The sequence below is a fragment of the Pinus tabuliformis genome, chromosome Q (genome assembly GCF_031772625.1).
Source record: "Pinus tabuliformis cultivar Carrire ecotype Pingquan chromosome Q, CPIR1, whole genome shotgun sequence".
NCBI lineage: Eukaryota > Viridiplantae > Streptophyta > Pinopsida > Pinales > Pinaceae > Pinus > Pinus tabuliformis.
Genome location: NC_142296.1, coordinates 619,737,665 through 619,809,753, shown reverse-complemented (window position 1 = coordinate 619,809,753; position 72,089 = coordinate 619,737,665).

The following is a 72,089-nucleotide window of genomic DNA, read 5'->3' as shown; positions in this document are numbered from 1 at the left end:
TGAAGCGAAGGCCTGAGGTTCTGCTATTATTCATCGCTTCTTTTTAGAAACAATTATATGTTTTCAAGTTTAGAGTCTATAAAAGATCATCTTTTAAAAGATGATATCCTAATTTTTGAGTCAGTAAATTTTTTTGAGCTAGTGTTTGTAATGGATGAGGCAAATGGTCTATGGGGAGTTCTTACTGCCGTCATTGGTTGACAACATCCTTGTGGAGCTAGCTATTATCACAATAAATTTTGTTTTTTATATTTTTAGAAAATGTTGACAGCCTCAATGTCAACATTTTAGTTTTAATAAAATAGGGAAACTACAGATAATGGGGCTATTAACATTTTAGTGATTTGATATGGCCTTGTGAAGGAATTCACTAACAACGGGTGTATCAACAATTTTCATTTTGGCTGACATGCTAACTTTCAGTGCCAAAACCAGTTTTTAAATTTAAAAAGTAATGACTATACTGACCACATAAGCATCAACGTTTTTATTGAAACGTCTCTCTATCTTTTTTGAATGGGTAAAAGCATCGGTCAACCATTTTTCCTTACCTGCAATGAGTGAATGTCATTTAATATGATCTTACCATATGATACAAAATTCATTCATAATCATAACCTAAAACTCCATGATTATTCACTCGCCAACTGTATTATCTCATCCACATGTTGGTTTGTTTTACATTGTCCCATCAACAATTTGTTTTTTGTTAATTTAGAGTCAATCACACTTGGCATTGAAAATCGCTTTTCTCATATGAATTCAAGATCAAATATTGGGAAGACCACATAGCGCGATGTGGAAAGGAGGCAAAGTGAACCGGTTCGACCCCAAAGTGCCAAATTTTCTAGACATATACCTCAAAATTCATTAGTTATTTCAACAAGCTAGTTGTAAAAAATTCTTCCACCACTATACTGACTACCACAATGCAGTGGCTTGGTCTTTTTCTTGGGGATTCGATGGAAATCATGTGGAGGTGGGAGGCTTTTCATTTTCAATTACAAAGAAAACCATTGATGAGGCCACAACCTTACCAGTAGACGGAGAGAGGATTTTCCACAACCATGTGTTGGCAGGGATCAATGTCCCTTTCTTCTTCAAAGAAGAATTCATAGGGAAAAATTGGAGATCTAGAGTTCAAAAGGCATGGTTGTAGAACAAATGGCATGTCCCTTTACAGCTCTATCATTAATATTTTACTTGTGAAGGACGTTTAATCAGGTAAACCTCCACCATTTTTATTTCGTCGCATATCTTGTTGGTCAAATTAGAATAAATCCATGTTTTTATTTGTTAGAAAGCCTTAAACATATGGAAATTAGGTTCAAGGCCTGCACATATCCCTCTTCCCATTTTGTATACCATAAAGCCCTGATAAAACTGTTAATCAAAAACCAGCTAGCCAAGATAGAAAGAACTTGGAGCCATTTCCTTTTTTGGGTAGGTTTTCAACCTGAACTCCTTAAGAGATGAACAAGTAGAAAAAATACTTCCAAAAAAGAGAAGAAAACTAAAGGTCAAGCTCCTATTGAGCCACCTCCTAGCCAAAAAACCTATAAGTTCCATCTACATCATTTGGTCCAAATATTTATAAATTTTACCAAAGGAAAAGTGTCAAGTTTCATAAACCAAGCCTTGTATCCCCTGTAAACCCACATGTTGATATCAACTCTTCCCAAGTTTTGACTCCACCTTTCAAAACTTCCCCTACAGACACAACTCAAATAGAGGTTCCTAAAGGCAAAGAAGTAGAGGTTGAAAGTGAGAGGAGGAGACATTTTTTGAAGTTTTCAAGGGTGGGAAGAGACCCCATACAAGGCCAACTAATAAGTTAAGATATAAAATCAAAATCAGAAATAACCTAGAGTTGGCCAAGGAGGTGATTCATGTTGACAACATGCCACTAAAGGACCTCATCATCAATAAGAAGAAGGATATAGGCTCTAAGAAGAGAAGAGGCAAAGAAACTATGAAAAAGGGATATATGGAGACAAGGAAAAGAAAAAACCAAATATTGGAGAAGGTGGATGTATTTCTCAAGGCAAGTAGTACTCTTAGGTAAGATGCTTGGGGGATAAAACTTGGATTTTTACCTATCTATTTCATGAAAGAGGGTTTTCATTTTTATCCCTAACAGTCATCCTTATAGATTTTATATGTAGCAGAATAGTCGGGAGAGATGACATTCTAATCGCCAACGTTTTTTTATAAATTTGATAGATCCACTATCAGTTATTTTGGGGTGAAATTATGTGCCGATGGATAGAAAACGATACAGGAATGAAAGTAGATAGTCAGTCTGTCAATGAGTTTGGAGTGAAGAGGGAGTGTTGACATCTCCATTGTTAGCGATATTCAGACAAGAAAAAATGTTGACCTTCCTATTGTCAAAAATTTTGAAATCAAGTGAAAAAGAAAATTTTGATATTCAGTCCATCAACGAAATCTACAAAGCAGAAACCGATGAAGTTGACAACAACAATATCAACATTTTTTCTAGGAGGTTCGAAGGAAATAAGGATGGACAAAAAATAAGTTTTGGAGGAGTTTTGGACATGTTTTACAAAGTGACCTATTTTTCTAACTAGGATGGTGAGCTATCAGTTAGGGACATGTTTATTTTTCTAAGGAAGATAGTTTAAGAGGTATTTTACTTCACCTATATATCAACATGTTATGAAACTAGCTCAAGAAAAGATAGAAAAGATAGATCAACACCTTAGAATTCAGCCTCTTCGAGGGGGCAACCTCCTTTACATTACATAAATGAACAATTATTCGATGATACAAATGACAAAACCTCCTTTCTATATATAGGAGTCTAAGGAGTCACAATATAATCTAGCCGACATAGCAATAATAATATAAAGCCACAAAAATAACAATAGAGGGATTCTATGGGGCACAAAAATAACAATATGGGGGTAATAAGGGCACAAGAATATAAATAAGGGGTATAACTACAATAGTAATGGGGTAATCACTAGTATTATAGGGACCCAACATGCCCCACTCCTTCAAAAAAGTGTTGTACTCAATGCTTGAGTAGTTCTAGATACTTCTGCATAAAATTCTCATCCTCCCATGTGGAATCTTCAGCGGATAAGTTCTTCCACTTGATAAGATACTCTGAAATTGATCGATTTCATAGTTGTCGAGTTCTTGTTTCTGTGACTGCTTCCAGTTCCAATATAATTTTTCCTTCCTCGTCAAGTTCTGGAAATATTGTTTGAATTGGGAGCTTGTCGCTTATAACCTTCTTTAAACATGAAACATGGAAAACTGGGTGCAAACGAGAATCTGCAGGAAGCTCCAATTTGTATGCCATAGTACCAATATTTTGCAACACCTTGTATGGACCATAATACTTTGGTGATAATTTATTATCCTTCTTAGCTTGCTTTAGGGACATTTGCTTATATGGTTGTAGCCGTAGGAATACCAAATCACCTACATCAAAACTTCTTTCACTGCGATGTTGATCTGCCTATTGTTTCATTGTATTTTGTGCCAACACGAGGTTATCCTTTAAGAGTTGAAGGACTTGTTGTTGATGTTCGATGTGATGTTCCACTGCTTGAACCTTAGAATTTTCTCTTAAATATGATGTGATGGATGGTGTTTGATACCCATAAAGTGCCATAAATGGGGTCATTTTTGTTGTTGAATGGAAGGAAGTGTTATACCACCATTCAGCCAGAGGTAACCATTTGACCCATTATGTCTGTTTATTAGATACAAAGCAACGAAGATATCCTTCCAAACATTTGTTTACTATCTCAGTTTGCCCATCAGATTGAGGATGATAAGATGAGCTATGAGCTAACTGAGTACCAAGACAAGAAAATAATTCTGTCCAAAAATTTCTAGTGAAAATGGGATCTCTGTCACTTACAATAATCTTTGGGTTTCCATGTAGCTTTTGAACTGTTTCCATAAATGCAGTAGAAACTGTACTGGCTTTAAATGGATCTGATAATGCACAAAAGTGTGCATACTTGGTAAGTCTGTCAACTACCACCATGATGACACTCTTTCCCTCAGACTTGGGTAAACCTGTGATAAAATCCATTGAAACCTCCTCCCAACGTTGGCTTGGAATGGATAAAGGTTGTAACAGACCCGGTGTCTTAATTGTTTCAACTTTATTTTGTTGGCAAACCAAACATTCCGCCACAAACTTTTGAATATTTGATTTAAGGCCATCCCAAAAAAATTCCTTCTTAACCCTGTGGTAAGTTTTTAAAAATCTTGAGTGCCCTCCTAAGGGAGAAGTGTGCAATTCCATAAGAATCTTTTGTTTTAGCTGGGAATTCTTACAGAGGTATAAGCGATCTTTGTACCATAACGAATCATTTTGCCAGCTAAATGTATCAGAAGTACTGGAATCTTGTTGTAGCTTTCGAATAAGTGCCCACACTTCTTCGTCATTCTTCCATTCCTCCCTTGCTTCGTTTATCCAATCTGGTTGGATAATAGAAATGGCACACAACAATGCTTCCACATCCTCATCCTTTCTTGAGAGTGCATCTGCCACCACATTTTTCTTCCCTTTTTTGTAGATGATTTCAAAGTCATAACCCAACATCTTTGTGACCCACTTTTGTTGCTCTTCAGAGGATAATATTTGTTCTAAAAAGTATTTAAGGCTATCATGATCCGTTTTTACCTTGAAGTGTCTTCCCATTAGGTAGGGTCGAAATTTCTTAAGTGCATGGAGTATTGCCAACATTTCCTTCTCATAAATAGATTTGCTTAAAAACTTCCCCTTGATTGGATGACTTTCAAAAGCAATAGGTCTTTCATCTTGCATTAGAACAGCACCAATTCCATTTCCTGAAGCATCACATTCCACAATAAAGGTTTTTGTGAAGTCTGGTGTAGCTAAGACCGGTGCTTGGCACATTGCCTCTTTAAGATGTTCAAAGGCTTTTGTTGCTTCCGGAGTCCATGAAAATGAATCTTTCTTCAATAATGTTGTTAGAGGTGCTGCTATTCTCCCATAATTCTTAAAAAACTTGCGATAATACCCTGTCAACCCAAGTAATCCTCGCAGATGCTTTATGGATGTGGGGATTTTCCATTCCTTAATGGCTTTAATTTTGCTAGGGTCTACCTTAACTTCTTCATGAGATACAATATGACCCAAATTTTCCACCTCCTGGACTCCAAAGAAACATTTGGATCTTTTTGCATATAATTGTTTCTCCTCCAATAGTTGTAGCACCCTGTCAACATGTTCAACATGACCCTTCCAAGACTTGTTGTAGATTAGTATATCATCAAAAAATACTAACACAAATTTTCTAAGGAATGGTTTGAAAATTGAATTCATCAAACCTTGAAATGTTGAAGGTGCATTGGTAAGGCCAAAAGGCATGACCAAAAATTCATAATGACCCTCATGAGTTCTAAATGTTGTTTTCGGAATGTCTTCAATCTTCATTCTGATTTGATGATATCCCGAATGAAGATCCAACTTGGTGAAGTAAATTGATCCATGCAATTCATCTAGTAATTCATCAATGACAGGAATGGGGAACTTATCTTTAATAGTGATCTTGTTGAGCTCCCTATAATCCGGACACATGCGCAATGATCCATCCTTCTTGTGCACCAATACTACTGGAGCTGAGAAAGAACTTTGACTCGGTTGAATTATACCAGCCTCTAGCATTTCTGCAACCATACGTTCAATTTCACTTTTTTGGACATAGGGATATCTGTATGGCCTGATGTTTGGAGGAACACTTCCTGGAATCAGATGAATAGCATGATCATGATCACGCATAGGTGGGAGACCTTTGGGAGTCTCAAATACCTTGGAATGATTGTCCAAGACTTTTTGGAGATCTGGAGAAATAGATGATTCCAATGTGGAAACATCTAGCGAACATAATTGTGCAATTACACCTCTTTTCTCCCTTTTTAGAAGCTTTGTCATGCCATTAGAGCTTATTATCTTTCCTGGTTTCCCTGCAATACCCCTTAATTCAACTTCCTTTCCTTCCATAGAAAATTTGATGAAAAGTTCTTGAAAATTAAAAGCTATTGTACCCAAGGATTGTAGCCATTGGACTCCTAGTACAACATCAGTACCTCCCATTGGAATGGAAAGCATTGGGCTAGTCAATACATATTCTCCCATGGATAGCTTGATATTATGGCACTTTCTAGAGCAATTTATTGTTCCTCCATTTGCAATCATCACTTGACACTCTGGTGCTGGATATAGGAAGCAATTCAATTCTTTTGCTACCCTACAATGAATAAAATTGTGGGTGCTTCCTGAATCAATCAAAACTATTACCTTTTTCTTCTTGATTTGTCCTTCTATCTTGATGGTTTGAGGAGTGGTAATTCCTGCCAATGCATTACAAAATATGGTCGGATTTATTTGTTATTCATCTAGGCTTTGTTCCTGGAGTATATCCTCTTCTTTTGACCTTTCTTTCTCCTTTTCTTCTTCCTCTTCACAATCTATGTAGAATAATTTCTTCTCAGCACACTTATGACCTTTTGTGTATTTTCTATCACAATTGTAACAAAGCCCTTTTTCTCTTTTTTCTTCCAATTGTTGTGGTGTCAACCTTGTAGGTTGTGGAAGACTAGGGGCAACAACACTTCCGTCTTTATAGTTGTGAGTGGTATGCTTCCTAGTTGCCATAATTTTGCTTTCCATTTTTCTTGCTAACCTGAATGCCTTCTCTAATGAATCAGGTTCCCAAAGGCGAACATCATGTTGGATATTATCCTTTAAAGACCCTATGAACACATCAATCCTATGCTCCTCTGGAATATCTTTTACCCTTATGTTCAATTTTTGGAACTCCTCAATGTGCTCCATTATTGAACCCTTTTGTTTGAGACTTATCAATTGGCTAAAAAAAGTGTTGCTTTTTGTATCCTCATAATGTGCTATCAATTCTTCCGTAAAAATTGCCCAAGTGATAAATTGTTTACGAGAACAAAGCCATTGATACCATACAAACTGATTTGGTTCCAAATATACAGTTGCCATACATACCTTTTGTGCGTTTTTCACATTATTGAGATTGAAGAATTGCTCCATCTGTAATATCCATGTGGCGGGATCCTTGCCATCAAACTTCCTCATATCGATTTTTGGAATATGGTGATTCTTCGATCCAACATTAGCGTCTATGGAATCATGATTAACATTTCTTTTGTTCTCATCATGAGTTTCCTTGACTACCTTTTCACCATTAGTAAGTATTTCTTGTAGAAAATTTGTCAAATCTGTCTTCAAATCTGCCATGCCTGTCTTCAAATTTGTGTTCAAATCTATCTTCAAATTGTCCATCTTAGCTTCCATGCCATTCATGTTAGCTTCCACGCCATTTATCTTAGCTTCTATTAACTTTTTTGAGCGTGACATTTGTTGCACTTGTTCTTGTAATTTTGATATATCATGTAGCATTTCTTCCTCTTCTTCATGAGTCATGCTAGAGCTTTCAGGTTCCTTACTAGGTGTTTGAATTTTATTTCCTCGGGGCATCAGTTACCGATAATAATGCTCTACTATGCCCTTTGAATTCCTTCAAAATAAATTTTCAAACCAAGCTTAAGTAAAAATTTAAAAAAATCTAGACACCTTTTTCACTTTGTAGGAGCTTGATATTGCCTCTGATGTATCTCTGTACTTTCCAATCATCTAGTTCTTAATTTGTGATCTGTAGTAGCTCTCTGTGTCCTCTTTCCAATGCCACCAGTCTGATCCAAATTGGCTTCTCCAAGAAAGAGTTATGCACAATCTCCCAAGATGACCTGATTATAGACCTTTCCAGAAGAGCGAACTTGTATGAAGTGCCACGTGTACAATTTTTGATCTTTGGTTCTGAAAAAGATATACAAGAAACTACAGTCCGTCCTCTTTCTGTACCTTTTGATGAAATTTCAATCTGATTCTCAGAGAGAAAGTTATGACGATTTTCCCAGGTCACCTATTTTGAATGTAATTCAGGAGTCTGCAAAAAGACCAACTTCCTCAGATCATATCTCCGCAAATATCACGTGAAAAGCTCTGAAATTTGGACCCAAGGTTCAACGTGATTTCTTCTAAAATGGGTTTTTTTTGTGACGTCTGAAACATCACAGAAAAAAAGTTATAGTGAAAATGCCACGATGACCTTTTCGGAGCAGCGAAACCCTAGAATCCAAAGCTCTGATACCAAATGTTATGAAACCAGCTCAAGAAAATATAGAAAAGATAGATCAACACCTTAGAATCCAGCCTCTTCGAGGGGGCAACCTCCTTTACATTACATAAATGAACAATTATTCGATGATACAAATGACAAAACCTCCTTTCTATATATAGGAGTCTAAGGAGTCACAATATAATCTAGCCGACCTAACAATAATAATATAAAGCCACAAAAATAACAATAGAGGGATTCTATGGGGCACAGAAATAACAATATGGGGGTAATAGGGGCACAAAAATATAAATAAGGGGTATAACTACAATAGTAATGGGGTAATCACTAGTATTATAGGGACCCAACACAACATATTTTCCTGTAGCTATTTTTGGAAAACTGAATGTATCTAAGTTTTATATTTTACATGCATGAACTTGAAGAAATTTTAGATATATCAGATTATTGTAATTACTATGGAGACTATTATTTTGCAAATAGTTGATGTAAGTTCTATAAAATAGTTTATGAAGAATGAATAAGGATTGGAATTTGATTGAAAAACATATTTGCATTATGGTATATTTGAGTGGTCTTGTATATATTTACAGTTTTTAATGAGCATTTTGTAGGAAACTCATGTGCTGTAATTCCCTGTCAATTTTCTCTTAGTTATACAAACTTTCTTTCATATCTGAAAATATTAGTATTTAGGATTGGACTTCATTTATGCCCCTTTATTGTATTTATCAACCATTAGTATTTGTTTCCTGAGTCAGTTATAAACTCTATTTCATTTCAGTTCTTTTCTTCTAATTTCTCAAACAGTTAAAGGATTTGATGCTATCATGCTTTTTATAGCTTGTTGATTATATATGTAACCTCACTTGTTTGGAACTGCACTCCATGCACAATGGTATGTTTTGTAAAATTCCAAATCATGTTTATCCTATGATCTAATTAAGGCCAATGAACTCAATTGAAAAACCTTCTACTACAGTGACCATAGAGTAGTTGAGTTTTACAGAGAGATCCCTCTCTGGGTTGAAGGGCCAACTTTCAACCTAAAAGAGGTTTGAGGTTACCTTAGAGTTTTTTACACAACGATGGTTTTCCCTAAGTGATAAAAAACTCAATTATCAGAAAAAACCAACAAGCCTCATTTTCATTGACTTCACCTCCAGGGACACTAAATCATCAAATACAAAAAGATACCCCATGTGTCTGTTTTCTCAATATGATAAAAACAATTTAGCCTCAATATTAGTATTACTTGGGAAATATGACTTGAGAAATGTAACTAAATTGACCTTATGGTTTCTAAGTCACGTGATAGATCACACTATGAATTTAGATATACTTGCATACCTCGTGTTGGCTCTCAATTTTGGTCATTTTTGTTTATCATAAACCCACTTACTTACCATCATATTCCACCCTATTCCACTCACATATGCTTCATTTTACCCTTATTTTTCATATTCAGGTAATTAGATTAAGTTTTTCAATTTTTAGAAATTTTTGTAAAAATTGGGTTTTAAAATTAATTTTAGACTACATTAAAAATCCCCATAATAGCTCCATTAAAGTGATATGTGTAGGACACATGGGCACAATATGAATAGATATTTGGAAAGATTAGGAACCATAAATGGATGGACATCTATTGGTTCGGTTAAAATGAGCAAATACAGGCCTTGTCAACGCTGGTCAAACTTGACCTGTCACCTAAAAATCCCTATTAAAAAGGGTCATTTTAAAGATTTTTTTGGATTTCTTCTAGATTTCGTGTAACTAATGGATGGCTTCAACCTGATGAAGTGGGATAACATTAATGATGTTTGTTTCATACTTTTTAGCTTATATGGTTATTATTTTTCCTGTTTAAAGAGAGACATTCATAGTTAGAATAGAGAGAAAAACTTGAAGATTATTATTTTGAGATAATTGAAGACAAAGATTTTGTTTCATGATTTCTTTGTGTTCACTGGAGTGAATGAGTTGCTGTAGCTGAGTATTTTAATAGTGTACCAGCAAGGTTGGAGGGCCCCCATACCAAGCTAAGTACACTTTGTTGTATGATGTTCATATTTGTGCATATGTTAGTTTAATTCTCCATGTTTATTATATTTATTTGCTGTAAATATTTGTAAATATCTTTAATGTGAATTCATTTTCTTGCATGTGTTAAGTGAAGATTTCTTCCTTTTAGTAATTAGCTTGAATTTGGAATGAAAAATAGATCTCTTATAAAAGAGCCTCTTCTCCATAAGAAGCTCAAGATGCCTACAATAGAGCCTGTACAGGCTACTGAAGTAGATTTTATGGAGAAAGAAAAAAAAAATTAATGATCTCTTGATTGATGGAAATAAGGAAATCATATCCTTAAAGGAAAAGGTTCAAATTGGACCATACTATTAAAACCCATATTTGTACTGTTGTAATTCCTAGTGAGTCATATGATCCCTCAGAAAAGTTAGCAAAGGTGACGAATGGGCTCTCACTTTTTGAGGAGGAAGCAAGAAAGCTCTAGGATTAGTTGACACTATCACAGGCAAAAGTGAGCAATAAAGAAAAATAATTGAGGTCTGCCAGGATGGAAAATGAGAAAACTTCTGAAAAATAAAAAGTAGCTAAAGTAGAGATAAAGGAGATGAGAAGCATATTGAAGGTCAATATGTCCTTAACTAAGTCAATAAAGGTCATACAGTATGATATAATACAACAATTTCATTCCACCTAGGGGTATTTTCAAGTTGTTGGTGAAGAGAGGGCTGCAATTTCCATTGTTGTTGAGGCAATGAACTCATGCAAGAAAGAAATGCAGAAAGAGGCACAAAGAGCTAGGAAGATCATCAAATTCCCAAATGAGAAATCAATAACAAAATTTAAATAATACATATTGTTGATAGGGATGAGGTTATTATGGAAATCACTAGAAGCATTGAGAAAAATAACCTGTGTATTCAAACTTAAAGAAAATTAGAAGCAGCCAAAAATTTTGTTGCTTCCATTGACTCTAGGTTTGATCAAAGATAGTGAGTTGGGTTACCAGGATGTTGGAACATGGATGGAAGCTTGATGCCATGGGATGCCTATGAGAAAGAAATGACAGCTTCAAAATGCAAGTTGGATTTTTCCTTGGAAAATATTGTAGTGTTGAAAGGAAAGACTGTGGTCAACTTCCTACAAAGCGAATTCTAGTTGTTACGGTTAATGAAGAATTTATTTGAATCAATGGCTGATTATACCAAGTTGTCAGAGCTACAGGTTTCATTATGAAGGATGGCTTAGTTTCCAACCCCCAAAAAAACTCTTGGAAAATATGTGAAACTCTACTACAATAGGAAAGAATTGGAGTCGAAGATCTAGTTGTTGGGCCCTAGAGGCCGAGTTCTACATACCATGTGAATATTTAAATATGTGGCCTTTTTATTTTGTAATTATGTGTTAGTTTTAGTTAGAGGATACTTAGACAACTAAGAAAATTGGATAGTGAAACAACTGGGTAATTAGATAGTTGCATATTCTAACATTTACTTGTAACTGTTTTTAAGGATGATCTTTTCTTTAAAAGGAGATAGAAGAACTCATCGAGGGGTTTTGAAGTTTTGGTCTTAGAGATTGGTTCTTAGAAATTTTGATTTGTTTTGTGCATGGCCCCTTTTGGGAGATTAATGAACAAGTTTCAAGTGATTCCAAATGTTTGATGGTTTTAGTATGTGTTATCTTTCTCTGTAATATTTCATTGTGTAATTCTTCTTTTGAAACTCAGGTAATGTAGCTGCTTATTTGTTTTTATAATTTTTTTTACCAATGTTGGATAGCTAAAGAAACTAGTAAATTTTTATCTAAGAATCCTTAATGAAGCACTCCACAATATCTACATTCTGTTCTCTTCCATTCCATGCTTTTTGCTTGATATATGGTGTATAAAATTCTATTTAGCTCTGCACATCTCATCTTGTATTCCCTGCAATTCTTCTTTCCATACTACAACAATAATTAAAGGTTGTAACCACATATATGTAGACTTGTTGAAGTTCCTTATCAATTCTCCCAAGAGCCAAATTTCATTTCACTTAAAGGGTTTGTCTCTGAGCAAAAGCAAATAGAAAAATGTATAAATCTTTATTTAAATTGAGTAGAATTCATAAATATTTGAAAGAATTGTGTGGATGCCATTGGTAATGACCTCTTTTCATCCCAAGAGTTTTATCTAGGGGTTACAATATATTTTGGCATCGTTGTAGGGTGTTGGCTTGGTGGGCCCTAACCTAGGTTCAACTTTAAGTAGCCAAGTAAATCCCTACACTACTGGCCCTTTCAACATCAATCTGTGGAGCGTGGACTGAAGTCTCACCCAAAGCAGTATGGGGGGATGTAGGCACCAAGTTTCCACACTTTGAGATGGTTGTGATGTTAGGTATATGCCCTAACCTTCCTTCGTGTGGATCAATAAGCCCTTTAGGGCTATCAAAGTACTTCTCCTATTCATCCTCGAAGCCTCCACGAAAGTCTTTGATCGTCCTTTGTGAACCCTAAATAGATAGATCAGGCACTTGCGTGCCTCTGTAATTACTCTTACTTATGTATCTACTTAGATTCACTTAGTTATTGGTTACTTTAACATTAATTATGGTTATCTTCACATAAACATATATTCCTACTTGTGTTCATATGACAAAGTAAAATAAATAGATTCATGCATCAATATAGCATTAATTCATACTCCAGTATTCAACATAACATAATCACAACATTCATACAGAGCTAAAATAAAGCATACACAAATAATTACAAAATACTTCTCTTTATTGATAATCCAAATTCAAGTACAAACTAAGACTACCTTGTCCACACAGCTACAAGGGTCCACACACTCAGCTGTAGACTTCTACCCTAGGCCTCTGTGCACTCAGCTACAGAGCCTCTTCCCACACTTAGAATCTTCACTCTTAGCTCTCACAGATCCATGAACTTGCTCAAAACTCTACCAAAACTTGTGGCTTAGCTCCCTTAGACTCTTCTAAGACTCCCTTTTTATACAATCCCATGGTCTGCAGACCAAGGGTAGATCTCATCCAGCTGACACAACTATGTAAACTAAGGGCAGCAAACCTTTTTTGACTGCTTATATCTTCGAGCTCCATGGCCACAAAATGCGGAGACTTTACATTCTTTCCTACAAAATTTGGGCTTTCTGCCCCTAAACTTGGGCTTTTAACCCCAAAATTGACCCCAAGGGACCTGTTCCTAACGGACCCCCAACACAAATCTACTGACTCACCCTTGAGTCACTCTATTGGCTTGAATATCTTGTTGCAAAGACCTCCCATATCCACTTGTACCACTGTGACTTCTGTAGTGCACTGTGTTATCGCGTGCTTCATCTGCTCGATCAACTGCTCCATCGCTAGCCCTGCACCATCTACCTGTACTTTCTACTGCATTTCCTATAGACTAGCCAGTTTGCCTTCAATGGTGTCCATGAGCACATATGCTTCATCTAGCCAAGGCTTCAACTGAGCCTTCAATAATGCTTCCCTCTACTGTGCTGCGGCCACCTACTCTTTCAGCACCTTTGCTTCCTGCAGCTTTGCTAACCTTTGGGTAATGGTGATGGCGTGGGCCATTGCTTTAACCTTGTCATATCACTGCTGTAGCTCTTTTGCCTCTATTTCCAACCTCTTCACATTGGGATCCTCCTGTAAGATGGTGACTACTTTGAGCGACTGCTCGAAGAGCACAGTGAAATCCGTTACTGCATTATCTATTGCTGCAATGACATCCTTAACAATTGCTTTGCACTCCTCTCTGACTTCTGGTAGAGTCGAAGGCTAGGCCTTCAACTCAAGTTCTGTAATCTTAAGGTTTAGTTCAAATTGAACCTTTTCCAACTCTGTTCTCGTGTCGCACACTCCTGCAACGAGTTTCAGAGTTCTCACATCCACTGGCTCATCTTCGGGAATTTCTAGTTCTGGGATAGACTTGCATGCCTCAACCAAAACCTTGGTCGTGCACTCATTATTGTCCATGATGGCCTTAAAGAGATCAATAGTGGAGTTCTTCTGTGCATCCATTTGAGCAATTTTCACCCTCTGCTCATTGATAATGTGTAGCGTGCACTGTTCATGGGCCTGAAGTTCCGCGATCAAACCATCTTGCAAAGTGTGAAGGGCTTCACATGGAAGTGTGGAAAACTTGAGTCCAACCCCCTTGAGGGTGTTGACAGTGGCATTGTCACCTTCTACTTCTGAAGTCAGCACTTCGTTCGACAGCACTATTTTTTGGGGATCTAGTGTGTGCACCATCCTTGCTACTTCTAAGGTGCCAAGCACCAAACTAGTTGACGTTGCGCTACTCCATCCCACATTGGTCTCTTGCGAGCTTGGATTTGTAGCTCGTGAAAACCTGTCTGAATGGTGCCCAAGCCCTGTTTCTGTTGTTGCTCGAACTGTTGTAGCAGTTTTGCGGTCGCATCCCTTACTACATCACCAATTTTGTTTAGATCACCTTCAGTCAAGGTGATTGGGTAGAGGGAAGTCTTATTGGCATTAGACTTCCTCCGTGGCCCTACTTTCTCTTGTTCCCTGGTGCACTTAATCTGGAACGGAGTAGTCTCCCTATTCGATCCTCCCTGCTCTGATTGCCCCTTTTCCTCCTCTATCTTTGGGGAAGGAGACTTATGGATCTTGTTAGAGCCATGCTACACCTCTTCTTCCTGTCCTCCTATTTTCCTCATGGTAGCATGCTCCACCTTGGTTTTCTCCTCAGCCTACTTCTTCCTTTTCTCTGCCAATTGTTCCATCTTTAGCCTGGCCTCTTCCTTTCTTCACTTCGCTGTAGACTTGCTAGACCTAGCTGTCAAGTCTGAAGTGGTGTGCCAATCTGCCGGCTAGCGGTCGAGGATCACTGTGATCGCATCGTCTATGGCCAGGTATGGAAGGTCATACCACTTTTGTTCAGAATCCTTCCACGTGCACATGGAGACATGGTGGAAGTCCACCTTGAACTCCACATACTCTGCCAGCTGATCAAAAACTGTCGGTGACAACCGTGGCTTGCAGTTGATGGCCATGTGGATATTCATCTCCATCAAGATCCAAAAGACCTTGCTGTCCTTGACCCTTTGGGGGTCCTTCGTAGCCTAGAGTGAAGTGAACTTCAGCACTTCTAGTAGGTCCTGCGTGACTGGAGGAAACTGACTATCCTTTGGTAACTCCGACATGACCAACGCTATGGACAATAGTAGCCTGCATAGTGAAGCATTTTGCTTTGATCCCACACCTCTCTTTAGTTCGTGAGGAACTCACTACAGAGATAGCGCGCCTAGTTGAACAATACATCCTCCATGCACTGGGCTGCTAATGACACTACTGGTGCCGACACTTCATATGCATGACACTTCCTCATAATCTTTCCAGCCAGGATCTGAGCGGCTATCTTGACTACGGGGTTGGTTATGCTAGTGATGGAGTAGCCACTTGATTTCTTAGTGATCTTAAATTTATCCTTCATTGCTTCAGCCAGGTCAGGTTAACTTGTCTTTCTGCCAAATTCCATGGCTAGATTTTCTCCTGCATGCATTAGCCGAGTGACCCTATGGATCAGCATGTCAGTGATCGGTATCGTCTCCTCTAGCCATAGGCACCCATTGTACACCAAGCACAGTAGTTGGTTGATAACTATCATGGTTATGGGCATGCAGTTGTAATGCGGTACCCACATCATGTTTAATAGACCAGCCCTATCCACCCTTTTTACCCACTTTCTTGGGTCTAGTGTGGTCACACCGGAGTCTTTATAGAAGATGCAGTACATGAGTTGATATGTTGCTAAGTGGGAAAAGTGCTTTGTATTAGCCAAATCCTAATCCTCCAATTTTAAATGGGGGATGCACCCTAGGCACAGTCCTTCAAAGACAATTTTGTCTGGCAGCAAGGGTGTATGCAGCGTGACCTTGCTTTCATCAATGTCCTTCAGAACCTTTGTCTTGCCTCTGTGTGGAGGAATGTACTTGGGTAGTTTAGAGATAGGGTCAGACCCCTCAACGTCAACATCCTCTACCCCCATGTCAATGTCTTCCTCATCCATATGGATTTCTTCAACATCCTCATTAGGCTCTAGGTCAACTAGCTTGCCCTTCTCCTGCACAGTGGGCTTTTCCTTCTATGGGTGCTTTTTGCGTGATGTGTGCATCGGCTGTGGCACTTTCTGCTTATCTTTATTTGTTTTTACACCCTCTTTGGTCCCCATAGGCCTTGGCCTAGGTGACCTCGGTGATTTAGGCACTTCTATCAGCACTTTGATGCTCGCAACCTACGGGGAAACTCCCTCAGTTGCCATTGCTACTTCTGGGGTAATTCCCTCAGCTGCCATTGCTTCTCCAATGATCGCAGTTTTTACAGGCGCCAACATGATACTAGACAAAAACTTCTGCGTTTCCTTTGGAAACTTCTCAAATGCTGAACTCACTATCAAATCTTCAAATTACTCACAGTTCATACACGCCTCAGATCTCAACACCACAATTCTCAAAATGCTAAGTGTTTTTTGTTAGGAAGCCACTTGTAATTTATAGGCATTTTCGAATTCAAATCTAACTGTTCCCCCAAAATTTCATTCATAAATGCTGGATTGGCGGAAGATTTTCATGGATCTTGCCCTTAAATTCTGACTTAAATTCTCCCCCCCCCTCACTCCATTTAGTCGTTTTCCCACTGTCAAGCCATGAACATTGACCGTAACAGTCACTTTTTGGCTTCCCCGCATGGTCCCTTCTTTGATAGTGCAACTCCCCACGCGGTCCCTTCTTTAATAGAGTAGCTTCGCACACGTTTCTGCTAACACTATGAAATTCCTTCATTCCGCACAGTTCCCCAACCTGGACAGTGTAGTTTATAGTGCCGCACCTCCTTTCAACGACCTAGAGTGCTAAGACTGTGCTTCCACCATGTAGTCATCTAGCCAGATTACTAGTGTATGGCTTTAATTGATTGCATTCACTCTCCTAGGGAATAGCTCGCCATTCAGCTTTACCAACTGAACTGCTCCACCATCGGTAATCTCCTTGGTGACATAGGGCCCCAACCAATGCATCCAAAATTTTCCTGGGAATTTATCAAACTTGTTTTCATATAATAGAACTAAATCATTTACCGTGAAGGTGCGTAGTTTGATGCGTTGATCGTGCCATGCATTTTCACGCTCCTCAATTTCTGTTAGCTGCGCGAGCCTCTCTTCTAGGGCTCCGCGATCCACCATTCCTGTGAATGCCACTATGCGCATACTAGGTACAATGTATTCCATTGGCATCACAACTTCTACGCCATAAACCAACCCGAACGGTATTTGTCCAGTCAGCTTCTTGCAAGTTGTTCTATAATCCCATAGCACCATGGGCACATGATCATCCCAATCATTTCTTTGAGCATTGCAAACCTTTGTTAGCATGCTCTCCAATATTTTATTAAATGCTTCTACCATTCCATTAGCTTGCGAGTGATAGGGTGTGCTCTTTTGGTGGTAAACCTGAAGCTCTTCCATCATCTCACTGATCGTCTCATTAAGAAAGTGTGTACCACAATTGCTCATTAAAGTTTTTGGACAAACAAACCTTGTTGACACATACTCAAAGATGAATTTGGCTATTTTTGTGCTTGTACATTCCTTCATAGGTTGTGCCTTCGCCCATCTGGTTAAGTACTTAGTCACGGTGATGTGTACCGTGCACCCGTCTTCTTACCTAGAGGCTAAATTGGTCCCATAAAGTCAATCTCCCACTTCTCGAAGGGCTGTAACGATATCTGTGGATTCAGAGGCCTCTCATCCCTACACGAGGGTTTGCCAGTCCTTTGGCATGCGTCGCATGCCCTACAATATGCTTTTGAATCCTTATGCAAGGTTGGCCACCACAACCCAATGTGTAGAATCTTTTGCACTGTTGCTTTTCTTGCATAATGACCTCCTGCGACTCTGCCATGAGCCTCAACAAGGATGCTGTTTAGTTCAAACTATGGCACATAACATCGCTATATTTCATATGATCCCATTTTGTACAAGTGCCCTACAATGACGGAAAATTCTGTTGTGCGTACCACTGGTTCCTTCTTCTGTTGGCGTATATCCTTCCGGATCCATACCTGTCATCAGGAAGTGTATAATATCTTCAAATATGTTGTTCATGACATGCACTACAAAGAGCTTCATGTTAGGTAGTCCTTCCTCCAAATTAGTAGGCTCTTTGCCAGTTTCAATGTGTGACAGGTAATCAGGTCCTGCATTCAATCATCCTAGTTTCACAATAACTTCAAAATCATACTCTTGGAACAAAAACAGCCACTTGCATATATTCCCCCCCCCCCCCCAACACAGGCTTGTTGACCAGGTATTTCAATGCTGAATGGTCTGTATACATCTTAAAATGTCTTCCCAACAAATAATGCCTAAACTTCTGGAGCATGTACACCATAGCTAGTCCTTCACACTCTGTCATGGAATAATTTTTCTCAGCTTTGGATAGCTTCCTACTTGTGAACACTATAGGGTGATCCAGGTCCCCTTCACCGCCTATGTCAGTACTGTTCCTAGCGCAATACATGACACATCCACATGCACATGAAGTTCCTTCTTCCAATCCGGGAAGACTAGGATCGATGTGGCGACCATTTTCTCCTTTAGCACATCCAAGCTCTTTTGGTATTCTTCATTCCAATAGAACGTAACATACTTCTTTAACAGTTTTTTCATCGACGCGGTGATCTAGGCATAGCTCTTGATGAATTTATTATAGTATCCTATGTGCCGCAGCATTGCACACAACTGTTTCACACTCCTTGGCGCCTCCAAATTGATTATGACCGTGACCTTCACAGGGTCTACCATCAAGCCTTGTTTGCATACCACATGACCCAGCAAGATCTCAAAAGGGACACATAACAAACATTTCTTCAAATTGAGCATGATTTGGTACCTCCGGCATGTGTCTAACATTAAGCATAGACTTGTCACATAGCGCTTTACTAGTCCAAACACTGTTCAATTGACAAAGTATACTTCCAGAAATTTGTGAATGAAATCCTTGAACGCCGCAATGACTACACGCGAAAATATTGTTGACGCGTTCTTCAGCCCAAAAAGCATCACTGTATACTGGAAGCATCCCCACTTAGTCACGAAGGTCACCTTACTTCTATCCTCTAGCACGATCTTGATCTGATGGTACCCAGAGAACTCGTCAGTGAATGAATATGCTTCTTGGCCGCCAACATTATCCAGGACCTCATCAGTGAATGGATTTGGGAAGGGATCATGCACACAGGCATCTATTGAGCATTAGAAAAGGTATGTAATTGCCACTTATTTCTTTGTTTTCTCCTTTAATTCATAATTTCTTTATATTCTAAGATGGGCATATGATGAAGGATTATGATAAAGTTAAAGGGATTTGTGATTAACATAAAATGACTAATTATTGCCTTTATTAATGCAAAAAATGAAGAAAATGGAAGATCGCCATTTCAGAGGAAAAGACGAGGCAAAACCAATTGCTGTCCCTTTGACAGGAAACCGCATCCAGACGAGGCAATCAAGATTAGTGCGCATGGGCCAGGAAAAAGAAGAAGAAATGCAATATCAACGCAAGAGGACGAAGAGATAACTGAAGGTTAAAGATCTGGTGAATCCCTCAGGATCCCTTGATCCTGAGGGATCGCTACCTTAAAGCTATCTGTATTTTTGGTATTTCCACCTAGCCAGTATAAAAAGGGACAACGTTGCTAGCCCAGGGGGGTATCATTATTGACTTATAGAATTCACTGCTGTAAATTGAACTTTGATCATTGACTCTCTTTAAATAGAGATCACTATAACTTTGTTATTATGATTAATATATAAACTTCATTGATGTTCCATCGTTTGATTCTAGAGTAACTGCAGCAGTGCATCCCTGGTGGCTAAGGGCCCAGCCCTAGTGGATCACTTGCTTCCTGTATCATTACTTTCCGATTACAAGTCGTGGGTGGTTTGATTTCCTTTACTTGCTCTATTCAGTAATCTGCCATTCCTTAACATTTCATTTACTTGTTTTGTTGTCGTATTTGAATAGTAAAATTATTATTCGAAATTGAAATGTTATGTTGTTCATTTACAGATTGACATTGCTTTTCATTTATAGATTGACACTACTATTCATTTATAGAGTAACATTGCTGTGCATTTATAGATTGGTATTGTTGTTCATTTAGCTACGGTTTACCTATAACTATGATTGATGTCATTCGGATTACTGTTCCATTACAACTGCAATCTCTGTTCCCTTATAAATGTGGTTAATATTTATTATGCTAAACGAAGATTACTAATTCCATTAGTCTAGGTTCAGTGTGTGTTTACATTTGATTAAGTTGTTGTTCAATTCATCTACTAAGTTAAAGATTACTGTTCAATTCCTTTCGGTTATGATTGATTCTAAATTCATTCCTGTAGGTTAAGCTTTTTAATAGATTAGTTGTTGTTCTATTTCTTGTTAATTGGATTGTCATTTCAAGTATGTTGAGATTTTTCTGTTAATTAATTTTGGGAAAAAATCTCATGTATGTGACAACAATAGGATTAGTTGCTATATTAGCTCCAGTATTTTTTGAGGAAGAGTTAATGCATCCTATATTTGTTGTGAGGGAATTTATGATTCAGTTTTATGCTCCAGCTATAAGAAATGTAATCCCATAGAGGATTGTGGTAGTGTAGAGAAAATAGGGTGAGCTGAGAGTATGTGTGACAATTAAAATTGTTGTAATCTCCTTTGAATAATAAGATTGTCGATGCCTCTGTTCTATTGGACGTAGCCCAGATTGGTTGGGTGAACCACATTAAATCTATGTGTTATGGTTTTGTGTTTTTTAATGTGTTGTGTATGTTTGTTTGATTTTATTTCCACTGCGCATTGTTTGGTTTAACAAGTGGTATCAGAGCGGCGCAGTGGAAGTGTGGAGGGCCCATAACCTATAGGTCTCTGGTTGTGGCGCTGGTGCATGTGACAAAGCTGCTGAAGGTGGAGTTTTAGTGATTGGCGCGGTTTCAGCAGAGACAGTCGCACCAATTTCTAAAAGTGATTGGGTTGGCGCGGATCCTAGTTTAATACTCGCGCTAGAGAGCTAGTATCCTAATTAGCGCGGAATCGACGGGTTTAAGCGCACCAATATTTTGTCACTTACACCGTTTTTATTCTGGCGTGGATCGTCTGCTGTCAAAGAAGCGCCGACATGCCAAGCGAGGAGGATCACTTTGGTAAAACTACAATTTTGTTATTTGTTTTTTAGTTGTAATCTGCAGTTTGTATAGTAGAGAGATTGCATGATAAGGTAAAGGTAGCAGAGTAGAAGGCAAAGGAATTTTTTTGTTAGATATTAACTTTATTTATTAAGTTGGAATTGGAGATTCAGTTTGTTACAACATGGCAAAAACTCAAAGTGATCGTTTTGAGATCGAGAAGTTCAATGGCAAAAATAACTTCAAAATCTGGAAAGTGAAGATGCATGATCTTCTTGTGTAACAAGGCGTGGCGAAGGTGTTGTTTGGAAAAACTAAACAGCCTTACACCATGACAGATGATGAATGGAATGAATTGGATGGAAGATCTCTGAGCGGTATTCGACTGTGTTTGGCGGATGATGTTTTGTTTAACATCGTGTTAGAGAAAACTGCCGCTGGTTTGTGGACAAAGTTTGAGAAGTTGTACATGACAAAATCCTTGACCAATAGGATTCTTCTGAAGTGACAATTGTACAGTCTACGCATGAAGGAAGGTATAACTATTACTGATCATTTGAATGTCTTTAATACCCTTCTGGTGCAATTAGAAAGTATAGAAGTAAAATTTGAATCAAAAGATAAAGCTATAACTTTATTGTGCTCATTGCCCGAGTAATGGGATCATTTTGTTACTTCTATAAGTCTTAGTACATCACAAATCCTTGAATTTGATGATGTTGTTGGAGCTTTGTTGTCCGAAGAGACAAGGAAGAGGTCAAACTCTGAAACCTCTACATCAGAAGCAATGATGGCTAGAGGTCGTTCTAGAGAAAGACACTCCAGTAAGCACAACGACTCACGTTCAAAATCGAAAGGGAAGAAGAGTAAGGTAAAGTGTTGGTTTTGTGGCAAATCGGGACATTTGAAGAAGGACTATTGGAAGAGACAGCAAGCATCCAAAGAAGACTCTTCAACAACGAAGCAAGAAGCAAACACTACGAATACAAGTTTGGCATCCAAGATAGGTATGAGTGATGAAGTGTTATCAGTTGATTTGTCTAGTCATGATCAACATTGGCTGTTAGATTCTAGTGCATCAAATCACATGTGTATTCATAGGGAATGGTTTAAAACATATAAACCAATCAATGATGGAGTAGTTTACATGGGAAATGATGTCACATTTAACATTGTGGGAATTGGAACTGTTCAACTTAAAATGTTTGATGGGACAAATAAAATTTTAACTGATGTAAGACATGTACCTGAACTCAGGAAAAACCTCATTTCATTAGGAGTACTGGACACAAATGGATATAAAACCTTTTTTCAAGGTGGAGTAATGAAAATTTATAAAGGAATTTTACTAGTAATGAAAGCAAAGAAGGTTGGAAATCTTTTTCAGTTAGAAGGAAGAACAAAGTCAGATTATGTTTCTATAGTGTTTGAAAATGACAGTAATTCTATTCGTTTATGGCATCAAAGGTTGGGCCATAGGAGCGAAAGAGGATTAAATATTTTATCTGATCATAAGTTACTTCCTAGTCTAAAGTCTGTTAAGTTAGATTTCTGCAAACATTGTCTATTTGGGAAACAAAGCAAGTAGAAGTTTAAAGCTGGAAAACATACTAGTAAGGGAATCCTTGATTATATCGATTCTGATGTTTGGGGTATGTCTCCTATAACCTCATATGGTGGATCGTCATATTTTGTATCTTTTATTGATGATTTCTCTAGAAAAGTGTGGGTCTACATGTTAAAGAAGAAGTTTGATGTGTTTACCGTTTTCAAACAGTTTAGAGCATTAGTTGAAAACATCACTGGAAGAACTATTAAATGTTTAAGAACTGACAATGGTGGTGAGTTTACTTCAAAGGAATTTGATAATTATTGCAAGGAAGCTGGGATCAAAAGACATAAAACCACTGTATATACTCCTCAACAAAATGGAGTTGTTGAACGCATGAATAGGACTCTTTTAGAGAGAGCAAGAAGTATGCTGAGTAACGCCAATTTGCAGAAGGAGTTGTGGACATAAGCGGTTGCTACAACTTGCTATTTGATAAATCGATCACCATCAACTGCAATAGGATGCAAAATTCCTTAAGAGGTATGGAAAGGTCATCCTTGTGATTATTCTAAACTGAAAGTTTTTGGTTGTGGTGCATATGCTCTAGTTCCAAAACATCAACGTTCTAAATTAAATCCTAAATCAAAAAGATATATCTTTGTTGGATATGGTGATGGGACTAAGGGATACAGATTGTGGGATCCTACTACTCACAAAATCATCATTAACAGAGATGTTAAATTTAATGAATCCTCACTTGAAAGTTAAGATGTAGATGATAAATTGAAACAGGATAATGTATCTAAGCTTCAACACATTGAGTTTGAAACCAGTCCAAATACTAATGATGATCAAGATGAACATGGTTCAGATGTAAGTCATGAACAAGTTTCAGATGCAAGTCATGAACAAGTTTCAAATGTAGATCATGAACATGGTTCAGATGCTGATCATGAAGAAGTTCTTACAGATAATAATTAGAAAATTGTGGAAGTGCCAGAAACATCTTTAAGGAGGTCGACAAGAATTAAACGTCCTCCTAGAGGGTATGATGATTATGTTACTTCAGTTGCTTTAACCGCTAACGATGATGAACCTTTGTGCTATCAGGAAGCTGTAGAAGGTTATAAAAGTGAAAAGTGGAAAGAAGCTATGAAGGACGAGATGATGGCATTACACAAGAATGACACATGGGATCTGGTAGAACTTCCTAAAGACAGAAAAATTGTGGGGTGTAAATGGGTGTACAAATTGAAAAGGGGTGTTGATGGTTCAAAGGACAGGTACAAAGCAAGGCTGGTCACGATAGGTTTTTCTTAGAAAGCAGGCATTGATTTTCATGAGATATTTTCACCAGTTGTAAAAATTGTTTCAATTCGAATTGTATTAGCATTAGTTGCTTACTTGATTTAGAATTACAACAACTAGATGTTAAAACTACATTTTTACATGGAGATTTAGATGAGGAGATTTACATGGAAAAACTAGAAGGGTTTGTTCAAGATTGCAACAAGAAATTTGTCTGCAGGCTCAAGAAATCATTGTATGGTCTAAAGTAGTCGCCTTGACAATGGTACAAGAAATTTGATTCTTTCATGTTGAGTCAAAATTATATAAGAAGTGAATATGATCATTGTGTTTACTTTAAGAAATTAAGTAATGGCATGTTCATTATCTTAGTGTTATATGTTGACGATATGCTTTTAGCAAGAAAAAGCATAATAGAGATCAATAGGTTAAAGGCTCAGATGGCTAGGACATTTGATATGAAAGATCTAGGAGCAACAAGGCAAATTTTGGGCATGGATATTTTCAGAGACAGGAGAAATGGTAAGTTGTGGCTATCACAACAGAAGTATATTGAGAAAATACTCTTGAGGTTTGGTATGAACAACGTGAAGCCTGTTTCAGTCCCTTTAGCTTCCCATTTTAAGCTTTCTTCAAGTTTATGTCCTAGTACAAATGAAGAAAAGGAATATATGTCTTGAATTCCATATGCCAATGTAGTAGGTTGTTTAATGTATGCGATGGTTTGTACTCGATCAGATATTTCACATGCAGTTGGGGTTGTCAGCAGGTATATGGCAAATCTAGGAAAAGAACACTGGTCAGCAGTGAAATGGCTGCTTCGGTATTTGAGAGGCACAAGTGATTATTGTATCTCTTATAACAGTAGTAGTGAATTTGTTTGTGGATATGTTGATTCCGATTTTGCAGGTGATTTGGATAAGAGAAGGTCAACTTCAGGGTATGTCTTTACTCTTGCAGGTGGAGCTGTTAGCTGGATGTCAAAGCTACAGAATATTGTTGCTTTATCCACTACTGAAGCAGAATACATAGCTGCTTCGCATGCTTGCAAAGAAGCAGTTTGGTTGAAAGGTTTGATTGGCGAGTTTGGTAGTTTACAGGACAACATCAAGTTATTTTGTGATAGTCAAAGTGCAATTCATTTGGCTAAGAATCTGACCTATCATAGTAAATCAAAGCATATACCTATCAAGTACCATTTTGTAAGACAAGTTATCATTGAAAGGGTTGTTTCTCTTGAAAAGGTGCATACGAAGGAAAAATGTGCAGACATGTTCATGAAACCAGTTTTGTTAGAGAAGCTACATTGGTGTCTGGCTTCTCTTGGCTTGCAGAAAATATAAAAATAATAAATGAACAGGGTATCAGGATAATTGTTGTCAAGGTGGAGATTGTTGAGATTTTTCTATTAATTAATTTTGGGAAAAAATCTCATGTATGTGACAACAATAGGATTAGTTGCTATATTAGCTCCAGTATTTTTTGAGGAAGAGTTAATGCATCCTATATTTGTTGTGAGGGAATTTATGATTCAGTTTTATGCTCCAGCTATAAGAAATGTAATCCCGTAGAGGATTGTGGTAGTGTAGAGAAAATAGGGTGAGCTGAGAGTATGTGTGAGAATTAAAATTGTTGTAATCTCCTTTGAATAATAAGATTGCCGATGCCTCTGTTCTGGTGGACGTAGCCCAGATTGGTTGGGTGAACCACGTTAAATCTGTGTGTTATAGTTTTGTGTTTTTTAATGTGTTGTGTATGTTTGTTTGATTTTATTTCCTCTGCGCATTGTTTGGTTTAACAAAGTATTTGCTTTGGTATGAACAGAACAATCTGTAACTGTAGCGAACATTGACTATTGCTGTCTAGTTCCCAGATTGGAGATCTTCTCTTTGATTTCCTTTCATTTGCATTAGTTTACAAAGGAAAGAGTTATCATTACTGCATCCTTGACTGATGATTGCTGTAGCTCCTTAAGTGAATGATTTAGTTACAAAGCATTTCAGTTTCTTGCCATTACATTTAGAGTTTGTTTCTAACATTTATTTACTTTTGTAAAAGCACTATACTACTAGCATTACTCTTGACAAGTGACCGCCTCAGAATGAGTACACTCTTGAGATAACAAATTGTACCTGGATTGATAATTAATGTAGGGTAAATAGAGGTTAAAAAGACCCTTTTTACTGCTCAACATTTTGGTGTTGTTGCTGAGGAAGAGTGTAGCCATTTGTTTATTTTGAAAGTAGTGTAAGTACCTACTAGGAGAGAATTGGGTTTTAAAAATGGAAGGTAAGAACTTGCATACGGAGCATGTAATAGCCCCGCTGTTATGAAACCAGCTCAAGAAAAAGATAGAAAAGATAGATCAACGCCTTAGAATTCAGCCTCTTCGAGGGGGCAACCTCCTTTACATTACATAAATGAACAATTCTTGGATGATACAAATGAAAAGACCTCCTTTCTATATATAGGAGTCTAAGGGGTCATAACATAATCAGAGCCGACATAACAATAATAATGTCAGGGCACAATAATAACAATAGTGGGCTTCTATGGGGCACAATAGTAACAATATGGGCACTACATGGGTACAATAATATAATAAGTGGGTTATACTAATAACAATAAGGGGTTACACTAGTAGTATAGGGGCCTAACATGCCCCTCTCCTTCAAAAAGCATTGTCCTCAATGCTTGAGTAGTTCTTGATGCTTCTGTATAAAATTCTTGTCCTCCCATGTGGAATCTTCAGCGGGTAAGTTCTTCCACTTGATGAGATACTCTGAAATTGATCGATTTCGTAGTTGTCGGGTTCTTGTTTCTATGATTGCTCCAGGTTCCAATATGATTTTTCCTTCCTCTTCAATTTCTAGCAATATTGTTTGAATTGGGATCTTTTGAAACTTTTGAATAAGTGGCCATACTTATTCATCCTTCTTCCATTCATCCCATTCGGTAAGGTTGCCATTTTTTAAGTGCATGTAGTATTGCCAACATTTCCTTCTCATAAATAGCTTGTTTGAGATGTAGCAATAAAAATACCCAATCACCTACATCAAAACATTTTTCACTACGATGTTGATCTACCTGTTACTTCATTTGATTTTGCACCGAAGTGGTGTTATCCTTTAAAAGTTGGAGAACTTCTTGTTGATGCTCGATGTGATCTTTCACTGCTTGAACATTTTTCTTCTTGATATGTCCTTCTATCTCTAGAGTTTGAGGAGTGGCAATTTCTTCCAATCCTTTTCAAGATATGGTCGGATTCATTTCCTGATGCTCAATGTGATCTTTCACTTCTTGACCATTTTTCTTCTTGATATGTCCTTCTATCTTAATAGTTTGAGGAGTGGTAATATCGACCAATGAATTACAAGATATGGTTGGATTCATTTCTTATTTCTCGATGTGATCTTTCACTTCTTGCACCTTTTTCTTCTTGATATGTCCTTCTATCTTGAGAGTTTGAGGAGTGGTAATTCTTGCCAATGCTTTACAAGATATGGTCTAATTCATTTCTTCTTTCCCTGGGGTGGGGTCTTGGCGTAGATCCTCTTCTTTTGATGTTTTTTTGATCCTTTTCTTCCTCCTCTTCATATTCTATGTAAAATAATTTCTTCTCAGCACACTTATGACCTTTAGTGCATTTTTTTATCACAATTGTAACAAAGCCCTTTTTCTCTTTTTTCTTCCAATTGTTGTGGTGTAACCCTTGTAGGTTGTGGAAGGCTAGGAGAAACAACACTTCCATCTTTATAGTTGTGAGGGGTATGCTTCTTGGTTTCCATAATTTTTCTTTCCACTATGTCACAAAGCCCTTTTACTCTTTCCAATTGTTGTGGTGTTGCTCTAAAGAAGGTGTTGCTCTTTGTATCCTCATAATGTGCTATCATTTCCTCCGTGAAAATTGACCACGTAACAAGTCGTTTACGAGAACAAAGCCCTTCATACCATAAAAATTGATCAAGTTCTAAATATGAAGATGCAATACATACCTTTTGTAACAGTGGTACACCATGTAGATCAAAATATTGCTCCATCTGAAGTATCCAATTTACCGGATTCTTGCCATCAAACTTCCTCATCTTGATTTTTCTTGATTTTAGGAGCTCGATCTTGAAACGACTGTAACTTTGTACTTTCACATATTTAAGTTCTGAAATTGTGACTTGTAGTAGCTCTCTGTGTCCTCTTTCTAATGCTACTAGTCTGATCCAAATTGGATTCTCCAAGAAAGATTTATGTGAACTCTCCCACAGTGACTTGCTTCTAGACTAGTTCAGTAGATCGAACTTGTACGACGTGCCACGAGTCACTGTTTCAACCTTTGAATCTGAAACATGCACACCAGAAACTACAGTCCATCCTCTTTTTGTAAATTCTTACGAAATTTCAATCCGATTCTCAGAGAGAAAGTTATGACTATTTTCCCCAGGTCACCTGTTTTGAATGTAATTCAGGAGTCTGCAAAAATATCAAATTCCTCAGATCATATCTCCGCAAATATCGCGCGAAAAGCTCTGAAATTCGGACCCAAGGTTCAACACGATTTCTTCTCAAATGGGTTTTTTTTCTGACTTCTGAAACGTCACAGAAAAAATTTATAGCGAAAATGCCACGATGACCTGTTTGGAGCAGCGAAACCCTAGAATCTAAAGCTCTGATACCAAATGTTATGAAACCAGCTCAAGAAAAGATAGAAAAGATAGATCAACGCCTTAGAATTCAGCCTCTTCGAGGGGGCAACCTCCTTTACATTACATAAATGAACAATTCTTTGATGATAGAAATGAAAAGACCTCCTTTATATATATAGGAGTCTAAGGGGTCATAACATAATCATAGCCAACATAACAATAATAATGTAAGGGCACAATAATAACAATAGTGGGCTTCTATGGGGCACAATAGTAACAATATGGGCACTACATGGGTACAAAAATATAATAAGTGGGTTATACTAATAACAATAAGGGGTTACACTAGTAGTATAGGGGCCTAACACCCGCTCCCTCACCTACTTTCCTGCAGATTTGTTGTTATTTTGGGTAGAAATAAGTATTTGATTTGTGTGCATGACTAAGCAGAAAAAGCCTGAAAAGAATCTTAAACCACTACCTAAGCCTGACAAAGCTAAGGGGCTGGTGACCCTTCGCTGATTGGCCTTTATAGATGAAATCCTTAAAAAAATAGAATCTCAACCTTCAGTAGGATCTAGAAAAGTTGCTTCTAGACAACCTACTAGTTTCCTTCAGGCCACAAGATCACCATTTGTGGCCTTTGTTGAGGTGCACAGCCAAACAAAGGAGCAAGATTTTCAAGAAATGGAGAATTCTAGCCCAAAATCATTGCAAGAAGGGAACTTTAGTAATCTCTGCGAAGGAAGACGAGAAACAAGGGAAACTGAAGAACTAAGATCTACTCTTGGAATAGTTTAGCCATTAAGCAGCCTAGATAAGGGAAGTGCTATAAAAATCATCCAAAATCAAGTTGAAGAACCTGAAGAGCTAAAATCCCCCCAAACATTAGTTCAGCAAGGAACTCTCATCATCCCAGAAAAAGGAAGTTTTGTTAAGGCCATTCCTGCTCCTTCTAGCCAACCTAGGAATACCCTCCTAGAAATCCCAGAAGGTTATTGGCACATATTTGACCAAATGGCCCATGACCAGAAAACCCACCAAACCTCTACACTACAATATCACATTGTAGATACTATAGTTAATGCACCTATGAAGGCCATTCCTCTCTAGCACATCCCTACATTCCATGGCCTAGCATCGGAAGATCCAGACACATTTTTGTTTGAATTCGATGTGTTGTGTAGGGGGTATGGCTATACCACTGATCTCAAAAATCTTAAACTATTTCCCTCTACATTAAAAGGAGTTGCTTTACTATAGTTTATGGGGTTAGGTGGAGGTGTCATAAATGACTGGGATCAGATGAAAGGTGCTTTCTTAAAAAAATATCAGGATTATTGTAGGTCTAGAGAGTTAAAAGATGAAATATTTCAGATGGTAGCTAGACCTAATGAGACATTAGAAGAATATGTTGAACGTTTTCAGTATAATCATTACCCTTACTTGACAATGTATTAAAAACAACATTAATTAAACGCATGAAGGAACAATGGGTTGAAACACTAAATATTATGGGAATAGGAGATATTTATCAATAAAATTTTGCTAAAATTATTGATTTATGTATCAGGAGCCCACGAGGTAACACAAGGCTAAAACCAACAGAACATGACAGGTTCACAAGGGACAACAAAATCTCTAGAGAAATAGTAACTCGCACAGAAATCAAAAATTTACTGGAGAATTTCAAAACTGATATATTGGGGACTCTGACAACACAACTTGATATTATGCAAGCGAAACATAAACAAGCAGAAGTAGAGCAAAATCTGGTAATATTCTACCACAGGTGCAGAAAGAAACACAGCCACAAAGAGTGTCCACTAGATGTAGTTCAAGCCTACGCTATTTGTACAAAAGACCACACTACAGAGAACTATCCCTCACTTCCTAGTATGAAAGCAGTATACAAAGAAGCAGAAGAAGAACAAGAATTGGTGTACCAACTTAATCAGCATTGTCAATGGCAGCCACAACAATCAGGTATGTTCCTCGATCCATCTTCTTCTTCCCAGCCTCCGCAATATCATGCTCAACAATATAATACAATGTAGCAAAATCAACCTCCCTTCTCAAACTGGTCACAACAACCATTTCCTTCATCATCACCATGGTCGAATCAAGCAAGCCAATCTAATTGGCCAAATTTTCCCTATGCTCCACCATATCGGCAAAAAAATGCATATCCAACATAATGGTTCCATCCCACTTCGCAAAGTAAAGCCTGGCAGACAAACTGGAAAAGATCGATGAATCAGCTAGTAGGAACCATTCCACTCCCTCAACCTACACTGCGAGCACTACAACAAAACCCCCAGTCCAACTTAAGACCGCAACTCCCAGCCCAACCCAACCTGAATCCAAATAACATAACGGTTCAATCCGTTCAAATAATCGAAACACCAGAACTAGAAACTGATCTAAGGGAGTGCAATGACCTTCAATTAAGGTTTGGGCGTATTATAGAAACCGAGGGAGACAAACATGCCCAAGTTGAAAATAAGTTACTGTAGAACAACCATTACAAGAAGAAGATGTGGTCAGACAACAGACTCATGACCAAGCAACCACATATTCTCCCCCATTCATAGAACGATTAATCATACCACGCCTTATAGAACATCCCGACTTTGATATTATGGGAGAACTAAAGAATTTTTACATAAAAATCCCACTCCTCCAAGTTATCCAAGATATTCCAATATATGGAAAAACCATTAAAGAGCTCTGTATAAAAAAACCAAGGAGGAGAATAACAAATAACCCAATAGTCCAAGTAGTTGGCACCCTATCTGATCTATTATCAGGAAGAGAAGCACCTGTCAAATATGAAGACCCAGGAAATCCAATAGTGACAATGCAAATCAATGGACAAACCTTTTCAAATGCCTTAGTTGATTTAGGGGCTGCAATTAATATTTTAACAACCACTACTTGTCAAAAACTAGGCATTACATTAGTAGAACCAACCTCCACCTTATTAGAACTGGCTGACCGATCAGTAGTTAGGCCAGAAGGTACACTACATGATGTCATGGTATCTGTTGATTCCTGGGAATATCCTGCCAAATTTCTGATAATAAACCCCAAAAACCGACTCGATGGACACCCGTTAATTTTAGGTAGACCTTGGCTTGCGACCACTAATGCTTACATTGGCTGCCGACAAGGCAGTATGACCATAACTAGAGGGAGTAATATCAAGAATCTAGCCCTATACCCTCCAGCCCAGCCAAGTGTTACAATAATAAAAACTAATAAACATCCTGTATCACACCTCACAGAAAAAATTAGATCCCCATTAACCATAGAAGATGCCCTTGATTTTAAAGATAAAACAGAGGATGATGTTATTAACAACTTCATTAACCAAACTGAATCCAGATCCTGTGTACAATGTCACATGGTAGAGGCAGCATTTGACAATGAACTAGATGAAGATCCTCTCAAAGACACTCATGATCAAACAATACCCACTACCTCTGTTTCAAAAAGCAAAACTATAGAGATTGAGCCAAGAAAAACCTTGAACATCAATAATAACTTGACTCCTAAACAAGAAGAAAAGCTGGTCCAACTACTGACAAAATACAAGGAAGCTTTGGCATGGGATTATCTGGACATGAAGGGAATTAACCCCTAGCTATGTACACACCAAATTTATACCAAAAAGGTTGCAAGACCCATTCGCCAACCCAATGGAGACTCAACCCTCACCTAAAAGACATTTTGAAAGCTGAATTGCAAAAAAATTTGGATGTAAACTTCATTTATCCAATCTCAGATAGCACGTGGCTCTCTTCGCTAGTAGTGGTGCCAAAGAAGAATGGAAAGTGGAGGATTTGTGTAGATTATAGAGAATTAAACAAAGCAACCCAGAAATATCACTTTCCCCTTCCATTCATTATTAGATACATTAGCAGGAAAGAAATTCTTTTCTTTCTTGGATGGCTTCAGTGAATACAATCAGATTCAGATTTCCCTTGAAGACTAGGACAAAACTACTTTTACCTGTCTGTGGGGAACATTTTTCTACAGAGTCCTACCCTTTGGCCTATGCAATGCCCCTGCCACATTTCAAAGGGCCATCCTCAACATCTTTTCAGATTTAATAACTGAAGGGCTTGAAGTATACATGGATGATTTCACACCATACGGATATGATTTCGACCCAGCACTTGACACATTGGAAAAGGTGTTGCAACAATGTATCATCACCAGGCTCTGCTTGAGCCATGAAAAGTGCTATATGATGATGACTGAAGGACTCATCCTAGGTCATTATATCTCAGCGACTGGAATACAACTAGATCCGACCAAAATTCAAATAATTTTGTTAATACCTACTCCAACCACACAGACAGAGGTACGCAGTTTTCTTGGATTTTTTGATTATTATAAGAGATTTATAGAACATTTTTCTCAAATAGCTGTACCTCTATACACACTAACAGGGAATGTTGATTTTGTTTGGAGAGATAAATGCGACCATGCTTTTGAGGATCTGAAAAAACTTGTTTCAACAACCCCAGTGCCCAGAGGCCCAAATTGGGACCTTCCATTTCAAATTTCATCAGATGCTTTGGACACAGCTATTGGAGTAGTCCTTGGGTAGGAAGAAGACAAAAAACCATATGCAATATATTATACTAGCAAGAATTTGTCTCCTGCTGAGCTAAACTATACTGTTACTGAAAAAGAATTTTTAGCTGTAATTCATGTTGTAAATAAATTTAGGCATTATATCACTGGATATCTTATTGTTTTATATATAGATCACTCCGCCATAAAATATTTAGGAAATAAACCTATTACAAATGGTAGAGTAACAAGATGGTTGATTTTATTGCAGGAATTCAACATCACAATAAAAGATCGACCTAGGAAAGAGAATCTTGTAGCTGATTTTCTCTCACGAATGCCGAAACCAGTGGACGCAGTAGCAATCGAAGATCAATTTCCAGATGAACATTTATTTGTTGTTACTGTCAAGACACCTTGGTATGTTGATGTTGCAAATTATTTAGCAGTAGGAAAATTACCAAAGCATTTGACCCGCAATGAACAAAAACAAATTGTGCAACGTAGTACCCGATTTTCTTGGATTGGGAGCTACATATTTCATACAAGGGCAGATATGCACATCAGAAGATGCGTCTATGTAGATGAAATATTTGACATTTTGAAAGCCTGTCATGATGGACCATGTTGCGAACGTTTCGCAGATTGAAGAACTGGTCACAAAGTTCTGCAAACAGGGTGTTACTGGCGCACAATCTTCAAAGACGCGAAGAAATTTGTTCAAGCCTGTGACAATTGCCAAAGAGCAGGACGCCCTGGACAATTCAACGAAATGCCTCTAAACCCACAGCTAGTAATCGAACCATTTGAGCATTGGGCGCTAAATTTTGTTGGTCCGATCAACCCATCATAAAACCATAAAACATATATTCTGGTAGCAACTGAGTATGTGACCAAATGGGTTGAAGCAGAGGCACTTCCAAGAGCTACAGAGGACTCTGTCATTCATTTCCCGTTCCAAATATTTGTGCAATATAGCCTCCCAAGAGACATAATCACGGACGGAGGACCACAGTTTGCAGGTAATAAAATCACTGCAACATTAAAAAACTATCATATTCAGCACAAAATTACCACTCCGTATCACCCACAGGGAAATGGCCAAGTAGAGAGCATGAATAAAGTGATAGAGGCAATATTAACAAAAACCATTGCATCATAGAGACGTGATTTGGATACAAGATTGCTGAAAGCCTTGTGAGCATACCGAACAACATGGAGAAACACCACCGGTTATTCACCATATCAGCTAGTATTTGGAAAGGAACCCATCTTTCCAATAGAGTTCGAAATACAAACATTGAGAATAGCACAAGAGGCCGGTCTAGATTTAAATGAGGCCCGGACTAATAGACTACAACAAATCAACGAGCTAGATGAAATTAGGCTCTCGGATCTTAAACATACCGCATTAATCCAGCATCAAAAAGAAAAATGGCATGACGCCCTGATCAAAAAGAAAATCTTCCACGAAGGAGATTGGGCACTCCTATACGATTCTAGGTTTCAGGATTTTCTAGGAAAACTTCAGACTCGTTGGCTTGGACCATATGAAATCTAGATAGTGCATGACAATGGCACCATTACTTTGACTACTGTTGATGGATATGGACATACCTTTAAAGAAAATGGCCACCGAGTGCAACTGTACCATAAACCGCTTACTCGGGAATCCTTCTACCAGCAACTCCAGGAAGATTCTGACACGCAGATTCTGGCTTAGGAAGAGAATCCTTCCTCGCCTTTGGTTCACTAAGAAATTTTATTGCTTTTAAATTTTGTACATAACATTTTATATTCTGTTTTTGTGAATTACTTTCTGTACAAATTTCTGCATTTCTGCAATTTTTTTACATTTTGCTATTCCTTTTTAAGGAACAACACTTTCGCTGTTTTGTTGTTCCTTTTCGAAGGAATGACAGTTTCATTTTTTTTTGTTCCTTTCTGAAGGAACAACATTTTCACCTTTTTGTTGTTCCTTTTCAAAGGAACAACACTTTTGCATTTTGTTGTTCCTTTTCGAAGGAACGACACTTTTGCATTTTGCTGTTCCTTTCCGAAGGAACAAGATTTTCATCATTTACTGTTCTTTTTCGAAGGAATAGCACGTTTACATTTTGTTGTTCCTTTTCGAAGGAACAACACTTTCACGTTTTGTTCTCCCTTTCTAAAGGAACAACGTTTTTTCCATTTTGCTGTTCCTTTCTAAAGGAACAACACTTTTTCATTTTGCTGTTCCTTTCCGAAGGAACAGAATTTCCACCTCATTGTTGTTCCTTTTCGAAGGAACAACACTTTCACGTTTTGTTGTTCCTTTCCGAAGGAACAAAATTTCTGCCTCATTGCTATTCCTTTCCGAAGGAACAACACTTTCACATTTTGCTATTCCTTTCCGAAGGAACAACACTTTTGCATTTTTTTTGTTCCTTTCTGAAGGAATAGCATTGTCGTTTTTGCTGTTCCTTTCTGAAGGAACATCATTTCTGCTTTTTGTTTCATGCTTGCTTTATTTGTTGTTCCGATTAAGGACAATAGTTCTGAGTATGTTTTTCTTTTGTTCACTATTCCTCTTAAAGGAATTGTGGTTTTTGTGTGCAAATATTCTTTTGCTGTCCCTCTAAAGAAACAACAGTTGTTCCATCTAAAGAACAACACTTTTTGAGTGCATTTTTCTTCTTTTTGTATGTGTGCTTCACCATTTAGAGGATTTTTGTGAGAGATGGTCATTTAAGGCACAACTATACATTTATTTACAAATACAAAAACTAGAGGATACTGAAATCAACAAACCAAAGAAAAATCGTTATCTTTAAAGAAATTTCTTTGAATTGATAAGAAAAAAGAGGAAAGGACACAACTATTTATATCACTTTGCTGTATTTATTTTCACTAACACCAATTTGATTGATTATTTTTTATCATGATGGTTCTTACTAAATCCCCATAATTCTCTTTGATCATTATTAGTGAATAAGAATAAGGGCATATTTTCCTCTATTGAGATGTTCAGACTTCTTCCACTATCCCTACTCTTAAGGAGTGTTGAGTCACCCTCTGTATATAAATAGGAAAGTGCTATATAAAAGAAAAGAAGGAAAAGAAAACATACATATCTATATGATTACTAACATGATTTTTCAGATGAAGGATAGGGTGTCTCATCAAGAGCCAACCTACCATGATCATAAGGAAGAAAGTGAAGTGGCATTCCCACTATGGCCACCACACCAGGGATATGATCCAAGAGGCACATCAGAAAAATAAAAGGTCCTTGGAATAGGAGGTCTCATCACGAGCCATCCTGTCCACCTTTCACTCCTTCCTGGTGAATGGCATTGTGATTCATCTAGTTAAGCTAGCACAATGGCCTCCATTCTTACATCGCACAACACTTTCCTAGGCATACACAAAGGATTATGGTTCCAAGGGTGAAATAAGAAACTCTGTCAAGGTTATGGACACCTGTGGGTAGCAGAGCTCTGCTGATGTTATTGAAGTCATATTCTTCATATACGAATAAACATTATAAACCCTTCTTCTTATATCTTTATAGTGATTTCAAATGAGATTATGTTGTATAACCCTTTCGAACCTTTGATACATGAAAATCATTTATAAATCAATCATAATGGTTAAAGTGGATAATGACCACATAAGAACTTTTACTCACATTAGCTGTCTTATCCTCTATTTTTCGCATCATATCACGACATTTCCATATTTATTAGCGATTTCCATCATAAGCCTTGATTTTGATAATCCGCTCATTTTTGTAAACATGTCATATATCTATACGTTGTTCCTTTGTTCCACTATATGATTGCAGTTCAGCATGCTTCTCCTCTATTTGATGGCCGAGGATGACCTATCACACTTCAGGGGAGCAAGGGTGATCTCCATAATTCACTGACATACGTTTCAGCTCATTATTCCGAGGTATTATGACTTCATCAAAACTCAGGAATAGCAAGTCTGACGATATTTTATTTCCCAATATGCATGGCTTGCTATTTAAATGCCATTTCCGTGTTTTTCTCTATAAAAATTAACATTGAGTTAAAGTTTGAACAACTTGCTATTCCATCATATTCTTTGTATTTTTTTTTATAGTGAGCTAAAAATTTGAACAGCTTGTTGTTCCATCATCATCTTTGTGTTTTTATAGTGTACTAAGCTTGAACAAGATGGGAGGAAGATCAATTCGTAGTGAGCCATAGGTGTTAATGGTCTCTGACGCTGCATGCAAAATATTAGCAAGGGCAGGATGGATAGCCTACCTTAACCGTCTACAGCAATCTAATGAGATGGCGGCAATTGAATTTCTGCAGAATTTGCAGGAAAATCATTCCATGGTGAGAGGGAGACAAATAATAGTAACAGATGAGATAATTGCTGAAGTTTCGGGACTGCCAGCAGTTGGACCTGTATGGACCCTGAAAAAAGTGATACTACAAGACGCCATAACCATCTTCCAGGATGAAGGGCAGAACCTTACTGTTAAAGGAAAAGGAGTCCTGTTCGCAACCCTGGGAGAGCCTTGGGTAGAATTGGCAAGAATTATCCAAAGCTACATCACTTGCGATGGCAGAAAAGACGTGGTAAGACCACGCCATCTCAAACTGTTAGCCGTATTGAAACAAAAATGTGCTGTGAATTTTCCTGCGTTCTTAAAATTTTTATTGCATGATGTTGCCTAAAGTATAAGAAAATCTCACCATGTAGAATCAGTAGTAAGCCATCACAGTTTGATTCGATTGATAGTCAGTTACAGTCTTGCCCAACAGCAGAGTAGTTGGGAAGAATTGATTTTCTCGATAGATGGGGGACTGGCTTTACCAGCCCCAAAACGAAAACACAATGCTGGCACATCAATTAGACCATTGAAGCGAAGACAATCTATCAGATTGGGAATAATTAGAGGAATGTTGGGAAATCCCTAGGGAAACAACAACTAGCTCATAGAAATACATGACTCAAAGGACGAGCAACCCCCACAATGTGAAGGAGGGAAAAATGAAGAAGAATTAGAAGAAAACAAAGAAGAGGAACCGAAAGAAGGAACTGAGCAATCTGGTCAGGAATAAGGGGAAGAAATAGAGTGATGCAGTGAAAGTCCGCTGCAAAACCCTCTGCAAGAAGATGAATTGGCCCAAATTTTCGCCAATATGGGTGAATATGTACAACCTCACAGTCCACTCAACCCCGATATCGAAGAAGGGACACAGGAACACTCTGCTCATGATAAGAGTGTATTTGGAGAGATGGGTGATGAGGAGTTGGAAGCAGAATGATCTCAGGAACACTCTGTTCCTAGTTAGAATACACCCGAAGAAATGCACGATGAAGAAGAAGTAGAAGAAGAAGCTGCCCAAGAAATAGTAGAACAGACTAGGGTTTCTACCCCTAAAAAACTTAATCAGTAGGATGAGAACATTGAATAAGTGTTCCAAGCAGGAAATATGAAAACTGGCCAAGACGAGGGTACAATCCTTGAAGCACAAAACCCAGGCCCAAGAAAAGAAACATCTATTCTTTCTAAGAAAACAAATGAAATTACAAAGTTGTGAATGGAATATCAGAGACTATTAAATATAATTAAGAAACTTCGACAACAAATAAGGGTTCTAAAACTGGGGAAAAGCTTAAAAAGAACCTCTGGAGCAAATCATGTAGCCACCAAGGCAAAACCCTATAGAATGAGGACCAAAAGAACTCAAACTGAACCCATTGTTATTCAGGATCACAAGGAACAAAATGTGGCTATTATAAATGCAGAAGCACAAATAGAAAACACATCAGTTCGTGATAGGAAAGTCCAGACAGAGGCATTGTCCTCCAACCAAATAGTGTGTGAGAAGGAAACACAGACTATAAAAACCAGATGTCGCAATAAGGAGATCCAAGTAGATCTCCAACCCAAAAATGTCATGATGGATAATGACCCGAGGATAGTAACTCTGCAAAAGGATTTGGCACAAGCCCAACAAATGATAGAAAAGCTTGTAGAGGAAACTGTTCCTCAAGAGAAATATCAAAAGTGACAACAACAGCTAAAGAACATCAATGCATCAGAAAGCTAGGCCTTCGATGGATGGCGAAGGGCAAAGGAAAAAGTCAAAAAGTTAACCCATAGACTAGACATAGTTATTGTTGGGTCCCTATAATACTAGTGATTACCCCATTACTATTGTAGTTATACCCCTTATTTATATTGTTGTGCCCCCATTACCCCCATATTGTTATTTCTGTGCCCCATAGAATCCCTCCATTGCTATTTTTGTGGCTTTATATTATTATTGTTAGGTCGGCTGGATTATATGCTGACTCCTTAGACTCCTATATATAGAAAGGAGGTTTTGTCATTTGAATCATCCAAGAATTGTTCATTTATGTAATGTAAAGGAGGTTGCCCCCTTGAAGAGGCTGAATTCTAAGCCATTGATCTATCTTTTCTATCTTTTCTTGAGCTGGTTTCATAACATTTGGTATCAGAGCTTTGGATTATAGGGTTTCGCTGCTGCAAACAGGTCATCGTGGAATTTTCGCTATAACATTTTTCTGTGACGTTTCAGAAGTCACAAAAAAAACCCATTTGAGAAGAAATCACGTTGAACCTTGGGTCCAAATTTCAGAGCTTTTCACGCGATATTTGTGGAGATATGATCTGAGGAAGTTGGTCTTTTTGCAGACTCTTGAATTACATTCAAAACAGGTGACCTGGGGAAAATCGTCATAAATTTCTCTCTGGAAATCAGATTGAAATTTCGTAAGAAGGTACAGAAAGAGGACGAACTGTAGTTTCTTGTATATCTTTTTATAACCAAAGATCGAAAATTGTACACGTGGCACTTCATACAAGTTTACTCGTCTAGAAAGGTCTATAATTAGGTCATCTTGGGAGATTGTGCATAACTCTTTCTTGGAGAATCCAATTTGGATCAGACTAGTGGCATTGGAAAGATGACATAGAGAGCTACTATAGGTCACAAATTTAGAACTAGATGATTGGAAAGTACAGAGATACATCAGAGGCAATATCGAGCTCCTACAAAGTGAAAAAAGGTGTGTAAATTTTTTTAATTTTTGCTTAAGCTTGGTTTGAAAATTTATTTTGAAGGAATTCAAAGGGCATAAGAGAGCATTATTATCGGTAACGGATGCCCCGAGGAAAGAAAATGCAAACACCTAGTAAGGAACCTGAAAGCTCTAGCATGACTCATGAAGAAGAGGAAGAAATGCTACATGATATATCAAAATTACAAGAACAAGTGCAACAAATGTCACGCTCACAAAAGTTAACAGAAGCTAAGATAAATGGCGTGGAAGCTAAGATGAATGGCATGGAAGCTAAGATGGACAATTTGAAGATAGATTTGAACACAAATTTGAAGACAGGCATGGAAGATTTGAAGACAGATTTGACAAATTTTCTACAAGAAATACTTACTAATGGTGAAAAGGTAGTAAAGGAAACTCATGATGAGAACAAAAGAAATGTTAATCATGATTCCATAGACTCTAATGTTGGATCGAAGAATCACCATATTCCAAAAATCGATATGAGGAAGTTTGATGGCAAGGATCCCGCCACATGGATATTACAGATGGAGCAATTCTTCGATCTCAATAATGTGCAAAACGCACAAAAGGTACGTATGGCAACTGTATATTTGGAACCAAATCAGTTTGTATGGTATCAATGGCTTTGTTCTCATAAACAATTTATCACTTGGGAAATTTTTACGGAAGAATTGATAGCACATTATGAGGATACAAAAAGCAACACTTTTTTTAGCCAATTGATAAGTCTCAAACAAAAGGGTTCAATAATGGAGCACATTGAGGAGTTCCAAAAATTGAACATAAGGGTAAAAGATATTCCAGAGGAGCATAGGATTGATGTGTTCATAGGGTCTTTAAAGGATAATATCCAACATGATGTTCACCTTTGGGAACCTGATTCATTAGAGAAGGCATTCAGGTTAGCAAGAAAAATGGAAAGCAAAATTATGGCAACTAGGAAGCATACCACTCACAACTATAAAGATGGAAGTGTTGTTGCCCCTAGTCTTCCACAACCTACAAGGTTGACACCACAACAATTGGAAGAAAAAAGAGCAAAAGGGCTTTGTTACAATTGTGATAGCAAATACACAAAGGTCATAAGTGTGCTGAGAAGAAATTATTCTACATAGATTGTGAAGAGGAAGAAGAAAAGGAGCAAGAAAGGTCAAAAGAAGAGGATATACTCCAGGAACAAAGCCTAGATGAAGAACAAATAAATCCGACCATATCTTGTAATGCATTGGTGGGAATTACCACTCCTCAAACCATCAAGATAGAAGGACAAATCAAGAAGAAAAAGGTAATAGTGTTGATTGATTCAGGAAGCACCCACAATTTTATTCATTGTAGGGTAGCAAAAGAATTGAATTGCTTCCTATATCCAGCACCAGAGTGTCAAGTGATGATTGCAAATGGAGGAACAATAAATTTCTCTGGAAAGTGCCATAATATCAAGCTATCCATGGGAGAATATGTATTGACTAGCCCAATGCTTTCCATTCCAATGGGAGGTGCTGATGTTGTACTAGGAGTCCAATGGCTACAATCCTTGGGTACAATAGCTTTTAATTTTCAAGAACTTTTCATCAAATTTTCTACGAAAGTAAAGGAAGTTGAATTAAGGGGTATTGCAAGAAAACCATGAAAGATAATCAGCTCTAATGGCGTGACAAAGCTTCTAAAAAAGGAGCAAAGAGGTGTAATTGCACAATTATGTTTGCTAGATGTTTCCACATTGGAATCATCTATTTCTCCAGATCTCCAAAAAGTCTTGGACAATCATTCCAAGGTATTTGAGACTCCCAAAGGTCTCCCACCTATGCGTGATCATGATCATGCTATTCATCTGATTCCAGGAAGTGTTCCTCCAAACATCAGGCCGTACAGATATCCCTATGTCCAAAAAAGTGAAATTGAACGTATGGTTGCAGAAATGCTAGAGGCTGGTATAATTCAACCGAGTCAAAGTTCTTTCTCAGCTCCAGTAGTATTGGTGCACAAGAAGGATGGATCATGGCGCATGTGTCCGGATTATAGGGAGCTCAACAAGCTCACTATTAAAGATAAGTTCCCCATTCCTGTCATTGATGAATTACTGGATGAATTGCATGGATCAATTTACTTCACCAAGTTGGATCTTCGTTCGGGATATCATCAAATCAGAATGAAGATTGAAGACATTCCGAAAACGACATTTAGAACTCATGAGGGTCATTATGAATTTTTGGTCATGCCTTTTGGCCTTACCAATGCACCTTCAACATTTCAAGGTTTGATGAATTCAATTTTCAAACCATTCCTTAGAAAATTTGTGTTAGTATTTTTTGATGATATACTAATCTACAGCAAGTCTTGGAAGGATCATGTTGAACATGTTGACAGGGTGCTACAACTATTGGAGGAGAAACAATTATATGCAAAAAGATCCAAATGTTTCTTTGGAGTCCAGGAGGTGGAATATTTGGGTCATATTGTATCTCATGAAGGAGTTAAGGTAGACCCTAGCAAAATTAAAGCCATTAAGGAATGGAAAATCCCCACATCCATAAAGCATCTGCGAGGATTTCTTGGGTTGACAGGGTATTATCGCAAGTTTGTTAAGAATTATGGGAGAATAGCAGCACCTCTAACAACATTATTGAAGAAAGATTCATTTTCATGGACTCCGGAAGCAACAAAGGCCTTTGAACATCTTAAAGAGGCAATGTGCCAAGCACCGGTCTTAGCTACACCGAACTTCACAAAAACCTTTATTGTGGAATGTGATGCTTCAGGAAATGGAATTGGTGCTGTTCTAATGCAAGATGAAAGACCCATTGCTTTTGAAAGTCGTCCAATCAAGGGAAAGTTTTTAAGCAAAGCTATTTATGAGAAGGAAATGTTGGCAATACTCCATGCACTTAAGAAATGGCGACCCTACCTAATGGGAAGACACTTCAAGGTAAAAACGGATCATGATAGCCTTAAATACTTTTTAGAACAAAGATTATCCTCTGAAGAGCAACAAAAGTGGGTCACAAAGATGTTGGGTTATGACTTTGAAATCATCTACAAAAAAGGGAAGCAAAATGTGGTGGCAGATGCACTCTCAAGAAAGGATGAGGATGTGGAAGCATTGTTGTGTGCCATTTCTATTATCCAACCAGATTGGATAAATGAAGCAAGGGAGGAATGGAAGAATGACGAAGAAGTGTGGGCACTTATTCGAAAGCTACAACAAGATTCCAGTACTTCTGATACATTTAGCTGGCAAAATGATTCGTTATGGTACAAAGATCGCTTATACCTCTGTAAGAATTCCCAGCTAAAACAAAAGATTCTTATGGAATTGCACACTTCTTCCTTAGGAGGGCACTCAGGATTTTTAAAAACTTACCACAGGGTTAAGAAGGAATTTTTTTGGGATGGCCTTAAATCAGATATTCAAAAGTTTGTGGCGGAATGTTTGGTTTGCCAACAAAATAAAGTTGAAACAATTAAGACACCGGGTCTATTACAACCTTTATCCATTCCAAGCCAATGTTGGGAGGAGGTTTCAATGGATTTTATCACAGGTTTACCCAAGTCTGAGGGAAAGAGTGTCATCATGGTGGTAGTTGACAGACTTACCAAGTATGCACACTTTTGTGCATTATCACATCCATTTAAAGCCAGTACAGTTTCTACTGCATTTATGGAAACAGTTCAAAAGCTACATGGAAACCCAAAGATTATTGTAAGTGACAGAGATCCCATTTTCACTGGAAATTTTTGGACAAAATTATTTTCTTGTCTTGGTACTCAGTTAGCTCATAGCTCATCTTATCATCCTCAATCTGATGGGAAAACTGAGATAGTAAAAAAATGTTTGGAAGGATATCTTCGTTGCTTTGTATCTGATAAACAGACACAATGGGTCAAATGGTTGCCTCTGGCTGAATGGTGGTATAACACTTCCTTCCATACAGCAACAAAAATACCCCATTTATGGCACTTTATGGGTATCAACCACCATCCATCACATCATATTTAAGAGAAAATTCTAAGGTTCAGGCAGTGGAACATCACATCGAACATCAACAACAAGTCCTCCAACTCTTAAAGGATAACCTCGTGTTGGCACAAAATAGAATGAAACAACAGGCAGATCAACATCGCAGTGAAAGAAGTTTTGATGTAGGTGATTGGGTATTCCTACGGCTACAACCATATAAGCAAATGTCCCTAAAGCAAGCTAAGAAGGATAATAAATTATCACCAAAGTATTATGGTCCGTACAAGGTGTTGGAAAAGATTGGTACTATGGCATACAAATTGGAGCTTCCTGCAGCTTCTCGATTGCACCCAGTTTTCCATGTTTCATGTTTAAAGAAGGTTATAGGCGACAAGCTCCCAGTTCAAACAATATTGCCAGAACTTGACGAGGAAGGAAAAATTATATTGGAACCGGAAGCAGTCACAGAAACAAGAACTCGACAGCTACGAAATCGATCAATTTCAGAGTATCTTATCAAGTGGAAGAACTTATCCGCTGAAGATTCCACATGGGAGGATGAGAATTTTATGCAGAAGTACCTAGAACTACTCAAGCGTTGAGGACAACACTTTTTTGAAGGAGAGGGGCATGTTGGGTCCCTATAATACTAGTGATTACCCCATTACTATTGTAGTTATACCCCTTATTTATATTGTTGTGCCCCTATTACCCCCATATTGTTATTTCTGTGCCCCATAGAATCCCTCTATTGTTATTTTTGTGGCTTTATATTATTATTGTTAGGTCGGCTGGATTATATTGTGACTCCTTAGACTCCTATATATAGAAATGAGGTTTTGTCATTTGTATCATCCAAGAATTGTTCATTTATGTATTGTAAAGGAGGTTCCCCCTCGAAGAGGCTAAATTCTAAGGCGTTGATCTCTCTTTTCTATCTTTTCTTGAGCTGGTTTCATAACAAAGGACCAACCAGAATTTTATCATAGGAAAATTGTCAAGCATTGGGCATTAACTTGCTGGCTGAAAATTGTAAGCTAAATACATAAGAAGGACAAGTCTAAAGAGTAGAATGAAAAAAATTGCTATAAGTACTTATGCTCAGAATGGTACAAGTACATTTTTCATTACTTAGTATTTCTTGAGTGTCCACGAGGCTTGGAGAAAACCAAGTATAAAGATTTAAGGCCGTAATATTAGAAATTTGTTATATCTAGTGCCGTGTTATATTGGAAGGACCCTGTTGGATTGTTGTGAAGATCTATTTGACTGAGGAAGAGATCCCTAAAACAATAAATGAATTCCATGGATGTGCTTGTGGGGGACACTATAATTGGAAAGTGACAACCCACAAGGTTTGGAAAGTTGGTTTTTATTGGCCCAAAATGTTCTTTGATTTATATACTTTGGTGAAATATTGAAAGGAGTACCAAATATTTGCTGAAAATAATAAATTGGAACCTTTACCATTAATCCATGTATTTGTAAAGGAGTCATTCAAGTAGTGGGGATAGGATTTCATAAGTGAAATACACCCACCATCCAGTGGACAACACAAGTGGATTTTAACTACTACATGCTATTTTTTAGAATGGGTGGAAGTCATCCCTACTCAGGTAATAATTGACTCAGTGATGATTAGATGTTTGAATAAATATTCTAGTAAGGTTTCGTTGTCCAAATAAAATAGTAACTGATAATTCCTAGGTGTTTAAGTCAACCAAACTTATCAAGTTCTTCCAAAGGTATAATATCACACTCAATCATTCCACCACTTATTATCCACTAGGGAATGGATTGGCTAAGTCTTCTAATAAGAGTTTGGTTAGAGTTATAAAAAATATTATTGTACAAAACAATAAGAGTTGGGATTCTTAGCTGAAATTTTCTCTCTAGGCAAACAAAGTCACAACCAAGAGATCCATTGGAAAGTCTCCTTTTGAATTGGTGTATGGGACTGCAACTTTATTTCCTATTTAGATAGCCATGCCTATAGAAAAAATAATCCAAGACATAGAGGAAGAGATAAATCCATTGACTAGAAGGATGAATCAATTGGTGGAACTAAATGATAATAGGGAACAAGTGGCATAAAATCTGATGAGATACCAAGAAAAGATGAAAGTTGCATTTAGAAAAAAGGCTAAAGACAGAGTGTTCCATCAAGGAGACCTTGTGCTCATATGGGATGTTAGGAAATAAGACAAAGGAAAACAAGACAAGTTTGATGCTCTATGGTTTGGATCAAAATAGTCGAGGTTTGAGGTCACAACACATTCATCATGGAGAATCTTGATGGAGAGCTATTGCAACTTCCTATCAATGGGAAGTATCTAGAGCATTATTTTCAACACTAAAATCACAAAATAATTCCATTGTAAATACCAGTGAGTTTTATTTTGATGTCAGTTTCATTTATAGTCTCACTCCATGCCCAGTGTATGAAGATTGATATGCAATTTTTAGTATTTCTTCGAAATTGTTATCCTAAGATGGAGCAAGTGTTGTAGCTCTTCTTGTTGTTTTCCCAATATTTCAAAATAAAAATTCAAAGATATATAAGAAAATAAAATAAAATAAATAAATAAAAGTGGGAGAAAAAAAATGAAAAAGAAAAATGGAGAACAAAGTTTTATGCTAAAGTCAGAATCTAATGTATTTTTTTTTTTCTATCATCTAACCTTTTCAGGGCTTGACATGTAATCCAAAGGAGGTGGGGCCACAATAATAAAACTAATAGTCTTAACACCATGAAAATTTGAAAGAAGATTATGTTTTGTCCAATTGGTAACCACATCATAAGTAACTATGGCACACCAACATGCATAGGTTTTAAAAGGGGCGAGAGGTGTTGTTGATTTTTCTAGCAACTGTAGCACAAGTGCTTTAGGTGATATAGAAGCTTCCTAGAGTTAATCTCTAGATTGATTGTAGACCAGTGCCTACGACATCTTAAGAGAGGAGTGATTTTGAATATTATCAATGGGGATTTCCACTACACTCCAATTGTCACGCAGTTTGAAAAAGATAATAAAGGGGGGATTGGTTCAATAGTCCTTCATCAAGGTGAAATCAAGAAAATACATGGATCCAAATGTTTAGGGGGTAAATCAGGCTGATCTTAGAGATAAATGTCTAGTTCTGGTGGCCGACACACAACAATAAGCGACTTTAATATTGGCATTGTAGTAAAGTGACTAGGAGGAAAGAGAGGAGGGAATTCGATGCATAGGGTTGGACACAAGACAAAATCCTAAGCAACAATGTTCCGACAGAAGTATGGAAGACTGAAGATGTGGAATGGGAGAAACAATGGAGCACTAATTAAGGTCCCAAACTATATGCATCATGGATACTGTTTTTACTCACTGCATTTTGAGTCTCAGTTGGCCAAGGTTGCCCAAGAGCAGTGAATTTTGATGTCACATTCCCAGGCCATAGATGATCTCAGAACTAAATTAGACCTTCCCTATTGAATAGTTCCCAAAAAGGGCCTTCTAATGGTATATGGAAGTACGAAAATAGACTTTTGTATCATAAGATATGGCCTATTGAAGTTACCCTTGGAAAGCCTAGAAAACAAAGAAAATGACCAAGTATAAAGGCAAATTGCATATCGGGGACTCGGGAGATAATCACAATAAAAAATCGGCTATGGGAAATCAACGTGATCAGCGAAGTTCTAACTTATAAACCTTGCGATGAGTGATTCTACGATATAGTGTAACATTGTCGGGGGAGGGAAAAAATGATTAACAAAGGAAATGCATGGAAAAAACAAGGCCAGGCTGCCCCCTTCTCTCTCCTTCACGTGGCAGAATATGGTAAGTCTTGCACTCCCACATATCAGGCATCCCACAGTACCACAACCCTGCAGTCCCATAGTGCCAAGATCCCGTATCTCACAACTTCACAGTAGATCCCGCATATCGGCAATCAGTGTGGCTGTGGGGTTCTAACTTTAAAAACCTTGTGTTATCACAGATTTTTGATACAGTGCTAAATCACTGGGGAGGGCCGCTTCTATTTAACAAATAAATTCATGGAAAAACCAAGGTAGGGAAGGCCATTTTCTCTCTTCTCTAGGGGGCCACATGGCACAATATTATTGTTCCTTATGGTTGACATGGAAACTAACATCATCAATGATGTGGTAGTATAGAAATGATGTGGCAGTATAGAGAACACATGGTGTTCAAATTTGGCATGTTCAGGGGTCCTATGGGGACATTTTCGGGTGAAACATGTCATCAATCAGATGGTGACACGTGGAAGTGATGACGTTACTCCAGCAGATTGATGATTGATGGTTGCACAGGCTAAAGCACTCCTCCACCTCAGTCTCTCCCAGCTTGCAATTGTGATAATCGGGGATCCTCCTAGATGCAATATATTATGTGACCGGGCCTATAAATCTCCCATTTCCAAACAATCAGACAGTGCTAAGAAATAAGGTAAAAGGCCCCCCTATCCGGGGTTACAATTGCGATATCTCTGTTGGGCCTGATCCCGCTAATTGGCGATCACAAGTTAGAGAGGGAGATGCCAAAGGTAAAGAGTATCAAGCATCGGGATGTAGTATTCTATGTGACAAAGGAAAAAGACCCCCTGGAAAGGAGCACGAAGGCCTTAGCGCCCGAGGGCTAAGGCCCTGGTTATAGCCTCCAGCCAAATGATAATAAAAATATAAAGTGGATAAACCAAAGGGGGCCAAGGAGCGTCAGAGCCTGTCGTTCTATAACACTTTCAAGAGTAAAAGTCTTGCTGCCATACAACCCCAATAGCATGGTACATGGCTCTTAAGGCAGATGGGTCGGTAGTTGTGGCATTAAAGTAAGTATGATGCAGAGTGTTGAAGACAATATGGGGGGATCAGTATGATTTAATGGCTTTTCATGGAGCCTCACTCCTCTACACAACGAGGGACCACCAAAATAGGTACTTACAGTCAACCCACTCCATCCTCCATAGAAAATGGCATTCGATTAGTAAAGACAGAAGCAACAGGGTCAGTTGAGCAGCGTAGGAGGCCATACCGTGAGAAAATTACAGCTTGAGGAAGGGGCGATCAAAGGATGGGCACAAATACTTTTCATTTAATTTTCTGTCTGGTTTTTTACTTAATTTTTTCTTATAGCATGCCTTCCTTCAATGTGGTCATTAATTCCGTAAAATTTTTGGGCCACAGAGCCATCTCGACCGAGATAACTAGTCAACCTGACAGCTGATACTTGGTAAAAGATATTTTTGTTGTAATGAATGTCCATGAACCCCTCTCCAGAATAAATAGGAGGAAGCAAGAATTCACAAAGGTTCAAAAATTCTAAATAAAACACTACATGTTATTTTCAAACTGTATGGCCTTATAATACAAATTTTCTAGAATATGAAGGAAATGGTGGTGATTCCCCCTCCAAGTATTACAGTATGTTCTCCCTCTGTTAAAACCCATTATGTTCATGTTTCTTCTATGAATTAATCCAATTACAGGTGTTAGAAATATTTCGAGGCTTCCTCACATATTCACTGGTATTAATATGTTATGCATGTGCCTACAAGTTACTAACAAATTCATTTGTATCACCATTGTTAATGCTAGTTCCTGCATGGATTATTGAAATTATATCTTTAAAATTTTCTCTTCATGAATCATAGCACATAGCCTCTCTTCTGCGCATTACATCTACTTCTAACTCATACAAGTATATGAATTATTAAAGATGCAAGCTCTATGTGTTATGCATAGAATTCTTGATGTTGTAAGCTCCATATGATGAGTTACTCCTTCTACTTATCCTCTATCATTTCTCTACAAAATCTTATTAAAATGTAAGTCCTTGGACTACTTGGCCTCCACTATTTTATGCATATTTCTGAAATTTGTATATGGGAAGAAGTACCAAGAAATTCATGTCTTACTCTAGGTGAATGAACCAACCCATTATATATACATGTGTGTGTGTGTGTGTCTGTGTGAGGTCTCCCTTTACTGTGACTTATTTGAGACACTCCAAATTTAGATGTGCCCAGGCACTGGTTTAGTAAGAAATCTGAGGCTGTCTCTGGGAGCTACAAGATATACATTTATCACCAAAAAACAATTACTAAATCTATGCATATTAGAGGGACTGCACACTATCAAATAACACAAGTAAATCTATAACCACGTAGGTACTTCTCACTACTTAGTAGCAAACATACAATCATGAATACGAGTGAAAAAAAAACTTCATTACACTATTTCAGAGGGGGAAAGAACATACATGAAGTGATATACAGAGGAGAAAAACATATTGCACATTGCTCTGATGGAATCACCAAAGAGTTTCATTAATCCTCAAAATGAGTCCAATTCACCATTCCATTACATTTAGCAGTACATAGCTCAAGTCCCTCATGAACAAGAAAATATAACCAAAAGTGGAATCACAAAATTTGGACCCCTCGGGTGCAAAATTCCAGAACCTTTTTTAAGAGTTTCTTCCCCCTGTTTATAAGGTCCGAGAGGGAGATTTGAATATCAGTTACAAAATATCTCAGCCAAGAGCTAGTTTTCTAATCAACTAGTTGTCTCGATGTGCAATAGCTCTGCCCCCTAAATGATTACTGTTTGGTAAATTAATTGATGTTAAATTACTTACATAAATTTATCAACTAGGGCTAGTAAACTAATGAAATGTATATGCACTGTATGTGTTAGAAGTCTTTATCACTTATTAAATGCCTAAATCAATTTGAGTTATCGAGATGCACATGTTTCTCTTTGGCTATATAAGTAAACAAATTGCTTATATCAAATGAGATTAATTTTGCTCCCCTTACTTAAACAACAATTTCATACTACTTAAAATGAACTTCAAACTTTCTTCATAGGATCAAAATCACACTTGTTTGAATTAAAATCACACTCACACTTGCTTAAATTAAAATCACACCTGTTGTAATGAAAATCAAACACACTTTCTCAAATTAAATTCACTCTTGAAAACTACATTAAAATGGAAATCACACTTGAATAAGAATCATAACCCACACTTGTAATTAAATAAAATCACACCTAACTTAAATAAAATCACTCTTCAAATCGTACTCATAAATCTATTTCTATGAAAACTGTGAATAAAAAGTATTGCAATATAAAACTTAAATTCCTACTACTATTTTGAATCAAGCTCTATCCATATGCATCTAAGATCTTTCCTTTCCTTATCAATAAAATGATTAGTAAAACAATTTCAAATCTATATCTCAAAATCAAAACTTGAATACTTGAATGAATCTACAAAATCTAAAGGAAATTTGTGCGGAAATACTGGCTGTAAATAAAAAAAATCCTTACTGTCTCAATGGGGTCCTCCTACAAGAAGCAGACAATGTTATAAATCTTTCATGAAACTATTCTTCACGCATTGGATTTCAAAACAAGTAGTGGAGTTGAATTATTATTATTATTATTTTTTTTTATATATCAAAACATAGTACTTCACAAATACAATTCTCATCCTCTTTAGCTATGCCGAAAGGCATATTTATAAAACCCTTATGCCATAAATGCTTTCAGAGCTTTATGCCTATGCTAATCAACATTAGCTATAATTATCCTAAGAGATAAGATATCATAATCTTATTTGTGATTTTATAACAATGTGGCAAATCATGAAATGAAAAATCTACATCTCACTCACTTGATCCGCACCTTCCATGTCGTTTGACTTATCCTTTGACTGGAATAATAAGGTTCTTTTTGTTGGGTTGTGTTATATTCTTTCCACGACTAACCTACGTAGTGAACCGAGGGGTTAAAGGGGGGGCAGAGCCCCCCCTCATTGTGCTGATTGTGCAGCGGGGGGGTCACAGGGGGGTGGGTAGCCCCCCTCTATGGGGTCTAGGGCAACACCCCAAGAATTTTTTTTTTGGAACCTATATTAGGTTGGGTGAACCTACCTATGGTTTTCAGTCCATGGTTTTGGACGCGATGGTTTTCGGTCCATGGTATTGGATGCTTTGGCATGTATAAATATGTATTGTAACATTGAAAGGAACATAATGAAAAATCAAGCTGGTAGTCCCAGTTTTGGGATCCAGGGGAAAATCTCTATGTATATGTGTTTTATGTGTTATGCTCTCACATTGTTTATTTTCTATGTTTTAGAATTCATATGCAAGTAATTTTTATACGGGGTTAAAACCTACATTTGGTATCAGAGTTGTTTTGGCTTCAAGGGGACGCCTTTGTTGCTGAGGGGTTTCGCTTGGGCCTGTGGTAGACCTTGTTCAGTGGGAGATTTGTGATATCAATTCTGGTGGTAAAAGAAGATGGCGAGAAGTGGAAATATAGAGATCAAGAAATTTAATGGTCAGAGTTTTGAGTTGTGGAAACTCAAGATGGAGGATTTGTTGGTGGATAAAGATCAATGGATTGCGGTAGATCCGGGTACTAAACCAACGGGAGTGTCTGATGAAGAATGGAAGAAGTTGGATCAGAAGGCAAAGAGCACAATACGATTGTGTGTCTTAGATTCAGTATTGCTAAATTTATTAGGGGAAGCTACAGCGAAGGCTTTGTGGCACAAGTTAGGGACTTTTTACCAATCTAAGTCTTTCGTGAATAAACTGTTCCTGCGGAAAAATATGTATAACTTGAGGATGAAAGATGGAGACTTTGTGATAGAGCATCTAAATGCATTTAATACTGTGGTAAGTTAGTTAGCATCTTTTGATATTAAAATTTCAGATGAAGATAAGTGCATCAGTTTGTTGTGTTCTCTACCAGATTCGTGGGATAGTCTGGTTATTGCAATAGGTAGCAATGCAACTGCCTTGCAGTTTGATGAAATAGTCTTAGCCTTGCTGACAGAGGAGATGAGATGGAAAAATATGGAGAGCAAAAATGGTGATGCCTTTTCTATACGAGGACAGTCCCATAATAGAAACAAAAATAAGTCATTGAGTGGGAGATCTAAATCTAGAGGGAGATCTAAATCTCCAGGAAAACCTGTAAAGGTGGTGTGCTAGAAATGTGGAAAGGAAGGGCACTACAAAAGAGACTGTAAATCTAAAGCTCCTGATAAAGGAAAGGGATTTGATGATCTTCCTTCTGCAGAGGCGAAAACCACCTTAGATGAAGGTGGGGATGTGTACTTGGCTTCTTCAAGTACACATGTAGATCATGAGGCATGGTTGATTGGCTTAGGTGCATCCTTTCACTTCACTCCCCATAGAGAGTGGTTCTGCGAGTATGAGAAATACGATGGTGGTGATGTCTTCTTAGGGGATGATAGGAAGGCTAGAATCATTGGGTTGCAGAAAAGTAAAGTTGAAGTTGCAAGGTGGAAGGGTTAGAACACTTCCGGGTGTTCTGCATATTCCTGCATTGGCCAGAAATCTGATTTCTATAAGCAAGCTGGATGATGCAGGTGTAAAAATAGTGTTTGAGAAGGATACCTACAAAATGGTTTGGGGAGAACTAGTATTGATGCGGGGAGTTCAAATTGGAACTCTGTACAAGCTACAAGGTAGCACTGTTATTGATGTGTGTAACAGTTCTGTGGTTCCTAAAAGTGGAGTAGAAAATCTAGTGGTCTTTGTAGAGAAGACCATGTTGTGGCATCAAAGGCTTGGACATATTGGAGAGAAGGGCCTTCGAATATTTCATGGTAAAGGTATGAGTAGTAGATCTCTGGATTTTGATTTCTGTGAAAATTATGTATATGGGAAGAAGAATCGGGTGAGTTTCCCCTCTAGTGGTAAGAGGGCGAAATAGACATTAGAGCTTGTGCACAGTGATATGTTTGGACCTGTGAAGGTTCCATCACTGGGTAAGTCTATGTACCATGTATCATTTATAGATGACTTCTCAAGTAATACATGGATATATTTCCTTAAGAAGAAATCTGAAGTCTTTGACAGGTTTAAAGAATTTAAGGCTCTCATGGAAAACCAGACAAAGAAGAAGATAAAGGTGCTGAGGACAGATAACGGTGGAGAGTTTTTCAATAAGGAATTTGAAGAATTCTGTAAGAGGTGTGGTATAGCATGGAACAAGACTACTCCATATACACCTCATCAAAATGGAGTTGCAGAAATAACGAACAAGACATTGATGGAAAGGGAAAGAAGCATGCTCAGTGGTGTCAGGTTAGGACAGGAATTCTGGGCAGAGGTGGTGGAGACAACATGTTACCTGGTCAACAAATCACCTTCATCAGTGTTGGAGGATAAGACTCCACAAGAGGTATGGACTAGTAAGAAACACTCTCTTTCAGATCTGAGGGTATTTGGATGTGATGCATATGTACATGTTCCAAAGGAGAAACAAACCAAGTTGGATAGTAAATCTGAAAATTGCATCTTTATTGGGTATAAGTATGGTTTAAAGGGTTATAAGCTTTGGAACCCAACAACAAGGAAGGTTGTGTACAACCAAGATGTGGTGTTCAGAGAGGAGAAAGATGTCATTAAACATGAAGTCCAACCAAAGGAATCTGAGAAGATAGAGTTTGACCTAAAGGAGGAAGAATCACACTATATAGCAGAGGAGAAATCAGAAGATGAAGAGCCACAAACTCCAGGTGTAAGAAGATCAATTCAAGAAAGAAGGCAGCCAAAAAGGTATAGTCCATCTGCTTTCTGTTCAAATTTTGCTTTATCTATTACTGATGATGATCCTAGAATTGTGAAGGAAGCAGTAGATTCAGAGGATGGAAAACTCTGGAAAGCGGCCTGGTTGATCAAATGGCATCTTTGCACAAAAATGAGGCTTGGGATCTGGTGGAGTTGGCAGGAAATGGGTGTTCAAGAAGAAGACAAATGCAAAAGGAAAGGTGGAGAAATACAAAGCTCGGTGGGTAGCAAAATGTTATTCCTAGGTGTCGGGAATTGATTTTGGTGATATTTTTTCTCCTGTTGCCAAGGTAACTTCTATTAGGTTACTTTTATCTATTGCTGCTGCTTTTTATTTTGAGGTAGAATAGATGGATGTGAAGACAACATTTCTTCACGGGATCTGGAAGAGGAGATCTACATGAAGCAACTTGAAGGCTTTGCGGTGAAGGGTAAGAAAGAACTGGTATGCAAGTTAAAGAAGTCTTTGTATGGGTTAAAACAATCACCAAGGATGTGGTATCAGAAATTTGATACATTTATACAGGGACCTGGCTTCACCAGAAGCAAACCAGATCACTGTGTGTATTTTAAATTAATTGGTGACTATATTATTTATCTGGTCTTGTATGTGGATGATATGTTGCTAGTTGGAAATGACAAAGAAATTATCTAGGATTTATAGACCCAATTGTCCTCCAAATTCGACATGAAAGATCTTGGTGCTGCAAACTATATTTTGGGCATGGAAATTAAAAGAGATCGGGCAAAGAGGAAGCTCTGGTTAAACCAGAGGAAGTATGTCGAGACAATATTGTAGAGGTTTAATATGCAGGATAGTAAACAGGTGAAGGTTCCTATTCCTGTCGGTGTAAAGTTATCCGCTGAACAGTGTCCCAAGACACAAGAAGAGGAAGAGGACATGTCCCATGTTCCATATGCAAGTGTAGTCAGTAGCCTGATGTATACGATGGTATGTACGAGACCAGACATTGCACATGCAGTGGGAGTATTGAGCAGGTTTATGTCAAAACCAGGGAAGGAGTATTAGATAGTAGTGAAGTGGGTTTTCAGGTATTTGCGTGGCACTAGTGATTATGGTTTATGCTACCAAGAAAGACCTGGATTGGACAGAGTTTTGGATATCCATGGCTTTGTTGATGTAGACTGGGCTGGAGATTTGGATCAGAGAAGATCTACAAGAGGGTATGTGTTTAACCTATTTGGAGGTGCAGTCAGTTGGATGAGTAAGAAACAATCTATAGTGGCATTATCAACTATAGAGGCAGAATACATGGTAGCCACTCATGCAAGCAAGGAAGCAGTTTGGTTGCAGAGATTGTGTTCAAGTGCGGGGTTAGTATAGGGAGCTATAAGGATAGATTGTGATAACCAAAGTGCAATTTTCTTTGCAAAGAACCTTGCTTATCATTCAAAGACAAAGCACATTGATGTTCAGTATCACTTTTTGAGGGATATGATAGAAGACAAAAAGGTGTTGCTGGTAAAGGTGGACACTTTGAAGAATACTGTAGATGCATTGACAAAATGTGTGAGCTCTGAGAAGTTCTCTTGGTGTAGAGAAACAATGGGCATTTTAGGGCTGGAAAAATGACTAAGCTCTCCTGTGGCCCCCTATGGAAAGAAAACAACAAGTGGCAGAATGTTGGGTTGTGTCATATTCTTTCCACGACTAACCTACATAGTGAACTAGGGGGTTAGAGGGGCGGCGGAGCCCCAACTTCGTTGCACCAATTGTGCAATGGGGGGGTCATAGGGGGGGTGGGTAGCCCCCCTCTACGGGGTCCATATTAGGTTGGGAGAACCTACCTATGGTTTTCGTTCCATGGTATTGGATGCTTCGGCATGTATAAATATGTATTGTAACATTGAAAGGAACATAATGAAAAATCAAGCTGGTAGTCCCGGTTTCTGGATCCAGGGGAAATCTCTATGTATTTGTGTTTTATGTGTTATGCTCTTGCATTGTTTATCTTTTTTGTTTTAGAATTCGTATGCAGGTAATTTCTGTACGGGGTTAAAACCTACACCTTTTTCATTGATCCAACTTCTCTAAATAGGAATGAATCATTGTCATTATTATTTTCTAGCTAGCCATGTGCCTTGTTTCTCAGATGGAGCTCTGAAACCTATCGAACCTTAGATCTATCTGCAAAAACTTTTATCAGTTGCAAAATCACTGTAATTCGGTAGATTAGGTAGATATTAAGTCAAATAATAAATACAAATGACACTTATGAAATATATTATGATTATATACTTGTTATTCTTCAACCTTGTAAATTGATACCCAAATTGTAACTTATGAAGGTAAAAAAGGAAGGATTAAGGTGGAAAAAGGAGTGTCAAAAGGAAGCAATTATGGGGTTCAATATTCCCCCACACACAAGACATTGCATGTCCTCGTGAAAAATTTCAAAATTTTTAAGTCCTCCTTGTTACTAAACCACTTCATATAATTGAACAAGGACATCCAAATTACTTCTCCTCGATTCCTTAGTAGTGATTGTCATCCTTGGCTTCTTCATCAAAATTTTGTGTTTTAGGCCCATAATCTCCCTCTTAATAAATTTGTTCTGAGCATTCAATTTATTATTTTTCTTGAGCCACATACCAAGGTGTAATAGTATATTGTAATTCTGGGTTCTGTGGATTTCATTTTATGCCTTCACTGCTTCATTTTCCTATTTTAAATTTCTATTGAATACTTCTAACTCATAAATTTCTTGTTTGAGGGTATCTTCAACTTGAAGGCCACTTGAAATATTTGAATTGAGTGCTTCATTTTCACCTTGAGTTGAAGATGGTGCAATGAATTTTCCTGTATATTTCCTTAACAAGGGCTCTATATAGTCGTAAACTCCCTATTGTACTGGATCAATCTCTGGACTTTTCCTTACTGCATTAACAATTGGTTATGGAATCTGTGATGGAATTGTAGGTGATGGAATTGTAGTTTCCATTTCTAAATCAAGAAATTCTGGGGACTGTCGAGGTTGTTCATGCATTAATTTATTGAGCCTTGTACTTCTCCTTACAGAAGATGTTTTCTTAGTGGTAAGGGACTGCTCCTTAACCTTTCTCTGCTTTATTTTATCTTTAGATGAATTTTTTTCTTGAGTGCTAGCTTCTATTCTTCCAACATTTTTCTTCTTAATGTTTACTAGCATATCTGGATTTTGGAGAAAAACCCTCCATTCTCTTTCTTCAATTCTTCTATTCTTAAACAAACTTTCTCCAACTCTTGGAAATTATGTGGCTTCTTCTATGAAGGATTTTGTCAATACCAGCTTTATGTTCTCGATTTCTGCTTCAATGTTGTCATACACCCTAGCAAAATGTTTTGTTACCTACTTTTCATGGCCATCAAATTTCTCCACAAATTTCAACCATTGAGCTTACTGCAAAATTTGTTTGACCTGGGGGAAACCCTCTAGAAACCTAATTCCATTAAGCTCTGATCTCACAATGACTCCAATGGCAAAGGAATTTTAAAACCACAATCACTCTTTTTGACAAGTTTAGGGAATAGGAAGAAATTTTAGTATGAGATGAGTCAGTAGGAAAACATTTTAAGAGAAGTTAGTCTCAACACTAGAATATGGTTAAATGAGATGGAGGAATTTAGGATGAAAAGGAATGATGAGCAGAGAGGTGAGGTGATTTTTGAATGATATCAGGATTTAAAGTCTTCCTCACTCAAAAAGACATCGATATTTTCATTAGAATCAAAGTCGTGTTGAATCAATTAAGGGTAATCATTACTCGGCATGGTAGTAACAATGGTTATCCATCATTTATTTTCATAATTTAAATGTTTTTCATTTATTATATAACTCAATATTTACATACCTTTTCTCCCTTGTCTTATTACTTTTTACTTATCTTCTACAGGTTGTCAAGTTGCTTTAGTTGCAATATTCATTGAAATTTTACATTTACCATAATTTCCATTTTCTTTGGTCATAATCTATCAATTCAGCTGCAGAATTTTGTTAGAGCTATAGATTTTTGACAATTCCATAGTTGTATTAATTCAAAATATAAAGAGGAATAAAAATAAAATGTACTAGAATAAGGAAAAGAAAATCTAAGCTGCCAAAAATTCTTGGTTTTCAACTTGGATTTTCTGTATAAAAATGCCAACAATGTTGGTTTTCATGTTTATATATTTTTATATATATATATATATATATATATATATATATATATATATATATATATATATATCTATATATATATCTATATATATATATATATATCTATATATATATATATATATATACATATATATATATATATATATATATACATATATATATATATATATATATATATATATATATATATATATATATATAAAGACTAAGTTGGAGAGGAAGAAGAGTCTTCCTTAACCAACGTTAAATCAAAATTGCCTTGCATATCTGTTATGAATTTTTCATTTGTTAATGGTTTATGATATACTCGTAATCTATGACCATTTACAAGGAAGGTCACATTCTCTTCATCAATAATTTTGATATCTATATATATATCTATATATATATATATATATATATATATATATATATATATATATATATATATATATATATATATATATATATAGATATAGATATCTATATATCTATATATCTATATATATATATATATATATATAAAGACTAAGTTGGAGAGGAAGAAGAGTTTTCCTTAACCAGCTTTAAATCAAAATTGCCTTGCAGATCTATTATGAATTTTTCCTTTGTTAATGGTTTATGATATACTCGTAATCTATGACCATTTACAAGGAAGGTCACATTCTCTTCATCAATAATTTTGATTCCAACTGCTCCATTATCAAAGACAACTTCAATCTCATATGGACCAAGCCAATGAGTTAGAAAGTTTCCTTGAAAATCTTTAAATTTTGACTAAAAAAGCAATGCCTAATCACTAGGCTGAAATTTTCTTTCTTTGATAAACTTATCATGCCACCTAGATCTTTTCTTTTGGACTATATTAGTTCAATGAATAGTATCTTGTTGCATTTGATCAAGTTCATTCAAATTTTCTATTCTTTGTCTCTAGGCTTCTAATAAATCAAGACCCAATTTAATTGTTGTTTTAAAAGTCTTTATCTAGAACTCAATAGGAAATAGGACTTGTTTTCCATAAAAAAGTTCATAAGGAGTGTGGCCAGTTGTATTTCTCCATGTGGTATGATATGCCCACAAATATTTTGGAAGCTTTTCTGCCCAATCCATTTTATGAAAATGCACAATTATGGTAAGAATTGCTTCAATTAATTTGTTGGTAGATTTAACTTGAATGTTGGCTTGTGGATGGTATGGAGTTGACCTTATATGTTTGATTTTGTATTCCTCCATTTTTGTACCATCTTGGATGTAAATTTAGTGCCTTGATCTGTCACAATTTCCCTTGGGACACTAAAATAAGTGAAAATATTCTAAAAAGGAAATGAAATTACAACATTTTCAGTAGCAGAAGAAAGTGCTTTAGCTTCTACCCATTTTGTGAAATAATATGTACAAACATGAATATACCTTTTTTGTCTTGATGGTGGATTGATTGGACCAACAAAATCTAAAGCCTATTTTTCAAAGGATTCAATAGGTATTTGAGGTTGTAAAGGCATTTCATTCGAAGGAACATGTTTTCCCATTCTTTGACAATGGTCACATCGCTTAACATATTCCTTGTCATCCTTAAAAATGGAAGTCAAATAATATCCTAAGATAAGGACTTTATAGCAATTCTTTTATCAGCAAAATTTCCTCCACATGGCTCATCATGACAAGCCTTCAATATCTCTGGTACTTCATCTTCTCTAACACATCTTTGAATGATTAAATCAGGTCATGTTTTGTACAATTCTTCATTTATCCATGAATAGGATGCACTAGTTTGAATAGCCTTTACTTTCTCTCGAGGATACAAATATGGTGGTAACTTCCTTGTAGCCAAGTAATTAACAATATGTGCAAACCAAGGAGATTTAATAAATATCGCAAAAGATATTCATCAGAAAAATTAACTTTGACAAGGACATCCTTATTATCATTTTGAACCTTAGATAGAAAAATAGCAACTGTATTTTGTTTTCTAGGTCTATCCAAAACAGGTCGCTCTCTTCAGACCAGACTCAAGGAACATGGAGCTGATATTAAAAATGAAAGGTCTCATTCTTCCGCCCTCACAGAACACTCGTCAAAAACTAAGCACCACGTCAGGTTTTTGATCCAGGGACTGCAAGATTGGCCGAAATCTGCTTGCGATCAACAGTTTTCACCTTCCAAGGAACATTTTATGAGCAAACAACTGGAGTGGCAATGGGATCCCCCCTTTCACCGATTGTGGCCAACCTATACATGGAATATTTTGAAAAGAAGGCCCTGGATTCTTACCCTTTGAAACCAGCATGGTGGAAGCGATTCGTCGATGATACTAATATAAAATGGACTCATGGTAAAGCAGAGCTTGACAAGTTCTTTATTCACCTAAATTCCATCTCCTCAGAAATAAAATTCACTATGGAGCTTGAAGAAAACATGAGCATACCTACATCAACTTAAAGGGGTCTATAAGATTGATTGCTCATGTGGAAAAAGCTACATTGGTGAAACAGGTCACTCTCTGCAGACCAGACTCAAGGAACATGGAGCTGATATTAAAAATGAAAGGTCTCGTTCTTCCGCCCTCGCAGAACACTCATCAAAAAATAAGCACCACGTCAGGTTTCTGATCCAGGGACTGCAAGATTGGCCGAAATTTGCTTGCGATCAATAGTTTTCACCTTCCAAGGAACATTTTATGAGCAAACAACTGGAGTGGCAATGGGATCCCCCCTTTCACTGATCGTGGCCAACCTATACATGGAATATTTTGAAAAGAAGGCCCTGGATTCTTACCCTTTGAAACCAGCATGGTGGAAGCGATTCGTCGATGATACTAATATAAAATGGACTCATGGTAAAGCAGAGCTTGACAAGTTCTCTATTCACCTAAATTCCATCTCCTCAGAAATAAAATTCACTATGGAGCTTGAAGAAAACATGAGCATACCTACATCAACTTAAAGGGGTCTATAAGATCGATTGCTCATGTGGAAAAAGCTACATTGGTGAAACAGGTCGCTCTCTGCAGACCAGACTCAAGGAACATGGAGCTGATATTAAAAATGAAAGGTCTCGTTCTTCCGCCCTCGCAGAACACTCGTAAAAACTAAGCACCACGTCAGGTTTCTGATCCAGGGACTGCAAGATTGGCCGAAATCTGCTTGCGATCAACAGTTTTCACCTTCCAAGGAACATTTTATGAGCAAACAACTGGAGTGGCAATGGGATCCCCCCTTTCACCGATCGTGGCCAACCTATACATGGAATATTTTGAAAAGAAGGCCCTGGATTCTTACCCTTTGAAACCAGCATGGTGGAAGCGATTCGTCGATGATACTAATATAAAATGGACTCATGGTAAAGCAGAGCTTGACAAGTTCTTTATTCACCTAAATTCCATCTCCTCAGAAATAAAATTCACTATGGAGCTTGAAGAAAACATGAGCATACCTTTTTTAGACATCCTCATCATGAGAAAAGATGATGGCTCCATAGGGCACAAAGTCTTCAGAAAGTCCACTCATACAGAGAACTACCTCCACGCTGACTCCCACCATCATCCAGCCCAGAAGCTTGGTGTTCTAAACACTCTTGCTATCAGGGCCCTTCGAATTTCTGACACTGATCATCTGGATGAAGAAAAGAGGCATTTAGTCTCAACCTTTAAAGGTTTAGGCTACAAAGAAAATGAGATTGAAAAAGCAATTTAGAAAGCCGAGAAAAGGTTGTTATCTCATGAACCTAAAGCCCGAGATCAACTTGAGGGGGGTAGGGTTTTTCTTCCTTACATTCATGGAGTTACAGATAAGATTGCGAAAGTCCTAAGAAGGAAAAACATAAGCACGCAATTCTCAGCCCCTGGAACAATTAGGCAAAGTATGAGATCAGTTAAGGATAATATTGATAAACATCAACTTAAAGGGGTCTATAAGATCGATTGCTCATGTGGAAAAAGCTACATTGGTGAAACAGGTCGCTCTCTGCAGACCAGACTCAAGGAACATGGAGCTGATATTAAAAATGAAAGGTCTCGTTCTTCCGCCCTCGCAGAACACTCGTCAAAAACTAAGCACCACGTCTTCTTGGAAAACGCCTCCATTATCGCTAAGGAAGAGCAACACCATAAGCGAAAGATCAGAGAAGCTCTTGAAATTATCAAACACCCGCATAATCTCAACAGAGACAATGGTATGGAGATTAGTGGAAGCTGGTTTCCCCTAATCAGGAAAATTAACCCGATATCAGTATAATAATAATAATAATAATAATAGCAATAATAATAATAATTCTCCTTTAAACTTTACAATATTAATTAATTAGGTATTTAATTTAATCACCCTTATTAATTTCCTATTATAAAAATATCTATTTTAATATAATAATAATAATCATTAAATATTTATTCTTTCAAATAATTATAAAATTTAATAATAATCAATAATAATTAATATTAATTAATATAATTAACTATCATATTTATATTAATATAATTAATTATTTTATTAATAATAGTTAGTATAATAATTATAATCATTTCCATTATTTTTAATAAGATATATTATTGATTTGGTATTATAAGTATTACTAATTACTAATTATTATATTATTAACAATAATTAATGTAATTATAATCATTTCTATTAATTTTAATAATAATATATTAATTAATAATAATTAATAATTATTAATTTGAATTAATAATAATAATAATTAATAATTAATTAATATCTAATTAATTAATAATAATAATTATTAATAATTAATTTTAATTAATAATAATAATTAATTTTTAATTAATAATAATTAAAATAATTAATTATTATATTAATATAATTAATTATTATATTAATAATAATAATTAAAATAATTATAATCATTTCAATTAATTTTTAAAAAATAATATATATTATTGATCTGATATTACAAGTATTACTAATTACCAATTATTATATTAATTACTATATCAATTATTATATTAATTATTATATTAATAATAATTAATATAATTAATTATTGTATAATAATTTTAATCATTTCAATTAATTTTAATAAATAATATATATTATTGATTTGATATTATAAGTATTACTTAGTACTAATTATTATATTAATAATAATAATTAAAGTAATAATAATCATTAATTTTGATCATTGCAATTAATATTTCTAACTACTAATTATCCTATTAAAATTATTATAACCTTTCAATTAATCTTAATAATAATTTATATTAATTAATATTACTATTACTAATGATTATATTAATAATAATAATAAAATTCAATTAAAAAAAAAAAAAAATTATTAATTAATTAAATGAATTAATTAAATCAAGAGGCAGCCGACTTCTCAAAAAAAAATAAAAAAAAATTGAGAGCCGACCTTCCCCTCTTTTCTCTCCTCATTTCTATTTAAACCCTAAAAATCTGCTCTTCTTCTATCAAGCATTCAAGTTGTCCTGATGATGGATCCCGGTTGGGATTTGAAACGTTGGCAGAAAAATGTTCTTACTGTGGAATCTCCGGTGACTAATTCGAAAATAATGTACCACAGAGGTCTTAAATCCAGAATATTGAAATCTTGTAACAATAATAACCATCTTGTAATTCTGCGATTAGTGATTGGTTTATTCATCAAATATCTAATTTCAGAATGATCTGCTTGTATGAAGGTTTCATTACCATTGATGTAGTGTCTTAGTTTATTGATGGCATGGGCAACGACTATAAACTTTTTTTTTTTGTTATAATGTAATTTAATTTTGAGGAAGTCAAATTTTTACTTGTGTAGTAAATGACATAATGAGTTAAATTCTTTTTTCCTAATATAGCTCCTAAAGTTATATGATAAGCATCAGTTGAAATGTGAAAATGTAGTTTCCAATTTGGTCCTCTTAGAATGGGTGCTTCAGAAATCTTTTCTTTCAATGTTTCAAAATATTTTTGGCAATCAGGATTCCAAATGAGTTCACAATATTTTGTGAGTAATTTGAAAAGTGGAGAGGCTATTTTTATAAAATTTTCTATGAATCTTCTGTAATAGCCAGTAAAACCAAGAAAACATAGTTTAGAAATAATTTCTACTTTAGATATATCCACGCTAATTCCATTTCTTGAAATATGGTGTCCTAAAATAATTCCCTAAGTAAACATCATAAAACATTTTTCATGACTTAATGAGAGATTTTCTTCTTTACATCTAATGAGAACTTTTTCCAAAATTTTAAGAGCTTTTTCAAATAAATTTCCATAGACAGTAAAATCATCCATATAAACTTCTACACAATTATGAACCAGATCAGAGAAAATACCTAAAATTTCCCTTTGGAATGTTGTAGGTTCATTACATAACCCAAAAGGAATTACTCGATAGACATAGGTTCCCCATGGATAGGTAAAAGTGGTTTTATCTTGGTCTTCTAGAGCTACTTGGATCTAGTTATATCCAATAAAACCATCCAAGAATGAAAAATATTTATTTCCTATTAATGTATCTAAAACTTGATCTATAAAAGAAAGTAGAAAATGATCTTTTAAAGTAGATTTATTCAATTCCCTATAGTCAATGCATACTCTCCATTTTCCATTCTTTTAGGAACAATTACCAATGGTGAAACCCACCGGCTATCTCATATTAGATAAATCAAATTCACATTTAATAGTTTTTGTAGTTCCTCTTTAACATTTTCTCTTAAATTTGGATCCATTCTTCTTTGAGGTTGTCAGATTGGTTTGACATTTTATTCAATATAGATATGATGTATACAAGTATTGGGATAAATTCCTTCCATGTTAGTGTATTCCCATGTAAGCAGAGGAATGTTCTTGTAGCATCTTTATTAATTCTTTCTTTTGAGATTCTTCCGGATTATTATTGATGTTCAATGTTTTTTCTGGAAATATTTCTATTAAAGAATTGCTAAATTTTTCCATAGGATGTAAAGACAAATGATGAGATGATAAATATTCAATATTACATTGTTCTTGAAAATTTTTATTAGGTTCAAAATATGAGGAAGATTCATTATTTTCTATTAAATTTAAAATTTTATCTTCTTCATCTATTTGTGAAGTAACACAGATTGGTCATATATCAATATCATCATCTATGCATTCTTCACTTTCTACCTCTATTTTTGTTTTTACTGGAGGATATAATGTGAATTTATTTGTTGAAATTCCACCATAAATAATCATATCACCAAATGTACAACTTATAAAAGCATTAACTGTAGCTAACCATGGTCTTCCTAGAATCAACGGATGCCCTCCTAAATTTTTCCATTCTTTTTAGGAACAATTGCCAATGGTGAAACCCACTGGCTATATGATATTGGATAAATCAAATTCACATTTAATAATTTTTGTAGTTCCTCTTTAATAATTTCTCTTAAATTTGGATTCATTCTTCTCCGAGGTTGTCATATTTGTTTGGCATTTTCTTCAATATAGATACGATGTATACAAGTATTGGGATCAATTCCTTTCATGTTAGTGTATTTCCATGCATAAGAAGAGGAATGTTCTTGTAACATCTTTATTAATTCTTTCTTTTGAGATTCTTCCAGATTATTGTTGATGTTCAAAGTTTTTCCTGGAAATATTTCTATTAAAGAATTGCCAATTTTTTCCATAGAACGTAAAGACAAATGAAGAGAGGATTTATATTCAATATTACGTTGTTCTTGAAAACTTTGATTAGGTTCGCAATATGATGAAGATTAATTATTTTCTATTAAATTCAAAATTTGATCTTCTTCATCTATTTGTTAAGTAACACAGATTGGTCGTATATCGATATCATCATCTATCCATTCTTCACTTTCTACCTCTATTGTTGTTTTTACAAGAGGATATAATGTGAATTTTTTTGTTGAACTTCCATAATAAATAGGCATATCATTAGATGCACAACTTATAAAATCATTAGCTGTAGCTAACCATGGTCTTCCTAGAATCAACAGATGTCCTCCTAAATTATTCTTGGGTGTCAAAATCATATAGTCAACATGATATTCCCAAGAATCTAAGGATACAAATATACCTTCTAACGCACCATTACGTTTGATAAGATATCTATTTGGTAATTGCAATAATGTAAGTGTATATTGAAGATTAGGAAGTATCAATTGATTCATAGTTTGTTTACTCATGATGTTTATAGCTGCTCCTAGATCAATCAATGTATTTGGAATGCCGATACCATTGATGTGTGTTTTCACAATGGGACTTCCTAGATCAAGATATTTCTGAATTGTTGTTTTTCCCATCATGATATCTGTAGTTTTTCTAACTAACTGAATTCTTTTGACTTCTTTCCTCTTTCTTTCAGGTCTTTTAATACTTAACTCCCTAGTTGTCTTTGAAAATATTGGTATTTCTTTGATAGCTCGTAATAAATGATTTTTTATGATAACATTCTTCAGTTCATCTATCATATCATAATCAGGCAACATAATATGGTTTTTTACCCCTTTATCAATTTTCAATCTTTCAGGAAAAAGTGGTGTTTGAACAGAAATTGAAGTTTGTTCTATGACGGGAGTTGAGTTTATTGGGATATCATCAAAATGTGCAGGGGTGGTTTGTTTTTGAGAATTTTCCTCTTGATGAAGATATTTCTCTCCCTTAGAGAGATTTTCTTTTTCAGATTTCTGAATAACAACTGATGGTGACTTTCTTTCCAATACTCTATCCAATTTAAGTTGGACATTGTTTAGATCTAATGGAGTTATCATGTAAGTTTGGAAATTTTGTCCTTCCACATTGTAAACAGGTTGTGAATTTTTATTATTATTCACGTTTGGCAGTGGTTGAACAGGTAGTTGATTTGGTCATTGAGGAAATGGTAATGAAAGCTGTGGATTTGGATTCTGAGGTTGATTTGGTTGAATGGGTTGAGGAAAATATTGTGGTGGAAAAACATGGTAGGTTTGTTGATATTGAGGATATTGACGGTACTTTCCATAAGGATTTTTCCATCCTTGTGCCCAAGGTTGAGGCCAAGATTTCCAAGGCATTGGCGTAGTCCAATTTCTTTGTGATGGTTGTGCAAATGTTTGAGTATTAAACCCTTGGGTTATATTTGGTTGTGAATTTTTCTATGGTCTGTTAGCAATCAAACAGAGGGGTTCTACTTGATTTGGTATTACTTCCTCTTGATAGACATCTTTAAGACCTAGTATTGAATGACATTCCTTTGTATCATGATTTTTTGCATTCTCTTAGAGCATGCTTATTTCTACGTATTGGACAAAAGATAGAAAATGCAACATTTTCAGCCTCTTGTTTGTTTTTTACTTTGAGGGTATCTATTTGTTCACTAAGACTCCCCAAAATATCTATTTTAAAATTGTCAAGCAAATTTTCTAATTCAACTCTACTTACTGTCCCAAATGTAGATTTATTAATCCTAGACATGACAGGGTCTCTTGGATTTTTCCTAATTCTTGATTTACCTCTTGAAATGTGTATGCATAACTCACAAATATCTCCAAATTTTAATTGAGAACTATCTCCCTTACCCATGAGATTGAGAAGATCAAACCACTCATCTCTAATGGATTTTAATAAGAGAGCTTTCAAAGTTTCTTCATAGAGATTATGCATTTTAGCTCTTTTAACATTATAAGAAAATATATCAATGAAATCTTCAAGATTTTCATCTTATTTTTGCATCATTTAAAAAAATTAACAAAAAACTAAAAAAATAAAAATAAATTAAAAACAAACTAGATTTTAAAAAAAATAGAAAATTAACCAAAAAAATTTAAAAACTACTAAAATTAAGATTAAAATGTTAATTACTTAAAAAAAAAAAACAAAAAATATATATAAAAAAGACAAAAATAAAAACAAAAAATGTTAAAAAAAATTTATCTCATAAAACATAAAATAATTTGGAATATATATATATATATATATATATATATATATATATATATATATATATATATATATATATATATATATATATATATATATATATATATATATAAAATTAAGTAAGTAAAAATAGAAAAATAAAAGAAAAACACTAACAAAATCTAGGAAAAAAAATTAAAAACAAGCTAGATAAATAAAAAAATAAAAAAATAAATACATAAATAAAAAAATAAAATAAAATTAACAAAAGAAATAAGAAAAATAGTAAAATTAATATTAAAAACATTAAAAAGAAAAAAAAAAAAAAAAAAACTCAAATATATATATATATATATGGCGTAAAATATGTCTTTTCAAAAAAAAAAAAAAATTAAAAAGCATTTACAGTTTATAAAGAATATGTGTTTTTGATTAAAAAAAAATAACTATTTTTTATTAAACCTACATTTTTAATTTAAAAATAAAAAATTTTAAAATTTATTTTTTTTTTAAACAATTTATTTTATTTTTATTTTTTATTTTTTTCTAAAGTATTAAATTTTTTTTCATTATTTTTTTAAAAAAATTTAATTTTTTTATTTAAAATTAAAAAAAGTATTAAAAAAAAATTTAAAAAATTTATTAAAAAGAATTGTTTTGTTTTGTTTTCGTTTTCATTTTTGTTTTTTGTTTGTTTGTTTGTTTGTTTTTGTTTTTGTTTTTTTTTTTTTTTTTTTTTTTTTTTTTTTTTTTTTTTTTTTTTTTTTTAAACGTATTTTCTTTTTTTATTTATATAGAAAAAAGAATTTAGTGGTCTCTCTGAGGGGCAATTCTCAGAATCGCCCCTCCGCTCGCCCACCACCAGTGGCAGCACGACCATGGGTGGTGGGTGGGCAGAGGGGCCACAATTTTTTTTTTTTGGTGGGTGGCATAGTCTTGGGCGGAGAGTCTGTGTGCAGGCAGACCCACTGCCCAGGGCCACGCCACTATGGGCGGCAGGCAGGCAAAGGGGCGATTCTTAGAATCGCCCCTCCACCCGCCCGCCGTGTGGTGGCACAACCCTGGGCGGAGGGTGGGTAGAGGGGCCATGAATATATATATTTAAAAAAAAAAATACGTTAAAAGAAAATTAATAATTTTTTTAATTTTCAAATTTTAAATGTTTTAATTTTTAATAAAAAACACTGTTTAAATTTTTTATTATTTATTTATTTAATAATTTTTTTATTATTTTTTAAATTAAAAAAAAAATTGTTTAAAAAAATGTGTTTAATTTTTATTTTTATTTATATTTTTTTTCTTGTTTAAATTTAAAATTTTTTAATCATTAATTTTTTTGTTTTTAAATAAAAAATGTAAACTTAATAATTCAAAAAAAATTAAAAATTAAAAATACATATTTATTTACAACTTTAAATGTTTTTTAATTTTAATTTTCTTTTAATTTGAAAAGGAATATATATTTTTCAAATTTTTTTTGTTTTTGTTTTTTTTTGTTTTGTTTTTGGTTTTTGTTTTTGTTGTTTGTTTGTTTGTTTGTTTGTTTTTTTTTTTTTTTAATTTGAGTTTTTTTTTTAATATTAATTTTACTAGTTGTTTATTTTTTTTGGTTAATATTCTATTTTTACTTTTATATATATATATATATATATATATATATATATATATATATATATATATATATATATATATATATATATATATATATATTTCCAAATTCTATTATGGTTTATGAGATAATTTTTTTTTAACATTTTTTATTTTGTTTTTTGTCTTTTTTTATATCCATTTTTTATATTTGTTTTTTTCAAGTAATCAACATTTAAAAAACAGAAAAATAAAACAACTTGAAAATTTGTTAAGTAATCATAATTAAAAAAAAAAAAAAGTTGGACATAATAAATTTTAAAATGTGATAAATAAGTCCTCTAAAAAAAGGTATGTTGTATCAACAAGTTGCATCAATACGATTCAAAATTAGCATGAAAATCACTAACATTTAAAAACAAATATTTATATTTGATACATAAGAAAATTTAAAGTGTCAAAAATATGCTCCCAAAAAAAGAATTGTATTCTGCATTACCACTTTTCAAAATCAGGTCACATTTTTACTACCCCTATGGAATGGGTATTCGTATCGGTTATTTAAAGTGCCAAAAATTATGCTCTAAAAAAAATATGTGTGTTCTGCATCGCCCCTTTTCAAAATCGGGTCAATTTTTTGCTATCTCTACAAAATGGGTAACAATATCAGTTCCCGTTTCAAAGTTTACGTTGTTTCCTCTTCAACCTCCAATCCTAGGTTGTTCACCATTCACATTATGTACCTCTCCTTCCCCTTCTCCAACCATTGTAGATTCTTCAAAACTAATGTAAGGTTCCAAAAATTGGATTTTCTAGTTCCTCTTCTAGTTCTTCTGGTTCTTCTATCAATAGAACGTTAAAATAAGTTTCTTCCTCTTCTTCTTCACTATGGATTTCTAGTTCTTGTACTAGAAGTTGGTCTCCAGTTGAAGACATAAAAATTACTCCTTCTATTGGAGATGTAGGATCCTCTTCTTCTATTACAATGTCAGTTGATGAAGTTGGTGAATCTCTAGGTTGGATTTCAAATCTCAGTACCTCAGGAAGTTTTGTGTTTGTCTACATTAGACGGAATATGAGTTTGGGTGGATGGTGTGGCACTACGAGGTTGTGGTGGGGTGAGTGATGATGTTGGAATCAAACTTCTACCTCTTACTACAAATCTACCTCTAGAATATCTTTCTCTATGCATATCCTTTTTTTTTCTTTTTATTTAAAAATGAAAAGAAAAAAAAAATCCTATATACACTTCACTGGCAACAACTCCAAAATGTTTGGTGATTTAATTGATGTTAATTTATTTGCATAAATTTACCAACGAGGGCTAATAAATTGATGA